The sequence below is a fragment of the Arachis ipaensis genome, chromosome B6 (genome assembly GCF_059453495.1).
Source record: "Arachis ipaensis isolate K30076 ecotype BB chromosome B6, ASM5945349v1, whole genome shotgun sequence".
Taxonomy (NCBI): domain Eukaryota; kingdom Viridiplantae; phylum Streptophyta; class Magnoliopsida; order Fabales; family Fabaceae; genus Arachis; species Arachis ipaensis.
In genome coordinates this window covers 17,671,665-17,743,425 of record NC_142441.1, presented here as the reverse complement: position 1 = coordinate 17,743,425, position 71,761 = coordinate 17,671,665, and the positions used below count along the sequence as shown (strand labels likewise).

Below are 71,761 nucleotides of genomic sequence, written 5' to 3'. Positions count from 1 at the left end.
GATGCAATTGACACCAAACTTACAATTTGACACTAGGCTCAAACAGGAAACATAAAATTTTTTGTTTTTATGATTTTATTAATTTTTTTGTATTTTTCAAAAATTAATTTTGAAAAAGAAAATAAGGAAATTCAAAATTTTTAATGAGAATTCCAGGAATCATGCAATGTTAGTTTAAAGCTCCAGTCCAGGAATTAGACATGGCTTACTAGCCAGCCAAGCTTTCAGTGAAAGCTCTGGTCCAAAACACTAGACATGGCCAATGGCCAGCCAAGCTTCAGCAGAACATTATATACAACAGCTAAATTGATGAGAAAGACAAAGAAGCTCTTCTAAGGATAAGTGAAACCTCGGTCCAAAAGATTAGACATGGCTTAACAGCCAGCCAGGATTCAACGTATCTCATGAAACTCTAGAATTCATTCTTAAAAATTCTAAAGTACATAGAATAATTTATTTTTTTGAAAATTTTTTCGAAAATAAAAATAATAAAAATAAAAAGCTTAAAATTAAAATAAAATTACCTAATCTGAGCAACAAGATGAACCGTCAGTTGTCCAAACTCGAACAATCCCCGGCAACGGCGCCAAAAACTTGGTACGCACATTCATAATCTCAATTCTTTTTCACAACTTTACACAACTAACCAGCAAGTGCACTGGGTCGTCCAAGTAATAATCCTTACGTGAGTAAGAGTCGATCCCACGGAGATTGTCGGCTTGAAGCAAGCTATGGTCGTCTTGTAAATCTCAGTCAGGCAGATTCAAATGGTTATGAGGTTTTGATAATTAAAAGATAAATAAAATATAAAATAAGATAGAAATACTTATGTAATTCATTGGTGAGAATTTCAGATAAGCGTATGGAGATGCTTTGCTCCTTCTGAATCTCTGCTTTCCTACTGCCTTCATTCAATCATTCATACTCCTTTCCATGGCAAGCTGTATGTTGGGGGATCACCGTTGTCAATGGCTACTGTCCGTCCTCTCAGTGAAAATGGTCCAAATGCGCTGTCACCGCAAGGCTAATCATCTGTCGGTTCTCACTCATGTTGGAATAGGATCCATTGATTCTTTTGCGTCTGTCACTACGCCCAACACTCGCGAGTTTGAAGCTCGTCACAGTCATCTCATCCCAGATCCTACTCGGAATATCACAGACAAGGTTTAAACTTTCCGGATCTCAGGAATGGCCGCCAGTTGATTCTAGCTTATACCACGAAGACTCTGATCATGAACCAGGAGGCTAAGAGATATGCATTCAAGCTTGTTTTCATGTAGAACGGAAGTGGTTGTCAGGCACGCGTTCATAGGTGAGAATGGTGATGCGTGTCACATAATCATCACATTCATCATGTTCTTGTGTGCGAATGAATATCTTAGAATAAGAATAAGCTTGAGTTGAATAGAAGAACAATAGTACTTTGTATTAATTCATGAGGAACAGCAGAGCTCCACACCTTAATCTATGAGGTGTAGAAACTCCACCGTTGAAAATACATAAGTGATGAAGATCTAGGCATGGCCGTGAGGCCAGCCTCCAAACGTGTACAATGATCTCAGTTTCGAAATATGAAAACTGGATACAAAATAAATCTCTAAAAGTAGTTTTTATACTAAACTAGTAACTAGGGTTTACAGAAAATGAGTAACTAAGTGCAGATAGTGCAGAAATCCACTTCCGGAGCCCACTTGGTGTGTGCTTGGGCTGAGCATTGAAGCTTTCAAGTGTAGAGACTCTTCTTGGAGTTAAACGCCAGCTTTGGTGCCAGTTTGGGCGTTTAACTCCAGCTTGTAACTCAGTTCTGGCGTTTAACACCAGAATAGGGCAGGAAGTTGGCGTTTAAATGCCAATTTACGTCATCAAAACTCGAGTAAAGTATGGGCTATTATATATTGTTGGAAAGCCCTAGATGTCTAATTTTCAAGGCAATTAAGAGCACACCAATTGGGTTTCTGTAGCTCCAAAAAATCCATTTTGAGTGCAGGGAGGTCAGAATCCAACAGCATCTGCAGTCCTTTTTCAGCCTCTGGATCAGATTTTTGCTCAGGTTCCTCAATTTCAGCCAGAAAATACCTAAAATCACAGAAAAATACACAAACTCATAGTAAAGTCTAGAAATGTAATTTTTATTTAAAAACTAATAAAAATATACTAAAAAGTAGCTAAATGATACTAAAAATTACCTAAAAATAATGTCAAAAAGCGTATAAATTATCCGCTCATCAAGGGGTTATTTTGTAATTTTCAAAAGTTAGGGTGGTTAAAGTAGAAATATTAAAAGTTACGGGTGGTAAAAAGTGAATTTTAAAGTTAAAAGTAAAAGATAAGATAATTTTCAAAAATTTAATGATAAAATAATAAATAATAATAAAATAATAAATAATAATATTTAATTAAATAATATTTTAATAAAAATAATAAAATAATACGGAAAAGGCAATTTTTCGTAAAAGTTTAAGAAAGACAACTTTAAGCGCAGAATCTCATAATTACCTTCATAAAACACTTAGGGAGTGGTAATAACATGTTAGTGAGGCAAAGATAAAGGAAAGATAAAAAGTTAAAGAAAAGATAAAAATCAAAGAAAAAGTCTGTAAAGTTTTAATGACAGAAATAAACAGAGATTAGCAAATACACTAGGAGCAACATAGTTAGTATTTGAGTTGCGCCTAGGGTTAGGTATAATATGAAAAGTTAAACTGTTTCAGTATAGACTTAATGAACCTATACTTGGGACAGGCTAACTATTCATACTGAAATTTACATAAGCTTTAAATACATATGTTAAACAGAGAAATCAGAGCAAAGTAAAGAGACACAGAGAAAAGAGGACCTAGAGCAAAGTAAGGAGACAAAGAGAAAAGAGTAATCAGAGTAGAGTAAAGATTCAAAGAGAAAAGTGTAATATGATAAAGAGAATAGAGAACAAGCAGAGGGCCTATTGAAAGGTCATTTGTTGCATTAAGGAAACTCCAGAGATATTTGTATATTCGTCTGCTGCTTTTTCGTTAGCCCTAGAGGTCCTGTAGGCCCAAGTTCACCTACAGTGAGTTGTTATTCCTGTAGGTCGAAGTTCACCTGCAGTGAATATCAATTGTGTATCTCAGGGTGTTGCTCCTGTAGGCTGAAGTTCACCTATAGAGAGTTGTGACACCTGTAAGCCGAAGTTCACTTACAGGGGCGTTATTTCTGTAAGCCAAAGTTCACTTACAGATGTGCTATTTCTGTAGGCCGAAGTTCACCTACAGAGAGTTGTTGTGTTGTGTTTAGACTATTTCTATAAGCCGAAGTTCACTTATAGAGGTGTTATTTCTGTAGGCCGAAGTTCACCTATAGAAAGTTGTTGTGTTGTGTTTAGACTATTCCGTAAGCCGAAGTTCACTTACGGGAGTGCTATTTCTGTAGGCCGAAGTTCACCTACAGAGAATAAGCCATATCTAGGACTAGTTCCTGGGTAATGTCGGGCTGCAGGGTGTAAACCGACACGTGAGCTCATGGCCTGCATAGGACAGACATGCATCATACTTGGTTGTCCATTTCCTCTGTTATGATTGTTGTATGACTGTATACTTTCCTTGTTTCTATTATGTTCTCTATATCTGTGTTTTACTTTCTTGTATTCTTCTGTTTGTGATCTATTTTCTGTTTTCTCTATTTTCTCTATTTATCTGTCTTCTATTTACTGCTTCTCTATATTCTGTTATTCGTCTGTCAAACAACATAGAATTAATGAACTTAATTAATAACCCCCAACCCTACTAAGAACTCACCAGTTCTTATCCCTTCTCTCTCCCTTCCCCCTCCAGATGGAAGCACGATTACCCTTCCGTAGTTCACTGACGATCGTTCGCAAAAAGGATGCCACTCTAGGTAGTCTTTTGAGTCTAGGATAAATCTCGTTCTCTGTTTATATGTATACTGTGAGACCAGCCAACGTCTACACCCCGTTTATACGTGAACTTTAACCTAAAACCAATGTACGAGACTCCTGTTATGTGACTACTTGATGAGGTACCAGAGAGACGTCATACGGCAATATCTGATTGTGCAGAGGAGTAGTAGATAATGTTCCACCTTTTGATCACGTTCTAACTGACTTGAGTTTTGAAGGCTTAGGATGTACTTTCCCTCGCTTTGGTAGTTTAGAGGGACTAGGTGAGTATAGAGTCTAGGCTAGCCTGGGCGCCAACTTAGGGACTTTGATGCATGAGCATCTTCTCTATCTTTTCCTAGTGAATTTGCATTCAAATTGTTGAGTTTAATCAAGATTTAATTACCTTTAGCCACTATGAATGCTACTTTTAGTTGTTTGCAATTTTTATTTATTTCAGGTAGCATTCGGATGGATTTGACAGAGTTTTGTAGCAGAAAAGGAAGAAAGCGAATGATGTTGTCAACCCTGACCTCCTTGGACTCAAATAGAAATAACTTGAGCTACAGATGTCCAATTGATGTAATTATAGTGGCATTGGAAAGCTAACTTCCAGAGCTTTCCAATGATATACAATAGTATACCCTTTTCTTCCATTTGGTTTGGCCTCCTCCATGCTGAACTTGAGGATCTCCAAGTTCAGCGTGGACTCAAAGGAAAACCAACGAAGAAGCCACTGCCTCCTCCACGCTGAACTTGGAAATTCTCAAGTTCAGCGTGGACTCAAAAGGAAAGCATGAATCAACACTGCCTTCTCCACGCTGAACTTGAAACTGCCTTCTCCACGCTGAACTTGAATTTTTCCAAGTTCAGCGTGGAGGAGACAGTGGCTTCTTTGTTGGTTTTCTTTGGGGTCCATGCTAAACTTGGAGATCCTCAAGTTCAGCGTGGAGGAGGCCAAATCAAATGGAAGAAAAGAGTATACTATTATATATCGTTGGAAAGCTCTAGAAGTTATATTTCCAATGCCACTAGAATCACGTCAATTGGACCTCTGTAGCTCAAGTTATTTCTGTTTGAGTGCAAGAAGGTCAGGGTTGACAGCATCATTCGCTTTCTTCCTTTTCTGCTACAAAACTCCGTCAAATCCATCCGAATGCTACCTGAAATAAATAAAAACTGCAAACAACTCAAAGTAGAATTCATAGTGGCTAAAGGTAATTAAATCTTGATTAAACTAAACAATTTGAATGCAAATTCACTAGGAAAAGATAGAGAAGATGCTCACGCATCACAACACCAAACTTGAATTGTTGCTTGTCCTCAAGCAACCAAAACTAATATAGGCCTAGGATGTAAATTTGCATGAGAGTGAGAGTTCAATTAAGCTCATGTCTCTTCTTAAAGTGGGGTTTACAACTGCAATCCTGAATAGGTTTGGCATCTCACTATCCTTTGAATCAGAAGAATGTTACTGTCATTCGAAATTAGAATTCCGGATAATATTATGAATTCTCTAGTATTTTATGCTTCAGTTTAATACTTGAACATAGCAAATTTCCTTTAATTCTCTTTTCTTGGGTGCTTTGCACCCTGAGTCTAGCCGTGACTTTAAATGTTTTGTCTCAAGCTTTACTTGACACAAAAATACCACAAGCACTTAACTGGGGAACTCTCTTTAAGTTCTGATTTTTCTTTCAGTTACTCCCAGACAATGGTGCTCAAAGCCTTGGGAATACTCTGCTAAATGCACTTGATCTTGACTCTTAGTGCTCTGTCTCAATGATTACTTGACACAATTACACCACAAGCATATGACTAGGAGAACAACTCTTTGAGTTTTTAATCATGTCAGACCTCCCCAGTCATTGATACTCAGAGTCTTGGACCTTGCTCTTATTTTTCTTTTGCTGTTTCTTTTACTTCAAGGATTAAGCTTTTGTTTACTTCAGAGAATTCATAATAATTCTCTAAATTTCTGTTCCTTATATATCAACATCCTTTTATTCAAATACAAATATGAATTGTTCATGTCATGCAGTCAGAATCATAAATAATACCACCATATTTAAGTAAATAAGATTACTCTTAAATATAAACTCAATTTCTCATGCAATACATCACTTTTTTTTCTTTTGAATTCAAGCTCAGTGAGCAATACATGAGAAAAAAAATTTTAACTAAAAGCAAATGACAGAATGAAACTAAATCTAAGAACTGAAAATACTAAAGATCATGCAGGCAATCAAAGCAACAGAAAACAGAAGACAACAAAATAAGAACGGAAGAGAAATAGAATGAAAGGAACTCAACTACCTCAGTTATGCTGGTGGCCATCTCATTCCTCCATGAAGAACATTCATCTCCCTTTGGTACTATTTGTTTACTGCTTACCTTTCTGATGGATTGATACTATTATTTTTCTATTTTAATTTATGTACTGATTTATATTTCAAGAATTGTTTTTGTTCTTTATTTTATGAATTTGGGTGGAACAGAAGTATAACCCTTGTTCTAATTGAGTTCTTGTATAACTTGGAAAAGCTCTTTACTTGAACAACAGCTTGAAAACATATTCTCCTAAATTTTTAATTATCTGGACTTAACGGGATACGTGACATATAATCCTCTTATATTTGGGTAATTAGGATTTCTGTGGCATATAAACTAGAATTAAACTTCACCCTCTAATTGGAAGTAAGTGACCAAGGAATTGGCAGTTGATGAAGGTTAGAGGAGACTAAAAAGGTCTAAAGAATTAGGGTTTAGTCACATATAGTTTGCCATGAATTAAATCTTGCATGATTAAAATAGTTAGTAAGAAAAGTCAATCCGGAAAATAGATAACTCTGAAACCTTAATTATTTCTCCATATATTATTCACAACTCAATTACTGCTGCTTTTTAATATTTTAAATTTACTGTTAATGCTTTTGAACACTCAAACACTCTTTTATGTTTGTCTAACTAAGTAAATCACTTAACCGTTGTTGCTTAATCCATCAATCCTCATGGGATCGACCCTCACTCACCTGAGGTATTACTTGGTACGACCCGATGCACTTGCTGGTTAGTTTTTGGGTTGTAAATTCCGCACCAAATTTTTGGCGCCATTACCAGGGATTGACTGTAATTGACAACTGTTCGTTGTTTGATTGCTTAGATTAGATAATTTTTTTTCTTTAATTAAATTTTTTAGTATTATCAATTTCTAATTTTATTTTTTATTTTTTTTATTCTTTCTTTTTCGTTTACATCCCCTTACCCCGTATCTTCTTTTTATTTTCTTTTTTTTTTACTTTTAATTTTCCTAACTTCATTTTGATTTTTTTAAAACTTTCGTTCGCTCCTTTTTCTTTTTCTTTTTCTTTTGTTATCTTTCCTTTTTATTTTCATTTTTTTATTAGTTTTCTAATTATTTAATATCTTTTTTTATTTTATTTTGTCTTTTATTTTTGTTTCTCTTTTTATTTTTTTATTTTATTTTCGTTTTTTCATTATTTTTTTATTTTATCAGTTTTATTTAATTTTTGTCTTTGATTTTTAAATTTTTTTTGTCTTTATTTTTTTTTAATTTTTGAAATTAAGTTTGGTGTCTCCGTAATAATTTTTCTTTTAAAAATATTTTTTTAAAAAAATCCTAATATATTTCTTTGTTTAATTTTTGAATTTATAGTTCACTTCTTTTCATTTATTTTCGAATTTTTTTATTATTCTTTACTTTATTTTTTTTCAAAAAAAAATTTGTTCTTTCTTCTTTACTTTTCTGTTTACCACATGGTGCGTTTAATTTTTTTTGGTGTTTTGTGCTAAGAAAAATAATGGAGAGAGATCACATGGGTTACTACTCACATCCAAGGAGTGATTCATATTATTGTGGATGGAGGAACTACCCGGATGTTGGTTGGCAAGGTCAAGAGCAAAAGGATTTCAATGTCCCATATCCTATCCATCAAGAACCAACATCTCCATATTCATACCAAGAACCACCACCTCTCTATCCATATCAAGAATCATAATCTTTCTACCCATATCAAAAGCCACCATCTCCCTATTCATACCAAGAACTACCACCTCTCTATCCATATCAAGAACCATCATCTTTCTACCCATATCAAGAGCCACCATCTCCCTATTCATACCAAGAATCATCCTCTTTTTACTCTTATTAAGAACCATCATCTCCTTCTTATTCATATCAAGAACCATCATATATTGAGCTTCTCATGAAAGAATTCATACATGATATAAGGACAAGTGTAAAAAATGTAGAGATATAATGCAAGATCCTATGAAAGAAAGTGAGGGAATCAATCAAAGGAGTTCATACTCTAGTGAATTAGAGAACTTTCCACCCTCACACATGGAAGAAGAGGAAGATGCAAAAACAAAGGAGGAAGATGCACAAACAAAGGAGGATGGTACACAAACAAAGGAGGAAGCCATGCACACTCCATGCGTGCACATTCCAATAATTCCGGAGGAAGCCATACAAGTCCCTATAATTCTATGCATGCAAGCTCCTGAGAAGAAAAATCTAAATGCACTACCCACATTTGAATTGAAGTCTTCTCCCCCAACACTTAAATATACTTTTCTTGGTCCTAATGAAGCAGAAAGTGGCATAGAAGGTGAGTTTATTAAACCACCAATTCAAGAAATTCTTGATGAAGGGTACACTCCAACCATCACACAACACCCAAATTTTGAAATCAAAGAAGTGAAGGCAACCAAGGAAAGCACTGAAAAGGAGATTTTGACCAAGAAACAGAAGAAAATATCTATGAAGAAGAAAAGGTCAACAAAAAATAATCCAACCTCTACCCCAACAAGCAAGGTGAATCAAGCTAATCACAATAAAAGAGAGCTTGTTAGGAGGACTTTATATCAGGGGACACTAATCTTCACCTCTCCCCTCTTGGAGTCATTTCTTTTAACCAATTGGAAGAAGAGGAAGAAAATTCAACAATCAAGTGTCAAGCTAGTGACATTAAAGAAGCGCTTGTTGGGAGGCAACCCAACTACTAGTATCCTTGGTTTTGCAGTTGCTTTGGTTTTAATTTTATAGTTATTTTGATTTTAGCATTATAGTTATTTTAGTTTTGGTTTTAAATTACTTTATCTAAATTTTTTAGAATTTTTCTTGTTTTACATGTATTTTAATTTGGTCATGCAGAATGATTAGAACAGGAACAGGAGCAATTAAGAAGAATTTTTGACACCCTGTTTTCAGATTTTCTTTGCTTGAGGACAAGCAAACTTTTAAGTTTGGTGTTGTCGCTTCGCTTTTGGCCTTTTCTGTTTATTTTAATAGCACCAAAGGGAGATGAATGTTCTTCATGGAGGAATGATACTATTATTTTTCTATTTTAATTCATGTACTGATTTATATTTCAAGAATTATTTTCGTTCTTTATTTTATGAATTTGGGTGGAACGGAAGTATAACCCTTGTTCTAATTGAGTTCTTGTATAACTTGGAAAAGCTCTTTACTTGAACAACAGCTTAAAAACATATTCTCCTAAATTTATAATTATCTGGATTTAACGGGATACGTGACATATAATCCTCTTATATTTGGGTAATTAGGATTTCTATGGCATATAAACTAGAATTGAACTTCACCCTCTAATTGGAATTAAGTGACCAAGGAATTGGCGGTTGATGAAGGTTAGAGGAGACTAAAAAGGTCTAAGGAATTAGGGTTTAGTCACATATAGTTTGCCATGAATTAAATCTTGCATGATTAAAATAGTTAGTAAGAAAAGTCAATCCGGAAAATAGATAACTCTGAAGCCTTAACTGTTTCTCCATATATTATTCACAACTCAATTACTACTGCTTTCTAATATTCTAAATTTATTGTTAATGCTTTTGAACACTCAAACACTCTTTTCTGTTTGTCTAACTAAGTAAATCACTTAACCGTTGTTGCTTAATCTATCAATCCTCGTGGGATCGACCCCTCACTCACCTGAGGTATTACTTGGTATGACCCGGTGCACTTGCCGGTTAGTTTGTGGATTGTAAATTCCGCACCAGACTTCTTGAATAGGTCAGGGCCTGGGATGTTATATGTATATGTATGTATATAGTTATTATCTAGCTATATCTAGGGGTGTTCTAACTAAAAGTCTATACTCTAATAAAGGCTAGATCACCGAATATTAACAACTGCTTGTGATGTATTTATGTGTGGTTGTTTATAAATGTTTTATCTGTTACTATTTGTGAATTGATTATGAATGATTCTATTTATTAATCCAAACGTTTTCAAAAAAAAAAGTACCTCGCAAAATAACTATGCTTTTAACAATGAATCAGGCTCATACAATAAATAATAGATATTAATTAGGAAGACAAGTTGGTAGCACTCAGTTTCTAGTATGATCATGACGTACCAAAAATTGGGTCGTTACAATGATCCTGTGGCTACTGCGGAGGCGGTGGGAGAGGTGGGATATAGTAGCCTCCGGAGTAAAAAACGGGGGCATACTGGTGCACATGAGGGTGAGGCTGAGGCAGTGGAGCTGAAAGAGGCGTCAACTGAGGACGGGATGAGGTCAGGAACAGACCGTAGTCCACTAACGGAGGCGTTGCATACTGGGCACCCAGTCTCACCCCTGCCCTGTATGATGATCCAGCACCTAGAGATATCTGTGGCATCCAAGCTGAAGTATGCGCCGGAGCATATGGGTGATGAAACTATCCGATACTCTACTCCTTGCCAGTCCGGAACTGGTCCGCAAGGCATTGCATCGATGCCTGGTCAGTGGTATGAAGCTGGAATGCATCATTGAAGAATATCTCCTCTACCATCTACTCCTCCTAAGAGCTGCTAGATGTCCTGGCATCATGCCATCTGGGTGGTGAAGTGTCCCAGACAGCCCGATGTTGCTGGCCTCCTTAACCAGATAGATCACGCGGTGCGGGAGGTAGAGGAGGTGGCGGTGGGTGAATCATCGCCGCCTACTGCGATGTCTCCATGATCCTCATGTCGGTTGAACTCCGCCTCCTCGTCCGACTCTACATCCAATCGCTCTCGACAAAACTTGACCCTCTCCCTTTTAACCCATGTGCCTCGTCCGTGCTCTCTGTCACCCCTCTCCCTCCTGGCAGGCCACCGGGTGTCCTTCCTGACCTCCCTCGCACGCCTACGCCGATCAGGGATGTCCCAAGGAAGGTGGAGAACGTCCCTTGGCTAGCTGGTAGTAGGCTGGACATCAGCACGTAAATCGGCTAGCTTCGGATCATCGAGTACGCCCTGGCCTAATAGGTGCCTAACCCGAGCTCCCCGTCACCATTCCCAATACTCCCGGGTCGGCCAGTAGTCAAAGCATGGCTGAATAGAGATCCCGTGGCCTTCTTCAAAATGTGTCGTCTAGCCGGCGTACGAATCATCTAATCTGTCAGGCCACCACACATCCTCGTCCCCGCCTGTGGATGTCTGGAACCTGTCGACGTTGACCGGGGCACCAGGCACCAGCTGCTCTCCATCGAACTGGCACTTCACCCGGTCAACCTGGTGAAACTCGACGATATTGAAGCAGACGAGGGAGACGACTGATATCCATGTCCCCACTCTGCCTCCTCGACAAACCACGGCGGGCACAGAGCCTACAGAGCAGGGTCATCGTATGGCGTCCAGACAAACTGAAACAACATTTATTGAATAAATAAATATTTGATATCCCAAAGAGTAAAAAATGTTTCAAACCACAAAATTCAGTAACTACATACTTGTATTTAATTTATTTAAACAACACATTCTATATAGAGGACTAAATTAAGAATAAGGCTTTCAATCATAGTGCTAACCTCATCCCAACGTAACTGGTCTATCGCTAGACGCCATCGAAGAACCCTCGCCTCATGCTGGTTTCTGCTCTGCTGCGTCAATCCTATCAACCTGAAACCATTTACAAGAATAACACAAGTTCATGTTACGGAATGTCATCACGAGTTACAAATTCAAAACATGAGCAAGACATAAACAATTGTCACCTCGCAGCCATAGAATACATGAAAAACCGTCGGTCAGGTGGACACCACTGCGAAAATCTCTGGCATATCCAGGACATCAATAGCGGAGTGCAGCCGGTGATGTCTGTTGTGCCTCGGTGTGCTGCAGAGCACAGCAAGTGGTATATGCAAGCACCACCAAGCCCCAAGACAACCCATAACACTGCTGAAAGTCCTGAAGCAGTGGCAGCCATCGTAGATGGACCAAGTTGTTCGACTTGTCCGTCATCAGGTATCTCCCGATTAGTAACAAGATGTAACACCTCACATACTGTCGAAGTGTCTCCAGGTTGTCTGTCTGTGGCATCTAGCGGGCACAGTCATGCAGCCATGTGAGCTTCAGTGAGAATGACTCATTTCTCTGCACGTCCTACTGTGGAACCATTGGGGCCCTGGCACTGAGCAGCCACTCCACCAACTCCCACGTTTCCATGCCATACCACCGGTAGAAGTCATGGAAGCACCCCCAACTGGCTCCCCGTGTGTGCGTAGCCCAAGGTGGTACGCCATGTCCTGCAAGGTGATAGTGGCCTCACCCCACAATAGATGGAACGTGTGGGTCTCTGGATGCCATTGCTTCACGAATGTCGTGATCAGGGAGTTGTCGAATACGAAATCCCTGAGAGGTGTCGTGTCGCCAAATCTAGCCTCCTTCAGATACGGGACGATGGCATCGGGAGGTAGAAGCGTGTGACTCACTCGCCAGGGCAGGAGTAGGGGAGGCCTCTGACAAAGAAATATATTTCACAATTATTAAAAATTAAAAATATGTATAGGTTCATCAACTTATCAAACTGTCTTGACTATTCTATACATTTGCTTAACAGAATTTTACACGTATGTACTAACTGAATTAATGTCGACCCGACATTTTCTATTAATATGTACTTTTTTAGCTAATACACATTTTCTAATTGCGTTACGTGAAATTAAAACATTCAATAAAGTAATTCATAATCTATCTATAAAACTTTGACTTAACTTAAGTCATTAATAACGTAATTAAAACATGTACCCCAGCATTCAAACTCTAAATTAATAATTATGTTGTTAACAACTTAAGTACCGAAAAAATGAAATCCACATTCCTAGAATTACTAATTTCTATTAGTGACCTGTTCCTAATGAAATCCACATACTCAAGATAATAACACTAACTGCAAAGTCGGCTGCCCCGGCATAGTACCATGTCGCGTTCAGCCTGTTGCTGTCCCTATCACGTGCATCTGTGCGCGTCATCTTTGTCTTACTCGATAATATCGTCAGAAAGGGGTAGAAGAGAGGAGAAGGTGATCGAAAGGTTCGAACTAGGGCCCAGAACCTCGCTGGAAATGACATCTATATATAGGCGTCTCCCAACCTTATCTCGTAACTGTAAACGAGATAAGTTTGTACGTATCTCGTTTACAGTGTAAACGAGATAAGGCTAGAGGACAAATTTTGGTAATAATCTTTATAATTATTTATTTCAGTAATTCAAATATTTATTTAATTTATCTAAATAAAAATTCCACTAACAAACCAGTGTAATTTATATTAATATATAGGAAGTTCACTCTACTAGAAGCATGGAACACACTGAAATGAGTACACCACTGAGCACAGCCGAACGACGATTTTGCGAAGATCTTACAGGAATTGGATAAAAATCTGCATGGAAAGGTTTCTATGGAGTGGCAATGAAAGCCAACGATGAAAGTTTGCCCCATCTGCGGCAAGAATGCCGGATTAAGCAACAGCTCACTTAAGCCCTATCCCAGAAGTTGCATAGTGTAACAGCCCAGACCACCCGCTAGCACGATATTGTCTGTTTTGTCACACAAGGCCTCACGGTTTTGCCTTTGACGATAGGGATGATAGCCCAAGCCTAAACCCTAAACCCTAAATCGTCAAAGGCAAAGGCAAAACTGTGAGGCCTTGTGTGCCAAAGCGGACAATATCGTGCTAGCGGGTGGTCTGGGTTGTTACATGGGGGCTTCGGCTATCATCCCTATCATCAAAGGCAAAACCGCGAGGCCTTGTGTGTCAAAGCGGACAATATCGTGCTAGTGGTGGTTTGGGCTGTTATACATAGAAAGCTGTCGTCCGAGAGTGTAGATAGTGCCAAAATATTGAAAGTTAATAGTAATATATAGGTATAAATAAATTACTAGTTATCGTATAAAGTATAAGCAACAACGGAAGCTAATATTACAGAGGTTTATTAGGAACGTATAGTTAAATAAATTCAGTGCTGCCATTGTCTTGTAGAATTAGTTGTTGGTGAATGCAACTGAATAAACAAAAAGCAGTTTCTGAATATGTAATAAAAACCAAAAAGTTGAAACTAACTCATAAGAAAATCTATATGTATTAACGAAGTAAAGCTTAAAAAGAGTTATTTGATCTTTCTGTTTAGTTATTACTGATGATAAGAAACAAGAATGCGACTAATTATATTAAAGAAAGGTCAAGCCCAAACAAGTTTTCATTATTGATTCATATGAACCATTAAACCATTTATTCTTTCTTTTATCAATTATTATATTGTATCATTTTTGAACTGGAATTATATTATATTTTTTACTAAAGAGCAAAGCTTCAAATAGGTATTTATTGCCAGGAAGTTGAACAGCTTTGTAAATTGCTGATGGCTTATTCTACAAACTTATTAACTGATACTCTTCCTCTCGTCCATAGCATCATTCTAAGCAATTTCCATCGCTGCCACAAAAAAATCAATTTCATTCGCATATGATATCAACTTAATGTGCCAACTCAGTTTACTATTCTTAGAGATAAATTTAGGTCTAACATGGGTCACAAATTAAAATTTGAGCAGTTAACTTTTGACAAAATGCAATTTAAAGACCCATTTTGGTATTTATCATTAATAACATTAATAAGGATACTAAGTTGTTTTACTTTTACAATATCAAAGATCAAGTGATTTTTGGAAAATTCAAGCAAGTTTCTTCTCCTTCAATCAAATTCCTACACTGGAGGACTGCTCACATCAGGAATTTTCTCATTGACAAATCTTTGCCGATTAGATCTAAGCTTCAACAACTTTTCAAGTCCATTACCTCCTAAAATCTCTCAAATTGTCATGTCTCACTTTCTTAACCTTAACCTACAACAAGTTCAGTGGACCAATTCCAGCTGAACTTGGAAATTTGACCAACCTTCAAGCACTTGATCTTGCCTTCAACAATTTCAATGGCTCAATCCCTCCAACGCTTGGAAAATGAGTTCATTGCTATAGCTAATGCTTTCGAATAATTTGTTAACCGGTGAAATCCCACCAGAGTTGGAAAATTGGTCTAGCTTGTTATGGTTGAATCTTACAAACAAGAAGTTCTTTGGAAGCTTGCCCTCAGAATTGGCTAGAATTGGAAGAAATGCAATGGCCATATTTGAATTGAATAGAAGAAAACTATTGGCAAAATCATTTCTGGAAATAGTGGATGCTCAGCAATGAGGAGATGGTTACCTGCTGATTATCTTCCATACAAGTTTGTGTATACTGTCCTCACAAGGAAGAATTGTAGAAGCCTTTGGTACAAATTCCTCTAAATCATCATAGATAGATGGTTATATTCAATTAAGTGGAACTAGCTCGGTGGTGAAGTACCTACAGAAATTGGTAACATGGTGAACTTCAGCATGTTGCAATTGGGGGATAACAAGTTCTTTGGGAAGTTCCCATCAGTGATTTCAAACATGGCACGTATAGTCTTGAACATCTCTAGAAACAATTTCTCAGGTGAAATTCCAGGCAAAATTAGCAACATGAAGTCTCTTCAGGATCTTGATTTGTCTTGGAACAATTTCTCAGGGTCGATTCCTTCAAGTTTGTTCAACTTGGTTGAGCTTATCACATTCAACATCTCATACAACCCCTTCATATCTGGTCTAGTTCCACAGAATGGATTTGTGACCTTTGACAAAAAGTTCATATTTGGGTGACCCCCTCTTGAGCCTCCCTAGTTACATTAACAACATCGATTCTTCACACAAACATAAACACCTGACCAAGTTCACAAAATTTTATCCATTTTTCATGTGTCTTTCTCTATCACTGGCCATGTTGGTCTTTGGACTCATCTGCCTAATAGTCTATTTCTTGCTGAAAACTCCGAAGGTGGAACAAGGATACCTTAAAAAGGTGGATAATGATTCCACAAGTTCAGGTTCATAAGAAATCTTTCATCACAAAATTAAGGGATGAAGTTAATCTACAGGTCATAAGAAAACTGATCCAGAAATTAATCATTAAATGCACAAAAGTGCATAGGTTCATAGCAGCTCATACATAGATGCACAGAAAGCATAAGAATGGCAATACAATAAATAGACTACCTTAGAACAAATTTTAGCATATATCGTCAATTAAATAAAGTTGTTTGTCAAACCACCATGATTCTATAAGAAACACAGAAGAAAAAAAGAAAACAAAAAGAAAGAATATTAAATTGCAGGCTTGGAGCTGTTGGGGTTGCTTTGAGGAGGTGTTCTAGCATTTCTCTCTCTCTCTCATCTAAACATAACCTTGTTCTTAGTATGATAAAATTGCAAAACATATTAATAGAAAATTGGCAGCTCTAAAGGTTTTAACTTACATGGTACCGGCTTCCCTCCTAGCGAAGATCTGCGATTCGGCCTGGATCCATGAATTTCATGTATCTTTTCCGTGAACATGCATGGGGAGTACACTAAATTAAACAACCTTTATTATCAGTGTCTGCATTAAACATTTGAATTTAAGTTATAAGGTCTAAAAAATTTTTTAAAACTTACCTGTGGGAAGGACTACTCCTATTGTTCAATGCAGCGAAACTGACAGCACGGTTGACCTCACTGAGTTTCATAAGGGTCAGAACATCAGCTGTAGATGTCACCTACCGGACACAATGTAGCATAAGGAAGACTCAATCCATCATCATTGCAGCTCCTAATCTCTAATTTATTATCTATTTTGTCCTCGGTAAGTAGGTCTCTAACATGTTCATTGTAAATCTCGACCATTTGAACATAAATGTCATATGTCATAATATCTTTCCTGTCATTAGACATTCGAAACAAATCGTTAAGAGCAAGATAATTGTGTTGAGGAGATAATTTTAATTAAAATTGTTACCATGTTTTCATTCCGAAGAGAAGCAGCAAAGTTTCGATCAATATTTTCTTTGGCTTCCAAGATACAATCAACTAGTAGCTTCACAAGTGATTCTACATTTTTCTCTGTATCCAATAGAGTAATTAGAAAGAATGGAATTAGATGAGTATAAAGAATGCTTTGAAATCACTTTCAGTAGCAGTTTTTATCATTTACAACCAAAAGAATATATTTCATATCAACACATGATGCAAAATTAGATACCAATATATGAGCAAGACTGAGTGATCAAACCTTCTCGTTTCTGAAAATTACTCTCAACAGAATGCACTTTTTCCCTTGTGGCAGACAAATCCAATCGCTTACATGCATCGGAGGGAAACGCAGCTGCGACTCTCGATGAATTCTACTGGCTGACTGCATAAGTAATGGAGATCTTAAGTGCCTATTGGAGGATCTATTCTCGCCATTTGTCATCAATAAAAGTCATTACCAAGCAATTCAATAAAGTGGATCAGTAAAACATCATAAGGTGAATCAAATTACTCAAAGAGAGAGAGAGTGAGAGAGAGAGAGAGAGAAAAAAGAGAGGAGCAACTTAGGGAACCTTGTTGAGCGCAACAGGAACAACTTTGGAGCCGTCACGCAGGCGAGGGTCGACCATGAAAACCTAGAGGAGCAAGGCTTGGACGTCGTCTTCGTTGAAGCGGAAGAGGCCGAGGTTCTTGCTGGTGGAGGCTCCGACAACCAGCAATAACTCCTTCGACGGGTTGCTGAGCATGTACACGGGGGGAGGTCGTGGAGGAACAGAAAATCGACAGGGAGGTCATGGAGGAACTGAGTTCTTCTTCTTTTCCAGAGACAAATAGGCACAGAGAGGAGACGATTCGAGCAGAGCTTCGTCTTCTTCTTGGCCAAACAAAGCTTGATCGGAGAAAGAAGTGCAGAGAGGTGACGACGGAGTCTTCTTCCTCTTTCCCCAGAGAAAAAGAACAGTGAAATCTAAAGAAGATCAAATACTTTTTTTATTTGTTTTTAAATTTTTCATATATGTTTTTGTTTTGAACTTTTATTTTTAAATTGTTTTAAATTTAAAAATATAAAACTAAAATTAATTGAATCTTGATTAATTTAAAAAAATTAGGATAGTTTTTTTCTAATATAAAAGAAAAAATATTTTAATATTTTAATAAAATTAAATAAAAATTATTTTTTATTTTTATTAAAGTATAAAAATAATTTTAAAAAAATATTGATATAATATATATTTAAAAAAAAATAATTATTGACGTAAAAAATATAATCCACATATTGTATTTTAATTTATTCATATTTTTATTATATTAGTACATATGAATTTATGATCGTATCAAAACAAATACCATAATCAAATTTTAGCCTCAACTGCAACATAGTCATAACCTATGAAGCACGGACACTTCGTTCAGTTATCGTGTCTGCGTGTTGGACACATTTTAGACACGACACTCACCGACACTCGTCCAACACGCGTGTTTGCTGTGTCCAACCGTGTCTTAATAAAAAATAAAAAATTCTTTTCCGGACACGCCTAGATACATCTAAATACCATCACGTGTCTGCGTGTCCAGTCTTATTCTTAACATATATTCTTAAAATAAATTTAGATATAGTATATATTATTATTTATTAAAATAAAAGATATTTTAAATACTTGATATAATTAAAATAAGACATTAAAAATAATTAAAAATTTTAATTTATATTTTAATATCAATAAAATATCAAAATATCATTACAATTTATCTAAAAAATATTTTATATTTTATATATATACGTGTCCCCGTGTCATGTAAAATTTTAAAATTCGCGTGTCGGCGTGTCCCGTGTCGTCTCGTGTCCCGTATCCGTGCATCATAGATCATAGCTTATATTTTCCTTATTACATGAGATTAATGATGTCGTATGTAATACTCAAACATATTAAAAAGATGAAGGTGAATGTTATGGTGCCTTCAAAATCGTGCCTAATTTATTAAAAAAAGTAAATAGATAATATTTAATAAATTTTAAATATTTTACTTTTTATTTTAAATATTTTACTTTTTATTTTTAAAAGTAAGTTAAATAATTTAGACACCATAATAAGAAACACCGTAAAATTCACCAAAAATAAAAATATAATTAGCGAAAAAATGATGCAGAAACAGAAACAGTGGGTGTTGATTGTTGAAAGTGGAAGATTAATGGCACGTCTACCTCCTCTTTATCAAAGAGAGTCTATTAGAACAATTTTAAAGAGTTAACTGAACAGCGGGTCTCCAATATAAAAAGGTTTGCTTGTGTAAACTTGCCGTAACGGTGCAGCTATATTAGTAGACTAGTAGTTAATATATTGTAACCAATAGGCAATCAATTAGAGGATTGGTAATGGTCCCCCTTTCAAACATGGGCATAAATGATCCATGAAAATATCTCTTATCATTATAATCGAAAGTGAGCCAACCAAGTTGAATTAGCTTATTTAATTAAATATCAAAAGTTTGAAACGAAATAATTGAAAGTAAGCCGAACTAAGTTAAATTGGATCAGACTCGAATTTAATTCATAAAAATTAAATTAAATTTACGATTCAAATTATTAATAATTAAGTTTATTTGTAAATTTTAAATTTTACCATTTCTGATAATTAAATTTAAATTGTCTATCAAAATTTAAAAAAAATTCTTATAATCAGAATATTTTTGAGAAAAGACAATCAGAATAGTTATCTAGACATAAGTCATAAGGTTAGTGACATCATACCCTAATTATGTTAGGTTGGTACCACACAAAATCAATTTCAAATGGTTCAAAAGGGAGGAATATTGTTTTATTTAAAATTGACAAATGAGTAAAAGTATTATAACATTTCACAACAAACTAATTTCCAACTCTCTTAAATCCCTTGAAGTTAAGTCCAGCTGAACTCAACAAGTCACAATTAGACTATGAAATTACCTCCAAGTTTAAATTCTTCATTAAATTAACATGGATAAATTTTTTCAAAAATAAATCTGGTTACAGATTTTTTTTTAAAGTTACAAGTTTTTCTAAAAAAAATTACATAATTTTTTTTAAAAATTGTAAGACACTTTACGATATTTTTTATTTCATTACAAACGATATTTCATATCCCTTAATCGCTTAAAACTCATTTTAACTGACCTCAAACAAGTCACAACTAGTTCATAAAATTACCTCCCAACTTTAAATTGTTTATTAAACAAACTTGGATAAGTTTCTCAAAAATGAATCTAGTTATAAGATTTTTTTTCAAAAATTATAAGACACTTTACAATATTTATTATTTCACAAGAAACAATATTTTATATCTTTTATTCACTTGAAGCTTATTCTGATTAACCCCAATAAGTCATAACTAGTCCATGAAATCACCCCAAGTTTAAATTATCTATTTAATCAATTTGGACAAATTTTTTTCAAAAGTAAATCTAGTTATAGAATTTTTTCTAAAGATATTGGTTCTTTTAAAGGGAATACATAATTTTTTTTCAAAGTTATGTGATACTTTGAATATTTATTATTTCATAACAAACAACATTCAACATTCCTTAAACAGTTGAAATTTATCCTAGTTGACTCAACAAGTTACAACCAGTCAATAAAATCACCCTTAAGTTTAAATTGTCCATTAAATCAACTTGGCCAAAATTTCTTAAAAGTTAATTTGGCTATAGCATTTTTTCCTGAAATTATAGGTGTTTTCAAAGAGAGTTATAAGATTTTTTCTAAAGTCACACGACACTTCATAATATTTCCTATTTCACATCCCTTAATCACTTGAAACTCATCTTTGATTGATTTCAACAAATCACAACCAGTTCATGAAATCAATTTATAGATTCAAAATACTCATTAAACCAACTTAGATAATTTTTTTCAAAAGGATTCTGGTTATAAGATTTTACCTGAAGTTACATTTTATTTTAAAAAGAGATAGAATTTTGTCTAAAGTTATAGGATACAGAATCAAGACTTAGGATTTATGAATGAACAAATAAGACACTTTTTTTTTTTTTTCTCACGGTATTCCCCAACCCGGCAGGTTAAGGATTAATCCGTCGCGGTACTGAACTTTATTTAAGGATTTGCTGCTGGCCAATGAGTTACTGCATGCACAAGGTGGGATTCAAATCCCCAATACTTGTTTAAGCGGATTAATGAACTAACTACTAGACCAACCCAATTTGGTTAAATAAGACACTCTTTTATTTGTGTCTTTTTGAATCAAAGTTGCAGTAATAAAATTAGGTGTTTATTAGATTAAATTTGAGAAGGACAAAATATATTTTTCTTTAAATGAATGTATCGATATAAATGCACAATTGCCAATTGTTGTTGAGATAAGGATGTGGATGACCACGTTAGGCTGTGCAATATTAACTATAAGCAGTGCTTTGTTTTTCTATGATAGACTTTATATTAATGAAGTTTGAAAAGGGGAATCTTAGACAAGTATAAATAGAGCATGGGTTTGTGATAGTACGTACACACAACTACTAGTAATAAAACATTCTTCACTCTCTCTATTTTACTATTTTCTCTCTCTTATATACTTTACTACAGTATTAGTAAATACATCTATTATATTGTGATAATAATTATAGTAGATATTAGGCTAAAATTTTTATATATGAATAATTTTAATGTGAAATACAAAAATATTTGATCATTTTGGTGTTCTACACGGTTGTGGTAGTAACACAAAACGTCGTTGACGTTTTGCGATAAAAAAAATTTTTTAATCATGAAAGAACAAAACGTCGCTGACGTTTTGTAATAAAAAATATTATTTTAATTGAAGAAACACAAAACGTCACTGACGTTTTGTAAATGGCCATAGTTGTGCTCAACACATAGTTTGGTTCATGATGAAGGATTTCACTTCTAGTAATACAATATTAAAAAGAAAAAGTTCTAGATATTACTATTAGGATTATATAATTATACCTCTTATTTTATATTTGTTATCTCTTCCTTATTTATTTATTTTACAACACGTTATCAGCACGAGACTCTGATCAAATTTTAAGGAAGACTCAGGTAACAAATTTTTATTATGTCGAAACTCTCTCATCTTGAATTCAATGCTCTTGATATATCTGGAAACAATTATTTATCATGGATACTAGATGCTGAAATTCATCTTGATTCAATGGATCTTGGAGATACCATTAAGGCTGAAAATAATGCATCTCAGAAGGATAAAACCAAAGCCATGATTTTTCTTCGTCGTCATCTTGACGAAGGATTGAAAAATGAATATCTCACATTAAAAGATCTTGCAGGATCTTTGGAAAGACCTTGAAGAAAGGTATAATCATCAAAAAACGGTGATACTTCCTCAAACTCGATATGAATGGACGCACTTGCGTCTACAAGATTTTAAATCTATAAATAAATATAATTCTGCAATGTTTCGAATCACCTCACGAATGAAATTATGTGGAAAAAAGATAACTGATCATGATATGTTGGAGAAAACTTTCTCAACCTTCCATGCCTCGAATGTGCTCCTACAGCAGCAGTATCGAGAAAAAGGGTTTAAAAAATATTCTGAGTTAATTTCTTGCCTTCTTGTTGCTGAACGCAACAATGAATTACTCTTAAAGAATCATGAAGCGCGTCCAGCTGGCGCCGCTCAATTTCCTGAAGTAAATGCGGCAAATTACCCCAGAAGAGGTAAATGGCAAGGTTTTAATAACAAGAAAAATTATAGAAGGAAAAAAATTATATTCAAAAGAGAGGATCTCACCAGAAGTGGGATAAAGAAAGAAATATCGGGCATAATAAATCAACAGAAGATAAGTGTTTCCGTTGTGGTGGAAATGGCCATTGGTCACGTACCTGCCGTACCCCAAGGCACCTAGTCGATCTTTACCAAGCATCTTTGAAAAAGGACGACAAGGGAAAAGAGTCGAATTTTGTTTCAAATAATGTTGAAAATTTCACCACTCATTATGATGTATCTGATTTCTTTGAGGACCCTGAAGGAAATATTGGTCATTTGATCAATGATGGAATAGTTTAATATGTGGGATTGTGAAGTATCTATGTAAATAAATAATGTAAAAAACTTATTGTTAAGTTTTATTTCCTATATATTTAAGTTTCAAATGTGATGTATATAAATAATGAAATATTAATATTTATGAATTTTGAAATCATTAAATGTGTCAAATTTTAAAATAAAATTTTAGTATATGACATTATTTTTATGTATAGTATTTCTTAGAAAAATAATTTCGATCAAGTATTCAATTTAACTATGCATACTACTCATGTTATTATTATTTGTCTTTGAAGAAAATGGCAAGGATATATAATGAAGATGTATGCCTTGCAGATAGTGCAAGTTCGCACACCATTCTCAAAAGTGATATATATTTTACCCATCTTGTGCCAAAAAAGGAATATGTTAATACTATCATTGGCTCAGGCAATGTGATAGAAGGCTCCAGAAGAGCTATAATTTTGTTTCCCGGAGGAACAAAATTCATAATAAATAATGCACTATTATCTACCAAGTCCCTGAGGAACTTGTTAAGTTTCAAAGATATTCGCCGAAATGGATATCATGTTGAGACAATGAATGAGGGAAATCATGAGTATTTATGTATCACAACTCATGATTCAAATAAGAAAGTTATATTAGAAAAATTACCCTCACTTTCATCTGGGTTGTATTATACCAAGATTAGTGCAATTGAATCACATGCAATTGTAAACCAGAAGTTTACAAGCCCAAATGAATTCATAACTTGCATGATAGATTGGGTCATTCGAGAACAACCATGATGAGGAGAATTATTGAAAACTCTCATGGACATTCACTAAAGAACCAGAAGATTCTTAAATCTAGTGAATTTTGTTGTGCTGCATGTTCTCAAGGGAAGTTAATTTTAAGGTCATCACCAGTAAAGATTGGATTTGAGTCCCCTGAATTCTTAGAAAGGATTCAAGGTGATATATGTGGACCTATTCATCCACCATGTGGATCTTTTAGATATTTTATGGTTCTAATAGACGCATCTTCGAGATGGTCACATGTGTGCTTATTATCTTCTCGCAACCTGGCGTTTGTGAGATTATTGGCTCAAATTATTCGATTAAAAGCACAATTTCTAGAAAATTCAATTAAAATAATTCGTCTTGATAATATTGGTGAATTTACTTCCCAAGCTTTTGATGCTTATTGTATGGCTAATGGAATAAGTGTTGAACATCCAGTAGCTTATGTTCACACACAAAATGGGTTAGCAGAATCACTTATTAAACGCCTCCAATTAATTGCTAGACCCTTACTTATGAAAACAAATCTCCCAACCTCGGTTTGGGGGCATGCTGTTTTACATGCTGCAGCACTTATTCGTTTGAGGCCAACGAGTTACCATCAGTTCTCTCCTATGCAATTAGCTTTTGGCCAGCAGCAAAATATTTTTCATTTAAGAATATTTGGGTGTGCGATATATGTTCCCATTACACCACCTAATCGCACCAAAATGGGACCCCAAAGAAAATTGGGGATATATATTGGATATGATTCTCCCTCTATAGTGAGGTGTCTTGAGATACAAACTGGAGATGTATTTAAAGCCCAGTTTGCGGATTGTCATTTTGATGAATCAAAATTTCCAACATTAGGGGGAGAGAATAAGCTTCCTGAAAAGGAACTTAATTGGAATGCGTCATCGTTGATGCATTTAGATCCTTGATCAGGGCAATGTGAACTAGAAGTTCAAAAGATTATACATTTGCAAAGAATAGCAAATGAATTGCCTGATGCATTTTCCGATACAAAGAGGATAACCAAATCTTATATACCAGCGGAAAATGCCCCAATTCGAATTGATGTCCCAGTAGGACAAGTAGCCACTGAAGCAAATTCACGCCAGAAGCGTGGCAGGCCTGTTGGTTCCAAAGATAAAAATCCTCGAAAGAGAAAAGAGGTAAATACGATTCCTGTTGAAAAAGACATAGTAAAGACACCTGCAGTTGTCCAAAATTCTGATATAGTTTTAACGCCAGAAGACGTTCAGGTACCTGAAAATTGTGAAAATGACGAGATCTCGATAAATTATGTCTTTACAGGAGAGAAATGGGACCGAAATAAGACAATTGTCAATGAAATATTTGCATATAATGTGGCATTAAATATCATGCATGAAAGTAAGGATATTGAGCCAAGATCAGTCGAAGAATGTCAACAAAGGAATGATTGACCAAAATGGGAAGAAGCCATGAAGGCTGAATTAGACTCACTTGCAAAACGTGAAGTCTTTGGACCTGTAGTCCGTACACCTGCAGATGTAAAACCTGTTGGATACCGATGGGTATTTGTGAGAAAATGAAATGAGAAAAATGAAGTTGTGCACTACAAAACCCGACTTGTGGCACAAGGTTTTTCACAAAGGCCCGGTATAGATTATGAAGAAACGTATTCCCTTGTAGTGGATGTGATAACATTGCGTTATTTGGTCAGTTTATCTGAATATCATAAATTGCATATGCATTTAATGGATGTGGTAACAGCCTACTTATACGGCTCATTAGATCGGGATATCTATATGAAAGTTCCTGAAGGACTAAAGATATCTAAACCATCCAATGAATATTCACAAGGGTTATACTCAGTCAAATTGCAAAGATCTTTATATAGTCTGAAGCAATCTGGACGAATGTGGTATAATCGTCTTACTGAGTATCTGGCCAAAAATGGATTCAAGAATGATGATATCTGTCCATGTGTTTTCATAAAGAAAACTACATCTGGATTCATTATAATTGATGTGTACGTTGATGATTTAAATATCATTGGAACTCTTGAAGAGATTCCAACAATTATAAAAACTCTAAAAGAAGAGTTTGAGATGAAAGATCTTGAAAGGACTAAATTTTGTCTCGGCCTGCAAATCGAGCATATAAAAAATGGGATCTTTATTCATCAAACAACATACACTGAAAAGATCTTGAAAAGATTTTATATGGATAAGTCACATCCCTTGAGTACCCTAATGATAGTAAGATCTTTGGATGTGGAGAAGGATCAATTCCGTCCTAAAAAAGAAAATGAAGATATCATTGGTCCTGAAGTACCATATCTTAGTGTCATTGGAGCACTAATGTATCTTGTTAATAATACAAGACCCGATATATCATTTACTGTGAATTTACTAGCAATGCATAGTTCCTCTCCAACCAGAAGACATTGGAGTGGAATCAAGCAAATATTTCGATATCTTCATGGGACGGTTGATATGGGATTGTTTTATCCCTATGGATCCAAGTCACAACTAGTTGGCTATGTAGATGCTGGATACTTGTCTGATCCACACAAAGGGAGATCTCAAACAGGATACCTGTTCACATATGGTGGTACAGCTATATCATGGAGGTCCACGAAACAGACGATAGCAGCAACCTCCTCTAATCATGCTGAAATACTAGCGATTCATGAAGCAAGTCGCGAGTGTTTTTGGCTCAGGAGTTTGATCCAATATATTCTGTCATCATGTGGACTAATTGATCATAAGATAGCTCAAACTGTCCTGTTTGAAGATAATACAGCATGTATTGCTCAACTTAAAGGCGGATACATCAAAGGTGATAGAACAAAGCATATTTCTCCCAAATTTTTCTTCACTCATGATCTTCAAAATCAAGGGACAATTGATGTCCAACAGATCCGCTCAAGTGACAATCTGGCAGATTTATTTACAAAGTCACTCCCAAAATCCTCCTTTGAAAGATTGGTACATGAGATTGGGATGCGCCGATTTCGAGATATTAAATGATGTTGACAAGAGGGGGAGACTGTACTCTTTTTTCCTTGGTCAGGTTTTTTTTCCATTGGATTTTCTTGACAAGGTTTTTAATGAGGCAGTTCCCATCATAAAGGATATTGTACTCTTTTTCCTTCACTAAGATTTTTCCCACAGGGTTTTCTTTTAGTAAGGTTTTAACGAGGCAATAATCCTAAATGGTCATCCAAGGGGGAGTGTTGAGATAAGGATGTGGATGACCACGTTGGACTGTGCAATATTAACTATAAGCGGTGCTTTGTTTCCCTATGATAGACTTTATATTAATGAAGTTTGAAAAGGGGAATCTTGGACAAGTATAAATAGAGCATGAGTTTGTGATAGTACGTACACATAACTACTAATAATAAAACATTCTTTACTCTCTCTATTTTACTATTTTCTCTCTTATATACTTTACTACAATATTAGTAAATACATCTATTATATTGTGATAATAATTATAGTAGATATTACTATTAGGATTATATAATTATACCTCTTATTTTATATTTGTTATATCTTTCTTATTTATTTATTTTACAACAATTGTCAGCTAATATTTTCGTTGACAAAATAGCATTTTACAAAAAAACAACAGTAAATGCTCAACTCGATTTTCGTTTATTTTTTACAAAAAATAAGGCGCTTTTTGTTAAAAAAGAAAAAGAGACATTTCGGTTATTAACTTTTTCATTTTATAAAATGCGATTTTTTTGTTACAAAGTTTGTTAAATAGTAACGAAAATTAGTTTTGTGAGAATTTTATTTGTATTTGTGAGATTTTAAACTATCCATAAAATTCTTTTTAATAATATAATTAACTATAATTACTAACTATTAATTAAATCAAAAAAATAAATTTAATTGTTATATATTATTAATATAAAAAATTATACAAATAACTAATTATATGTTAATATTATCATATTAATAAAAATATTTTTTTTTAAATTTTCTAATTAAAAAATATTTAAATATATAAATCTAGTTATTATCTTGTAAAACCTTTATACTTTACGGTTAATACAATTGAAGAAATATCGGGTCGGATAGGAACCAAATCCGAATGAATTCGGATCGTAACATTGTAATTTGACATGTCAGTGTCAGTTCTTCTCACTGCTTCTTTGTCACCCATACAAATACCCACGTCTGACCCCTTTCCCATAATAAATAAATAAATTTATAAAAAAAAGGAGCAGATATAACGAAGGGTCAAAACTCAAAAAGTATCAAACAAAAACACCAATCCGACGGTTGAAAACCCACCATTCTTCATAGATAACACCGATAAAGTATTTTTTGTTGGTTAGAAAAAAACACAATTTCTTTTTTTAAAAAAATAAAATAATTTCGCAGTGGCTGCCCTCGCAGCACCACACTGACACACACCCACGTTTCTCCCTTCTTTACTCCAACAAATTAAAAAAAAGAAAAAAGAAAAAACTAAAAAAAAAAAAATGGAACCTAATGACAACCAACTCAGCTCCTACTTCCACCAACAACAACAACAGCACCACCACCAGCAACAGCATCACCACCAGCAGCACCACCAGAGCGCCGCCGCGCCCTCCGGCGTGGGAGCCACGACGGCGGTTTCGCCGACCAACGGCCTTTTAGGGAACACCGATGGGGCCCACTCGCACATGTTGTACCCTCACACGGTGCCGTCGGCGGTGTCGTCGCAGCTGGTGGAGCCACCGGCGAAGAGGAAGAGAGGTCGGCCTCGCAAGTACGGTACTCCCGAGCAAGCCCTCGCTGCGAAGAAAGCCTCTACGACGTCATCTTCCGCCGCTCACTCCTTCTCCCCAACCTCCTCTTCCTCCGCCGCAAAGAAATCCCTTCCTCACCAGCCTCGTGCCTTGGGTGGTTCCTCGTTTCCTTCCTCCTCTTCCAAGAAATCGCACTCCTTTGGTTTAGGTCAGCTTCTCTAATTCGATTTTCCTCTCTGTTGCTTTGTTATTTTACCAATTCGTAGGGTTTCTATTTGCGATTTCGTTAGCAAATGAGGGATTTCTATTGTGTTAGTTAGGTGGATGAGCTTAATTTAAAGTTTGGATTTTTTTTTTTGGCCCTGCATGTTGTTTGTTCGACGTGTTGGGCATATACCTCTGAAAAAGCATTGCTTTTAAGTTTTAAGAGCTGCTTCTTATTCTAAGTTTCTGGTGGTTAATTGAATATTCTTCTTTTATGGTTCATAATTGAATTGGTCTTGGTCATTGTTTAACCATTTATTTTTATTAAAATAAAATGCATTATTGCTTTGAGTTCTGAGTTCTCATTTGGTGCTTTTTGGAATATATTATTATTCTATTGCATGACCAAATTTTTTATGCCTGGCTGGTCAACAGAAATTGGCAACTGATGATCCTTCTTAGCAGTATTGTATTGAAATGTTAGTACTAAAAATTTTAACTCTGCTTAATATTAATTTTCTTGGATACACCGCAACAGAAATGATATGCTTCCTGCGAAACATGATCAGTCTTATGGAAAAAGACTGATTAGTAGTGTTCATACCACTGTATTTCTTGCTGTCTGTTTTGTGCACATAGCATTTCATTTTTTTCACTTCAAAAGTCGAAGAGTAAGAAATAATAGTTTGTGCTTTAGCAACTTAAACAATATTCAGTAAAATAGTGAACATTTTCTTTTTCCTATATTGGCTTCATCTTAAATAATTTTTTAACAGTTAACAGTATAGAAGTGGTTCACAATGAGTGAATTTAGCCACAGATAGTGCTAGCCTTGATCTAAGTAAGGAAAGCATGAATTATAGGTGTTAATGGCAGTGAATGCCTTCTGATTTCAAGTGTAATGGAGTTCATATGTTTGCTGGTGTATGCTACTATGTTATGCTTTTGTTTTCAATTTCGCATGCAGAGTCAGATTTTACCTTGGCCTTTTTGCCCACTCCATGGGTGGTTTATTAGATTCAGTGGAGAAACTTATATTTAATAACTTGTGTGAAATGCCATTTATTCAGTTTCGAGGTTGTGCAGCTTATTGCTACTAATTTGTTAACAAAGTCAAGTTTGTGGTTTATGCCATCAATGTTGAAAATTTATGAAAATTCCATACAAAAATTTGGCATTCACTTATTTCTTTTGCAATTATTTCGTGTTTCCTCAAGAGTAGTGGGTGAAAGTAAACTGTGAATCCATCACACCATCTTACAAACTAAACAATGGTATTGAGTGCATGGTAGAGTCTAGACTTTTATTTTGATGCTTCTGTTGTCAATGGGTGATGCAGGCAATGCAGGACAAGGCTTCACTCCGCATGTCATTGCTGTAGCTGCTGGTGAGGTATGCATCATTCTCAGTCCCGGAACATTTGTTTCTTGAATTTTAGATTTCTGTATCTGCTTGCTGCACATGGTGAGTATGTAACCTGTGATTATAGCAGACAAAATTGGAGCCCCATAGGTTTAATAAGCTTATATACATCTAGGCACATCTTGCCTGACAACCCTTGGTGCACAATGCGCATAGATACCAACCATGTTGTATGTACTATCCAGTGACTAGGCTCACCATTATAGTTGGATTTCTTTCTATTCTCCACACTCCTTCCTTCTCCCTAAAGGAAGGGAGAAAAGAGAAAATCTTAGCTCTCCCTTAGTCTTATCACCATGGTTATTCCTACTGAGATTTCAATTGGAGAACTGATCTTTCTTATCAATCACCAGTGTCTCATAGAGACTCAACTTTTTTCATGTGACTTCCTATGTTTATGTTTTATTGCTGATTTTAGCCTTGTAAAATGATAGTTTCTTGGTAGATTAAGTTTTAAATGAGTAGTGAGTTGATGGGAGGAGATTTGATTAAATAATGTGGCAATGTCTCTTGTAATTGAGAGGGTGTATTGGGAGGGGGCATTCTACTGGAACTCAGGAACCCTTTCTTTAGGGGACACGCATCACAGCTCACAACTGGTCTATTGACAATTGATTGCAAAGTTAACCAGGTTACACATGCTTAATGGGGCCATCAATGGATCCAGGTGAGGCACAATTGGTGTGCCTAATAGCTACAGCTAACCTTTGACTGAATGATGTGAATAGTCACAGGGTTTAATTAATCTGTCTTGATTTATAACCTATGTCCCATTTTTTCTCCTTCCATTTTCCTAATTTTATTAAGTTCATTTTTACTCTGTTCTGTGATGCTTCCATAATTACTTGAACATGTAATCAACAGGATGTTGGCCAAAAAATTATGTTATTTATGCAACAAAGTAAGCGTGAGATGTGCATTTTGTCTGCATCTGGTTCCATATCCAATGCCTCTCTTCGTCAGCCAGCAACCTCAGGAGGCAACGTTACATATGAGGTAAAATATTGAGCACTGTAATTTTGTCACAGATCCCTGTACTTCAAATGATCTTCGAAAGGAAATGCAACCATTGCAACCTTTAAAATCTGATTTCAGTTTCATTATGCAAATGGCTCAAAATCTTCTTTGTTCTCTTTTGATTTTTTCATTTTGTTCAATATTTTTACTATTGTGACTAAATTAGGTGATTAAATTTTGCACATTTGAACTGATCTCTAATAGAAATGGCAAGGCTTTTTTCTCCCTCAATATTTTCTCAATGTTCTCAATCATCCTATTTCTTTCTCCATTTTTAGTTATGCATACACATGCATGTGTTTATGGGTTGTTTGTATAAATGCAAGAGCTATGGAGAAATTTATCTGATGTTCAGAGTAGTCTCATTTTATGTTGATAGCTCTTGCACCCACTTCCTGTTAGAAACTTGGTCTTCACTCTTTAATTACCTTAAAGAGTACAGATAACAAGAAGAGCCTCGATTGAAACTCTGTATATTAGGTCTTGAATAATAACTTTTAAAGTTAGTGCCAATGAAGCAGTAGTTATAGTACTATCATGTTCCTACATTATCACTAAATTATTAAGATATTGATTTGTACATGCATAATTACTGAATATGTGATTAAATTGATCTTTACTATTTAATTGCTTTTCTTAATTGAAAAGGCTGTCTTTTCATTTTTGATTTTCATATTTCAGTCCCTCATAGTACATTTATCTCAGCTTTACTATATTTAAGTATTTCTTGCTTTAATATCAGGGTCGGTTTGATATTATTTCTCTTACTGGTTCCTATGTTCGTAATGAACTTGGAAATCGATCTGGTGGTCTGAGTGTATGCTTATCTAATACTGATGGGCAAATAATTGGTGGTGGAGTTGGTGGACCCCTTAAAGCGGCTGGTCCAGTTCAGGTAATTTCAGGACTATGGATGAACTTTGTAGGTGGGATATACAAGATTTTGTTTCTTCGCCTTACATCTTTCTTTTCTTTTACCTTTATCAGTATCTTCATCCTTTCTTTTTAAAGAACTTGCATCCGTGAGTGTTGAAACATACTCTTCTTCGCATGTTTGCATCTATTCTCAGAACAGAAATGTGATTGTGCTTTTTAGTGAGAGAGGAGGAGGAGAAAGCGCCCGTGGGGGGACAACATCTACGGTTGTCCTTGGTTAGAATAAAGATAAAGATATAGGAGAAAATGTTAGAATGAAAAACAAAAATATATGCGTTGTCAAATTTCAACCTTTATTACTTTTGTGCGTACTATTTCCTCTACTACCAAGCAGTCTGATATGAAATACTCCATGAAGTCACTTTTGTTAAATGGTATTCACTTCAGGTTATTGTCGGTACATTTTTTGTTGACTCCAAGAAGGATAGTGGTCCTGGTGCAAAAGGTGATGCCTCTGCTAGTAAGTTGCCGTCACCAGTTGGTGACTCGGTATCAAGCTTAGGTTACCGCCCAGTTGACTCTACTAGTGGAAATCCAATCCGGGGAAATGAAGAGCATCAAACTATGGGGGGAAGTCATTACATGATTCAACAGCTTGGTTTGCACATGACGCCTCCCCGGTCAACAGACTGGGGAAGCCATCCGGAATCAAGAAATTCCGGCTATGAGATGACAGGTATGAACCCCAGAGGTGTCAGCAAAACCTACACACTTTCCTTTTCTGTGGTTTAAGGCAGACATTTCCTGTGTGCAGGAAGAACAGGTCCGGGGGCCCACCAATCTCCAGAGAACGGGGGCTATGACCAGATCACTGATTGAGATGACACATGGATTTAGAAGCGCCGATGTATGATATCTCTACATATACCAGCACATGTTGTCAAGTGGTGCCATTTATAGTATTTGCCATCATCCACTGAGGACCGTGGCTTCTGAGAAATAATACTCAACTCAGCTCATGCTTTGTCCTTAATATGTTCTACCATGGTGGTGATCATGTATTTAAAAATGAAAATCAGGGTTGCTGGCTAATACCTACCTCTTCAATTTTTGCGGGCCTGTTAGCTTTTGCTACACCAGAACAAATAAGGTTAGATATGTGCTGCTTCTTAGATTAGTTTCTTCGCTATACTTTCATTCCAATTGCAATCTTGCATGTTGTTCAAAATTCTGTTCGAGCATATATTATTGTTGTTATTATTATTATTATTATTATTGTAGTTCATCATTGAATAAGCCTTTTTGGAAAGTAATGAGTCCTCCTTTTCCCTTCTTGATTCTATTGTTCAAAACCCCTTATCTTTCCTTCCCTTTTCCACCGATATAAAATGTCAAAAACATTGCTTGAAATGCGTGGAAACCATACAAGGATCCTTGAGAGGGGTTTGTTTTTGGCCTACTAAGGCTGCTGCCAGAGTTTGTGACAAACATTGAATGTTTGAGATGTATCTATAAATCAATTGTAATTTCCAATGTTGGCCAAATTCAAAAACATAATTTAATGTATTTTGAAATGATGAAATTAAATACTTTTTAGGATAACCTCAATTATTTGAAAATAAAAAATGTATCTTGAAATCATATAAATGTTTAATTGATTATGAAATTAGACATAAATATAATTTGTTTATCGATGCACTGTTAGAAAGCAAAGCACGTGATGACCTTTGAAATATTGCGACTATTTTGTAACTTTTGGTGGTTTGAACTTTGAAGAACGTTGGAACAATAGTGGTGATATCTTATCTGTTGACGTATGGATTGATTCCACGTGCCCATAGCGATTGGCATTTGGCAATGATGAGATAATAGTTATCGGCAATGTGTGGTGGTTTTCTAGCGGGCGCCGGCGGGGCTAGTAAAGATAAGGAAACATAATTTAGGCTAGTAAAGATAAGGAAACATAATTTAGACGTAAATATCAAATCGGTATCCGAAAGATTTTGACGGTGACAAAATGGTACCTGACTTTTATTATTGTAGGGGTGTTCATGGATCAGACTCGATTCGCATATCCGTGGTATTTATCTAAATTCGATCCGAAAATTGCGGATATGGATCTAATCTGCAAGGCTATTGGATCGGATCTTATCCGTACACTAATAGGATCGGATTATGAATTTTGTGTAGGTATCCACATATCCGCGTATCTGCAAAAATAAAGAAATAAATAAGTAAATTTTTTTTATATTTTATTTCAACTAATAATTATTATATATGTTATATTATTTTAATTTATTATTTAAAAAAATATGTTTAATATTATTTTAAGAGTAAACATATTTAAAAGAATAGAAAAAATAAATTTTATTGATATTTTTTAATAAAAATAAGCTTTTAAAAATATTTTTGTATTTTGCGAATATATTCGATAATCGAATCGAATTGGATCCAAACATTAAAACTGCGGATATTGGATCCAATCTAACCCGATAATTTTAGTGCATATCAGATCGAAATTTTGGTCATATTCGATCCACGTTCACTCCTAGTTATTGACAAAATAGTTCTCTGGAAAATTTTAAAATTTGACAAAATCATCCAACTGTGAAAAGATGACGTCACACAGAAAATGTCGATGTGGCCGTCAGAAGAAAGCTCCGATGGTGGCAAGAGCTTCGGCGACGGCCACATCTGCCCTTTTTCGTTCACTGTGACGTCATCTTTTCACGGTTAGGTGATTTTGTCAAATTTTAAAATTTTTTGGGACTATTTTGTTAATAACAAAAGTCAGATACCATTTTATCAGTGTAAAAATTTTTTGGGTATAAATTTGAGATTTACCTCTTTCATAGAAACTAATTAGTTTTGGATGAAATCAAACTATTTTTAAAGATGATTTTTTATTGAATTGATTTTAGGTTTAAATTTGTTCAAATACTAGTGTTAAATCCGTGCGATGCACGGACTTATATTTAAATTTGACATGGTAAATCAAAAATAATATTTTATAATCATAAATTTTTCGAGTTTAGTATAACACTATCATCGTCATTATATAATAAACGTACTGAATATACTGTTTTATCTTTATTCAAAGTAAAATGCAAATGGAAGAGTTTGAAGTCTATAATATTCTTGAACCATACGAAGGGAGACATGAAAAAATAAAAACATATATAACTGTAATAATAGCATGGCAATTTTACATTAAATTTTATATCAAAAGGCTAATAAAAATTTATCAATAACCTAGTATCTTACTAACTTTATTAGAAAAGCAATTTACATATGATGTTGTGCTCCCTGTTATACAGTTCATCTCAAATATAAAAACAGAGTTATAGATAAATTAGTTATATCTACAGTAAATATTTGTACACTTGTGTAAATCATAACATGCTAATAAAATGAAAATAATATTATTCTTACCTAAATATTATTAAAAACTTCTTTGAACACGACATTTGTTGTTGATGACTTTGGATTGCCGTATTCGTCCAGAATTAAAATCCTGAGGTCACTGCGACTCTTAACTCTTGACAAAACAACATAAAGTTGTTCATGGGTGAACACTGATTTTGGCAAGTAAAGTCCTACATGTGATAATGATTGACCCTGACTCTTGTTAATGGTCATTGCAAAGCATACTGTTAATGGAATTGCCTCCGTTGAAACTTAAATGGCAATCCTGAATCTGAAGGAATCAAGTTCATTCTTGGAATGTACACTTTATCTCCAATATTTTTACCAGTCACTACAGTCGCTCCAATTATGTTGTTGCCAAGTTCGTTAACTATTAATCTTGTCCCGTTGCATAAACCTGAAGTCTGGTCTATGTTTCGCAGTAACATTACAGTGACTCCTGGCTTCAAAGTCAACTTGTGATTGGATAGTTCCGAATATTTGATGTCATTTAGAAACTCTGGTGTGAACCACTTTTGTTGTACATCTTCATTCTCATCAACTTGACATGTTGTGTCAGAACTCAAATACTCATTTTTCATCCCTGAAAAGATTGTCAAGATGAAATCGTTTACCTTCTCGACACTCTCAAGCATGGGTGCAAAAATTGCCATACTCTAAAAATACCTGTAATTTGACATGTTTTGCAACAAATTTGGATATGCAAAGTCTACCAAATGAGAGAGAGGGTCATCAATAGTTGTAATCAACAGATCATCTGGAATTTCAACTTCTGATTCATCACCAACAACAGAACCAATATTTCCATTTCTAACATCAAGTATCCAATTAGCAAATCTCTTCATTTCTCCTTCATCTTGATCCGAAGAAGACATTAGAAACCTCATGTTCGTATGCAGTTTCAGAATCTTACAAAACGACCATAGATTGGATGAGTTAATAGCTGATGACAATATATTGTGTCTACACCCTTTTGGAATCACCAGAAGTATCTGTTTGAAATCACCTCCTAGAACAACAACCTTACCACCAAATGGTTGATGTGTCTTATGTTGATTGGTAACTGACATAAGATCCCTGAGCGTTCGATCAAGTGCTTCAAAGCACATTTTATTGAGCATTGGAGCTTCATCCCAAATTATTAAGCTACTTTAGATGAGCAGCTCAGCCTTCAAACTGCCATGCTTGATGTTGCAACTAGATTCATCAGTAATTGTAATGGGTATTGAAAATCTATAATGAACCGTTCTGACACCAGGTAGGAGTAAATACGTAATTCCACTGGATGCGATATTTAAAGCAATCTTTCCTCTAGACCGAATAGCAGAAGAAAGTCCATTCCAAATAAATGTTTTACCACACTCACCATGCCCATAAACGAAGTAAAAACCACCAGAGTCTGTAATAACAGCATTGAGTATCTCATCGAATATTAACCTTTGCTCATGAGTCATCTTTTGTTCCGTATATAAGTTTGTATGAGTCAACTCATTTGTGTCATATGCTAACTCCTCTTCTATTAGCTTATTATGAAAAAGGCAAACATCAGACATCTCAAGATATGGCATTGATTGATAGGTCTCAAAGATCTCGCATTGTTGTTGAGTATCTTCTCAATCTCAATAAGGCAGAGGTTTTTCAATTCGTCATCAGTCATGTTTAGTCCTAGCAAAAGCACATGATAGTTTTATAAAATATTTAATAAGTAATTCCAAAATAAAACTATTAATATTATTAATAAAAATAAAAATAATAAGAGAATACAATCTTGATATAAAAAAAAAGACATAGTAAAATACTTTGGTTTTTCAAAATTTTTCTCCTCTCATATAGTATTTCATCAGCTAATAATGTCCAAGTTGCATTTCAAACATGCTCTGCTTTGCTAATGCTATTAGATATCAGTAGCATCGCAAATAGTTTTCTCAATTAATGACCAGATGCAAGTTTAACTACCTCATTAATAGCTGCAATGAATTCCCTATCATCTAGGGATGGCAATGCCACCCGAACCCGCGGGTACCCCCTGCCCCTACCCGCTCGGGGCGGGTAATTATTTTTAGCGGGGCGGGTTCATGAGAGGGGCGGGGCGGGGTCGGGTTTAGGTAATACCCGCTCCTACCCGCCCCGCTATATATATAATATATATGATTTTAATATATAATATGTATAATATATGTAAAATAATTAGTAAATGATTAATAATATTGTATCATATTTAAATTTTTACTTTAATTTATATTATGTATGTGATAATAGTTATATAAATTTTGAAATTTAATTTTATTTATTGGATTTTAATAATTATAGGGGCGGGTAGGGGCGGCGCGGGTACCCGCAGGGACGGGTTAGGGTTCAATGTTTTACTACCCGCGGGTAGAAGTGGGGTGGGTTCTATGCGGGTTGTTGTACAGCGGGACGGGGTCGGGTAGAGCAAAAACCCGCCCCTACCTGCCCCGTTGCCACCCCTACTATCATCGCACAGTAGTCCCATGGAATAGCAAGCATCTTGGAAGCTAGAATATGTGAAGGTTGTGGTAGGCTTAGAGAAGGGGAGGTTGAATCTATGCCTTTCTTTTAAGTTTCTGAACTGACCCTTTCAAACGATATTTGAATTCTGATTCTGTTTGAACTCAGCAGCAGAAATTTATGAGACAATTTATTTTTGTCTCGTGAATATCAGAAAACAGAATAGTGCAAAGAAGAGAAAAGCTAACACCAGCATATATCCTGGTTTAGTTGCCTTGTGCTATGCAACCTACGTCCAGTCTCCTCCACAACAATGGAGGAATTTCCACTATAGTTAATAGTATTACATACACCAATTCCACAGGATTGACACAATCCTTTCACACTCAAGTTCTAACCTAACTTGACATTGGCTATGCTAATACCTAACTATTCACTCTTAGTGCTAACCCAACTAAGAAAGGGATACCTTACAGGTACAAGATACAAGACACAAGACACAGACATACCTAAAGAAATCAAAAAATAACTCTAGGCTTTTCTCTCAAGTGTATCACTTAGCCTTTTTCCACTCATGGCTTTTACTTGAGCTCTCTCAATATGCCTTTTCTCACAAGAAATTACAGAAAGATAAACATTGAAAAGTACATTACAATCTGTAAAACATGAAGGAGATTGACTTCATCAACAGCCTCTTTGCTATGTAATAGACCAGATTTGCTAGCCTTTAATTCAGTTCTTCATTCTGGCAGAATGCTCCTTTTACTAGGAAACACTGTCCAGTTAGATGAACTTCTTCAAAGAACACTTCTCAGAACAAAACCTCAATACTCTGGTTATCTCTCCTTGATTTCTGAATGAACATCAAACCTCTTTTATCTCCTTGCATGTTGCTGGGTTCTTCTTCCAAAATCAACTTCTTGAGCCTTGAGCTTCACCAACCCGCTGTCTCACTTTTTCCCATTAATCCTCACAATGAAAATTTTGCTTCTGACCTTCCAAGGTTGACCGAAAGCCATAAAACAGCAACCACAAAAATCTTCCAATGGCAAAACGGATTTGAGCCATTGATAAGCTACTTGGTCCCCAAGACTTCCTTGTGACCGTAGATATACAGCAGATTAGGACAGAAAACAACTTTCCCTTGTATGCCATTTTCAGACTTGCAGAGAGTTGGAAAGAAGAGAATAAGATCTGATGCATGAAAAAGGAAATGAGTTATCTTTAACCTTTACCTAAGCTTGATTTGGTTTGAAATGGATGATTAGACTTCTGCCTTTCAAGCTTGGTCTTTCTCTTTCTTTCTTCTCTCATGACTAGCTTAAGAACTAAGCTCTCTTTCTTACTTTTTCTGAGTTCTGTGATTTGACTGAGACAGAGAAAGAGAATGTTGATTTGGTGAAAGCAAGTGAGAGAAAATTGAAATCAATTCGGGCTTGGATCGGGTTCTACTCAAGTTCAGCCCGTTGGTGCTTTGCCTTTGCTTTTTTGAGGAATTGAGCTTGAGATGAACGACTTAGGCTTGTTTTATTTTCACTTACCATTCAGCCCACCAGCAGATATCTTTTGTTTAATGTTGGGCTGTTGCAACACTTATTTTGGTCTGCATCACTTATCCAAAATAATCAAAACTAATTGGGTGATTAGCCCACTAATCAAATGTTTGTCATCATCAATTACATTAATTAATTTCTTAACTCAACAATCTCCCCCTTGATGACAAACATTATTTAAGCAATAATCAAAAGAAAATGAATTTGAGTAAGGTTTAGAAACTCCTTTTGATTTTTGTCATTCGCTTTTATGTTGCTCCCCCTTTCCTTTTCAAGATTAGCTCCCCCTGGATTTATGCTCTTCTTTTCTTTCCTGTTTACATATGCTTATTTGGAACCACACAGATACTATATACTAACCAAAGATGCGGCAAACAGTGATGATTTTAATAGCCAAAACAGAGCATTAACACATCAGGGTCAAGGTCAAGACAACAACATATCATAAAGCAAGTTTCCAACATCATTCACAACAGTTCACAATATTTGCAAATCAAGATTATTAAAATCTGCAGCAGTCAAACAAAATCCACAAAAAACAGTAACAAAATCCACAAAAAATAGTAATAAAAAATAACTTTAGTCAATTTAGCATTCAGCATTCCAGCTATTGCACCTATTATTCCCCTTTTGTCATCAAGGGTGGATAATAAGCAAGATCAACAAAAACATCTACGTAAAACCTGCAGGAAGGTGTTAGAACATAGTTCAAAATATGGAGTAAATTAAAACTAAGTACAGCAGTAGTTAGGATATTACAGTCATCCAAGACAACAAAAGTAGTTCAAAAGTAGCAAAATAAGCAGAATTCATGAGACAAAAACAGCAGACAGCAGCAGCTTCAAGAAACAATCCTAGGCATCCGAACCATTTTCCTCTGAATCAACTTCTTCATCAGCATCAGTGGCAGGGTCTTCATCCTTTTGAAGGTTATCAATGAAAGTCATGAACACAGCCACTCTATCTCTTGACTTACGGAGGAAATTCTCGTGCTTGCTTGCTAGCTTCCTTTGCTCTTTGCTCATAGCAATCAAGTGATTAGATTGAGAGACAAACTCCTAACAACATCCTTGACAATATTTAGCAGGCCAGATTTCTGGCCAGTAGAGATGGAAGTACCCTCGATGGAAGGAGGAGGAGATACATCGGGAATGAACTCTTCATCATCATCATCATCATCATCTAGAACCACTCTCTCAAATCGAGTAGGTCTTTTTTGCTGTTTCACTGCACCACCTCCCTTTAGATATGAATGTTTATTTTCATAATCCTCATTGGTCAGGTCAACACCAAAATGCTCAAATATGCAAGTTAGAAACATGCCATAAGGAAGTGCTTTGTCTTTTTCACTCCTAACAGAGTCAAACATGTATCTAACCATCAAATATGCAAATGAAATTTCTATTTTGGTGAGAAGGGCATATAAAACAAGAGTTTCAATGTAGGAAACCCTTTGATATGAACCACTTTGAGGAAGTATGATGTGGTTGACGATTCTGTGCAACTGAGCACGTTCATATCCTAGGACTTTGTGAGTGGGTGTAATGCCATCATTCAAGGAGACATGTTCACAAATATTTGCCAAAACATCATTGTAAGAAACACCAACTCCTTCATCCCACTTAACCGAAACGTAAGCACAAGGCCCAACATCAGTATATTTCTAAGCTTCACTGATAGTTTCGTTATTTAACACTATGTCTCGGCCCTTTTACATATGAGTGAACAGTGCCTTCATGATATGTCATGTTGGCATAAAACTCTTTGACCAAAAGAGGATAAACTGGCTTTTTTATGTTAAAAAGATGATTCTAGTCCAGAAATTCCAAGTTTTCAACAAAAAGAAAGCCTTTCTTTTTCAAAGATAGTAAATCAGCAAGAAAAGAGGGGCATAAGATACGGTACCTAATAACGCCTTCATAAAAGTCATTGTTCATGGCAGACCTAAATCTAAAAGGATTATAGTTGGAGTGTGAGGTCATGAAATGGGATTTATGATCAAAAGGATCAATGTCAGGTTCTCTAACTGATTTAAGGGATAGACGAGGATTACCTCTCTGTGAACGCAAGGGAACAGACCTTGACCTAGGTTGTGTTGGCTCGGAGGGAGGTGTAGTCACGGCTGGCCGTTTCCCTTTCAAAGTGCTAGGCTTCGAAGATCCTGGTTTTGATGGAGGTTCCTTCGGAGGTTGAGAGTTTGGCGTCGACTTGGCCGAAGAAGGGATCCTTGAAGGGTTCTTGGTGCGAGCCATGGGATCGATTCTAGGAGGCGAAGTAGGAGGAGATGGAGATGGAGTGAAGGTTCTTCATCATTTTGTGGTTTCTGGCTTAAGAAGAGACAAAGAGTAATGGAGGTAGTGGAGGAAACCGAAGGGTTTGAGAAGGAGTTAAGGAGGGAAGAGAAGGATTATTGGTAACCGTACCCAAAAGAAAATTTCTTAAACCATGCAACTACATCACCTTGTGATATGACGTGAAAAGACATGACCTCACAAAAAAAAATTTTATTTGATTTTAAAATAAAATAGGAAATTAATTTTAAATTTTGAAAATTCTTTTTGAAAGAAAAAATTTAAATCAACCAGAAAGCCTTTTTGGACAAACATTATGAATCACACAAGCTAACAAAAACAAAAAAAAAAACAATATGTAACATTCATATTGGGCCCAGAGGTGGTTTGAATTAAGGAAACACATAGGACCACCCATGATATGATTTTTGAGGTTGGCCCATATCAACTTTCACTTGCAACAATCCCAAAACACGCTGATTGAAGGGAAAATTCTTCATATGCCCAGAATTGTCTCATACCTGTTTATGAGACAAAAATTCTAACAAACATATCAGCAATTTTTAAACAATGAATCATAGCTCAGAATTCCTAGGCTAGTCCTAAGCATGCAGAATCTGTCCTAAGCAAGTGGTTTTGTGAAAATATCTGCTAATTGCTCTTCCGATGTAACAAATTGAATGCTAATATCCCCTTTTTGGACATGTTCTCTTATTGAATGAAATTTCACTTTAATATGTTTGGTCCTAGAGTGTAAAATTGGATTTTTATAAATGTTAAAAGCACTCATATTATCACACAACAGGAGAATATTTTCAGCATTTAACTTGTAATCAGCAAGTTGTGTTTTTAACCATAAAAGCTGAGAACAACAAGAAGAAGCAACTATACTCAACCTCTACAGTGGATAAAGCCACTGTTGGCTGCTTTTTACTTGACCAAACATTCAAGAACTTTCCAAGGAAGCAACATAAGCCTGAAGTGCTCCTTCTATCAACTCTATCACCAGCAAAATCTACATCACAATAACCAACTGCAGAAAAATCATCAATCTTAGGATACCAAAGACCAAAGTTAGATGTGCCATGAACATATCTAATGATCCTCTTAACTGCAGAAAGATGTGACTCTTTAGGTTTGGATTGGAACCTTGAACACATTCCAACACTTTTCACAATATCAGGTCTAGAGGAAGTTAAGTACATAAGAGAACCAATCATTCCTCTATACCTAGTCTCATCAACATCTTTCTCAGTTTCTCCCTTATCTAATTTTGAATTAGGGTGCATGGGAGTTCCCATGGGTTTGGCATTTTCCATACTAAATTTCTTAACTAATTCCTTAGCATACTTATCTTGATGAATGAAAATACCTTTTTCAGTTTGTTTAATTTGTAGCCCAAGGAAAAAATTAAGTTCATCCATCATACTCATGTCAAATTCACTTGTCATGAGTTTTTCAAATTCAGAACAAAAGGATTCATTGGCTGATCCAAAAAATAATGTCATCAACATATATTTAGACTAGAATAAAGGAATCATTAGAGTTCTTGATAAATAGAGTTGTGTCTGTGGTGCCTCTTTGAAAATCATTTTTCAAAAGAAAAGATCTAAGTCTCTCATACCAAGCTCTAGGAGCTTGTCTCAAACCATAGAGAGCTTTAGATAATTTGAAAATATGGTTGGAAAACTCTTTATTTTCAAAACCTGGTGGCTGCTCCACATACACTTCCCTATCTATCACACCATTTAAAAATGCACATTTCACATCCATTTGATATAATTTAAAACCACAAAATGCAGCATAAGCTAAGAGAAGTCTTATGGCTTCCATTCGGGCAACAGGGTCAAAGGATTCATCAAAGTCTATTCCTTCTTCTTGGTCATATCCTTGTTCCACTAGTCTTGCTTTGTTTCTTGCAATGCTACCATCCTCTCCTAGCTTGTTCCGAAAAATCCACTTGGTTTCGGTCACTTTCTTTCCATTTGGTCTAGGAACCAATGTCCAAACTTGGTTCTTCTCAAACTCTTGGAGCTCATCTTCCATTGCCTTTATCCAAGAAGGGTCACCAAAGGCTTCCTTAACATTTTGAGGCTCCATCTGAGAAAGAAGGGCAATCTTTGTTCCTTCATTTTCTTTTCTTGTTGAAGACCGAGTTCTAACTCCATGAGAGACGTCCCCAATGACAAATTCCTCAGGATAATTCTTTAAGAATCTCCATTCACGAGGTCTGGTGGACTTGGAGTCAGATTCAGATACCAAAGGATTCTGGGTGCTGCTGGCTTCATGATTTCCTTCAGATTCATGAGACAAAATGGAATTGTCTCTTGAATTTTCAGCAACAACAGTTTCTGGTTCAGCTTGAACAGAATTTCCATTTTCTTGATTTTGCACAGTTTCAACGTCCTTTTGAGCTTGATTTCCTGCATCACAATCTTTCAAAATACTTTGCACCAAGTTAGTATCACAAAATGTAACATGTATGGACTCCTCAATAATCCTAGCATCTTGATGATAAACTCTATATGCTTTACTAGTTGTGGAATATCCTACAAATAAACACTCATACGCCTTTGGATCAAATTTACCCAAATTGTCCTTGTTATTTAAAACAAAACATTTGCATCCAAAGATGTGCAAGTAATCTAAGTTTGGTGGGTACCCTTTCCAAAGTTCATAAGGGGTTTTCTTCAAAAATTTTCTTATGATTGTTCTATTCAAAATGTGGCAAGCTATGTTAACCACTTCAGCCCAAAGGAATTTTGAAACATTACTCTCACAAAGCATAGCTCTTGTCATTTCTTGTATGCTTCTATTTCTTCTTTCCACCACACCATTTTGTTGTGGTGTCTTTGGACAAGAGAAGTTGTGAGATATTCCAAATTTCTCACAAAAGGATTCAAATAAATTGTTTTCAAATTTAGTTCCATGATCACTTCTTATAGAAGAAATCTTTAAATCCTTTTCATTTTGAATTTTCTTGCAAAAAGGTTCAAAGGCCGAAAAGGCTTCATTTTTGTGTGCAAGAAATAAAACCCAGCCAAACCTAGTATAGTCATCCACAATCACTAAACCATAATATTTACCACCTAGGCTTTGAGTTCTTGTTGGACCAAATAAATCAATGTGTAGCAACTCAAGCAGTCTTTTAGTAGAGATGTCTTCCTTTGGTTTAAAAGAACTTTTTGTTTGTTTTTCCATTTGGCAAGCATCACAAGTGATGTCTTTGTCAAACTTTATCAAAGGAAGACCTCTTACTAATTCTTTCTTTACAAGTTTGTTTATTTGAAACATACTTGCATGGCCCAATCTCTTGTGCCATAACCACTTTTCAGATTCTTTAGAATGAAAACAAGCTACATTTTGATCCTTTAGTTCATCAAGAGTAAGTCCATACATATTATTAAAACACTTGGCAACAAAAAGCACTTCATTTGTCTTCTCATTAACAACACAGCATTCAAGTCTTTTGAAAGTCACTAAATATCCTAAATCACACAGCTGACTCACTACTAGAAAACTAGTTATTACAGACGGATATTTCCGACGGATTTTATCCTACGGAAATACAGAGGGATTTTTTGTCGGAAAATAAAAAAAATAATTAGCATAAATTACAGACGGAAAAGAGAATCCGTCGATAATTCCGTCGGAAAAATTAATTTTTTTCCGTGAAAAATGATTACAGACGGAAAATCCATCTGTAATTTAAATTTTCCGTCGAAAATATCGAGGTAACCCTAATTTTATCACCACCCATTCACACTCCATTCACACTCATCCCTCGAACGTTTCCAGCAGCCCTCATCCCTCGAACTCTTCTCCTCCGATAGAAGGTGGTGTCGCCGCCGGCGGGACAGACCATGGGTGCCCTCGTCATCTGGGGAAGCTCTACTCGACCCTCTTCGCATCGTTCCTCCTCGTCTCGCCGTCGCACGAAGTTCTGAGTTGAGCTCGTGGCGTCGCCGTCGCGAAGGGTTCCTCCCCTCCTCGCCATCCATTGTTTCTGATTCTCTGCTCCTCGCCGGTTTGTGATTTTGTGATTTAATCTCTGCTCCTCGCCCTCGTTGTTTCTGATTTTGTGATTTCATTTCCGATTTTGTGATTTAATCTCTGCTTCCTTTAATTCTCAAAGGTGTTTGATCTGCGGTTTTGCCTCTTATTTCCATTTCTCTCTCTCTCTCTCTCTCTCTCTCTCTCTCTCTCTCTTGTTTTCTTAGTAGCCAAACAACTTGTTCTTGTTCTTGTTTAGGTAGTAGTTGCTGCGTGTATTGGCTTTGATGTTTGTGCAAAGGAGTTGAAGATTGACCAGCCTTGAAGTTTGGTAAATGTGGTGATTCATATCTTCAAAATTTGCTTCAGGTGCCACTCTTCACAGTTTTTCAATTTTTCAAACCTAATTTCTCTGTTTATTCTTTTGTTAATTGTTATAATTACTATTTTTTATTTTTTATTCATATTAATTTCTTGTATTGTTTGCTTGATGGAGTATATTTTCTTCTACGATGATACGCTTTTTTTTCTTTTTTTCAACTTTTTTATTTTCCGATTTGATTTGATTTATTTTGGGGTTGATGGATGCTGCTGCTAATCACTTAACTTTGCTTGATTCATGCATCCAGCCATATCCAGTGAGGGAAAGTTTTTGATGTTGTCATGATAGGTTTTAGTGAATTACATCATAGTTTGATTTTATTACTAGCTACTTGGGTTTGTGATCATCCAAGATTATCCCTCTCCAGGTGAAAGAATAACTTCCTCACAAATGAGATTAGGAGAAGACTCTTCCATTAAAATGACAGCTTTTTTCCAAATTAATATATTAAAATGACAAATTTCAGCATGAAAGTTAAATGCACCAGAGAATTGGCCAATTAATTTTAGATGCAAAGTGACCTAATCTCCTAACCTCATTTTATTGTGTTTTTTAGTAAAGTGTATATCTAAAACACTTTGATATCAGAAAATACGCATTCAAATTTAAAGCCTGATAGTTTATTTCTAACACAAGTTGGAGAAGGTGGCACCCAACTTTCTGGAGGACAGAAGCAAAGAATTGCTATAGCTGATTGGGAGTAGCAAAGGTGGTTGAGAACGACATGTTTGTTTTGATGAACAAAGAACGAACATGTATGCTCTCTATGCTCCCATCCTTTTCATTCTCTCCTTCCCCTTTGTTTAATTTTGATTATTGCTTGTTCCCTACTGCAATTAAAAGGAAGCTAAGCTAAGCTAAGCTAAAATACTGTAAGTAATGCTTTATAATCTCTTTTTGACACTTTTTTGTTGGCATTATGCTTTATTTATTTATATTTTTTTTTGCTGTTGTAAAGATTAATTTTTTATTCAGAAATTGAATACTGTTGTCTGTACTTCACTTATGGATACTGCTTTGGTGTGGAGTTGACTATTGATAACATCATAGCTGAGTACTTCTGTGACAGATTCAATCTCAAGCTGCACACTGCTGGGATCATTGCTGCCAGTTTCGGATTGGCGAATCTTTTCTCCAGGCCCGGTGGAGGGTTCATATCTGATGCAGTTTCAAAGAGGTTTGGAATGAGGGGTAGGCTCTGGGCCTTGTGGCTTTGCCAAACATTCGCTGGTGTCCTCACCTATGCCAGTTGCTTCCTTACAGATAGTCAGAGTTCAACAGTAACCACCTTAAGATGTTGTTTTGCTCTTAATAGGTACATAGTGTTTTGCTCTTAATACGCCAGTTGCTCTTTATAGATTTGGGTTCCATGTTTTTTATTTATTTGTTTCTTTATTTACTTATTTGAAGTTTGAAATTGGATTGCAAGACAAGGAGAATGTTTGAGAAAAAGGGGTGTACAGGTTACAGGCAGGAGAGACAGAGCCAAGCCTCTGCCCTTCAAGATGGATTCTAGCGGCCCATGGGTCTTTTCCAGAGCTAATGAAGGGAACCCAAGAGTCAGATCCAAGTTTATTGCACCATGTTATTATATGAACAAGTAAGGTACTTACTCTCCTTCTTGCTTTTAAATTCAATTTTGACTATATAAAGGATTATTAACTGCTTCAAAGTAAGAGACTTAATATAATTTCATGACTAAGCTAGGTTTCTAAAATGGAAGTAAGAAATTATTACGTCTCTGCTGTGTTATATATTTCTCTGAATCTTCCCGAAAATAAAAGCAAACCAACCCATTGATCAAATTTAAATGTTTTTCAAGGTTCAAGCACGCAATGTATGTTTATCCATTTATTTTTATTATCTCTCATCAACAATAATAAGAAAGCAATATTTGAATTTGAAATCAATATCTACAATTTCATGCGGCCAGTAATTCATTTATTCATGATACTATATTACAATATTCCTAGCTAGTATAGGTTTAGTGTTCACTTGATTGCAGGGCTTGTTAAGTTATTAATTAATCATACTTGTTCACTTGATTTCACTCCTTCTCTGTCTGCTGTACGTTCTAACATAACCTTTTTAATAAATTGAGATCATAATATATATTTTCTAAATTAATTAAGTGAATGAATCTAGTCTTTAACCGTGAACACAAATAGTTAATTAGTTGTTGCTTGTATGATAAATATAGTACTCATGAAGCTACTTAATTTTAAGGATAATTTTAAGTTTTCTTCTCTCTAACATTCTTCTCTCCAAATTTTGTTGCTTTATTCTAATTATTTGAATGTGTTCTTGTTTGACAGTTGACTGAACAAAAATTGACGAGAAGGAAGGTATAAGCTTTTCTTGTTTGAGGTTACTTGTTTGTTAGAGTTACTTGCTTGTTTGAGGTTACTTGCTAAGATTAAAGCCTCGCTATATGTATTTGTTGCTGCAAATCAATGGCTTATTGAATTCTGTTTTTGGCTGCAGTTTTTCTCATCAAATGGTTTTCCTTGCCCAAGTCTCTAATTTACAATGTTCTCTTTGCCTTGTGCTCTCTCCTACTAGGGAGCTAGCTCAACAAGTATGCTTCTTATCTTTTAATGCATAGGTTGTTGTTTCATTGATTTTAGGCTCTTTATCTTTCAAAACCAGTGTCGCACTTTGCCTATTGCTTAGTTCATTGAGATGCAGCATTACTGCATTACATTCAAATCTGTTTTGACAATAATAGATATTTCAATGTGTGTGGTAGCTTTGATTAAGTGTCTGCCTAAATGGAGTTATTCCTACTTAGTCAAAGGACTAAAATGAACATTACCTCCTTGTTATTCACATATAATTTTATATATTTGATGCAACTTAATATTGATTAGTAATTTAGAATAGAAGCTTCTCTATTCAATTAAGTTACTCAACTTCCCTTGAAATTTGATTATGCAGGGTCCATGCCTAAGCAAAGTGGGCACTACTGTTTCTTTTATTTAGTGATGGCACTACTGTTTCTATTATCTCTTTTCCGTTCTTACTTTTCGGTGGGTTTGGTATGAATGTGAATATGATCTTTGCTTCTTTTTTTTTTTTCTCTCTTGGTTCTTCAGGAATCCGACAATATCAGAGGGTGAAAACCAACGAGAGGTACTCTGCAGTTCTAATCTGATCAAGGCACTCATTTTATGTGAACTGTTTCAAACACTTCTAAAACTCTGCAGATTTGTGTTAGTTCCATTTTTCTTGAAGGTGAGGATATAAATATGAGCATTTCACATGCTGCTGATTCTATTGGTTTGAAAGAGATACCAAGATATGAAGTTAAAATTATTGAGGAGGATGACTGGATGAAAGGAGCTCAGGTCAGTTTGCTTCTTGGTTTCTGTTTAATAGCTAACTGCTAATTGTTTGGTTTCTATTTAATAGCTATTAAATTTACTGCGTTCTTTACTTAGCATTCTTATTCGGGGAATGATCACTTATTCATATTATGGAAAACTATCAGTGCGAGAATGCCTTTGGTGTACAGTAGAGTTCATTTTAATTCTTACTTTGTTTCCTTGAACATCTGTGTGGAAAGCTAAATATTATAACCGTCTCTATCATATTCACATATTTTAACTGTCTTTTTTTGGTTAATTGACAGAACATATGACAGATATAAATTTTCAGAGACATTTTGATATGACATGTTCTGTACTTATTGGGCCTTATATAGGGTTTGGGGTTTAATTAAGTTAGTATGAAAGAGCATATTATTGATGTAATAGAATCAGTTGAGAAATTAATCAAATGAGAGTTCAGGAAAGCAATTCTAGACCTTCTGCAGTTTCATATTCACCAATAATAGACCTTTTGCAGTTTGGTGCTGCCTTTGCCATTGGAGTCGATATAGATTCACAAGCAATTGCATCAGCATCTGAAAATGCTACTCTGAATAACATCAGACCAGACAAGCTGCAACTGCACTTGATTGCAAGCCAAACTTCTTCATCCTGCAGGGATGACTGGCCATCTAGAGTTGTCGAGGGAGAAAATGCTTTCGAGATAGACAGAGTCACTCACAAGGATAAATATGATGTGGTCATCGCAAACATACTTTTAAATCCTCTGTTAAATCTTGCTGATCAAATTATCTTTTCTGTAAAGCCTGGAGCAATTATTGGTCTCTCTGGAATCTTAAGTGAACAGGTAGTTTAAATGTTCAATTAATTCTCATTATCGATTTTCTTTATTCGGAATGCAGCTATCTCTTTGCTGCCAAATGCAAATTCTTGTTGGTGGAACTGCTTCGAATCACATTCTCCTCCTAAATTCATCTCCTTTGTTCCTTATGCAGGTCCAGAACTTATTACAGAAATATTCACTATTCTTAGAAGGCATAGAAGTGTCGAAAATGGATGACTGGGCCTGTGTGAGTGGCAGAAAAAGAAAGAATATAGATATCTGCTGATTTGTTGCTGTAGATGCTTGGTTTAGGGGTTTAACTTTTCTCATCCAATCATTCTTTGCCGTTTTAATGCCACCCAGAATGTTTTACAAGAAGCAGCATGTTGATGATATACTAGGAATTATAGTTGATGATCAATACATTTTGTTTGTGTTTTGAATTATATATATTGACTTGCTTGTTTATAGTACTTTTCTTTTAGTTTGATAATACGATGAATTTGTTTATTTTTTGAAATATTATAAATATTCGAATACAAATTAGATAAAAATTTGTATTAAATTTATATTTATTTTGTATGAAAATAAGTTTATTTTGTAATTAGAAAAAAAAAATTTTTACCTTACTGACGAATTTACAGACGGATTTTCTGTCTGTAATCAGAGTGTGAGATGATTTTCCAAAGTTCAAATTACAGACGGAAAATCTGTTGGAAAGTTCGTCGGTTTCGAGAAATGGATGGAGAATTTACAGAGGGAAAATCCGTCGGTAACTGGTAAAAATCCGTCTGTAATTTTCCGACGGAAAAAAATCCGTCGGTAAATAATTTCTGACGGGGCTTTTACAGAGGGACAAAATCCGTCGGTAATTTCGTCGGTAACCAAAAATCCGTCTGTAATAAGGACTAAATATGTCTGTAAATCTGTCTGTAATAACTAGTTTTCTTGTAGTGACTTATACTCAAAAGATTGTGCTTCAAACCACATACCAAAAATACATCATCAATGAAAGTAGATTGTTCATTACCTACTTTTCCAACAGTAATAATTTTACCTTTACCATCATCTCCAAAGGTCACAAAACCTCCATCATACTTATTCAGTTTGATAAAATAAGTTGACCTTCCAGTCATGTGCCTTGAGCATCCACTATCCATGTACCACATGTCTTTTTTATTCTTGGATGCTAGGCAAATCTATATGAAGAGTTTCAAGTAGCCTTAGGTATCCAAATTAATTTGGATCCTTTGAAGTTAATCCATCTTGGTTGCCCAAGTGCATTGAAATCACAAACAACATTATAAATTTGGTTTTCCACAACTCTCTTTTCAATAAAACATTGTGCATATGAGTGACCAAATTTTTTGCAATTAAAACAATGATTTTCTGATGCATGTTACTGAAATTTAGATGAGCTACCATGCTGGAAATGATTACATGATTGAAACTTTCTGGTTTTTGGAAGAGGTTCATTTCTTTTGACAAACTGATTTTTGTTATAATTATTCCTCTTTACAAAAGAATTTTCACCAGAATTTTTGAAAACTTTTGGGTTCTTCGAAAATGAGGTTTTGTTGTAAAAAAGTGGTTTCTTGAAGGCGACCTCATTTTTCGAAATGTATCACAAACCTGGCCTATTTGAACTAGGTTCAGTTCTTAGTGAAGGCTCAGTTTCACTAGTGTATACTTCATCAAATTTTTCTTCAAATGTTGGAACATATCCAATACCAAATTTGATTGGTGTGGATTTAGTATTTGATGAAGATGCCACAAATTTTATAGAGGAATCATTGAAAATTGCATCTTCCTTGGCTATATAGCCTAAACCAGATTTTTTAAATAATGGTCTTTGACTCGCAAGTAATTTGTCCAGGTTACTTGAACTTTGAGCAAATTTTGCTAAGTCACCATTTAGTCTTTTAATCATATCATTTAATCTTTCATTTTCAGCAATTAACTCATGAGAAGGATCCACAATGTGCTTTCCTTTTAATTTTTCAAGTTCAGATTTTAGAAATCTGTTTTCTTCAATGATGTCTAAAGCACATTCAGTTTCCTTCACTTTTTCTTTTAAAAAATTATTTTCAGCTCTTAACACATCTCTTTCAGATCTGCACTCATTGTACTTGTCAAGCAGTTTTGAGGTGTTTAAGGTGAGATCATCAATAATAGCATGTAGATCATCCATAGACAAATTAACGTAATTTACCTCATCAAAATTTTTGTTTCCAGCCATGAAACAGTCTTTGTCTTCACCTTCAGACTCTTCTTCCTCATTGGAGTCATTCTCGAGATCCTCCCAAGCTGCCATGAGCATTCTCTTCCTTTCCTTCTTTTCTTTGTCCTCCTTTTTGAGCTTTGGACAATTTAGCTTGAAATGTCCAGCCTCCTTGCAATGATGACACGTCACCTTGCTCAAGTCGATCTTGTGTTCCTTTGAACTTGAACCCTTGTATTTTCCCTTGTTCTTCAGCACCCTTCTAAATCTCCTAGCAAAAAACAAAAGTTCATCATCTGAAATACCATCACTGGACTCACTCTCTTTTGGTTCTATTTTTGACTTGAGGGCTATTCCCTTTTTCTTTGAGTCCGGGTTTGTGTGTGTGGTTTCATAGGCAAGGAGTTTTCCTCTCAGTTCATCATAGGTTATGGGGCTTAGGTTATTGCTCTTGGTTAGGACAGTGGCATTGGTTTCCCATTCTTTTGTGAGGCTTCTAAGGAGTTTTCTCATTAGAGTTTGTTCTGAGTAGTTTGTACCCATAGCATCAAGGTTGTTGATTATGATTGAGAATCTCTCAAATGCTTCATCAATGCTTTCTCCATCCTTCATGTTGAACATCTCATACTCTTTTCGCAGCATATCGATCCTCGTTTCTTTGACTTTTTTAGTGCCTTCGTGTGTAACCTAGAGTTTTTTCCAGATTTCTTTGGCTGTCTTGCATCTAGACACCTTCCGGTACTCTTCAAAGCTGATAGCACAGTGAAGAAGGTTGATTGCTTTAGCATTCAGCTCCATTTTCTTCTTATTATCTTCATTCCATTCAGCTTCTTCTTTTGGAGTCACCACGCCATCAGTACTTGTTTTTGTTGGGATCTTGGGACCGCTCACAACAATCTTCCATATGTTGTACTCAATAGATTGGATGAAGATCCTTATCCTTTCTTTCCAGTAGGCATAGTTCTTCCCATTGAAGAAAGGTGGCCGGTTGTTTGACTGGCCTTCAGTGAGAGTGTAGGCAACTGTGGTTGTGCCCAAGTTGTTTGCCATTGGATCTTTGCTCCAAGCGGTTAAGCTTGATTCTTGAGACCTTAGCTCCTGATACCAATTGAAGGTTGTGGTAGGCTTAGAGAAGGAGGGTTGAATCTATGCCTTTCTTTTAAGTTTCTGAACTGACCCTTTCAAATGATATTTGAATTCTGATTCTGTTTGAACTCAGCAGCTGAAATTTATGAGACAATTTATTTTTGTCTCATGAATATCATAAAATAGAACAGTGCAGAGAAGAGAAAAGCTAACACCAGCATATATCCTGGTTCGGTTGCCTTATGCTATACAACCTACGTCCAGTCTCATCCACAACAATGGAGGAATTTTCACTATAGTTAACCGTATTACATACACCAATTCCACAGGATTGACACTCCTTTCACACTCAAGTTCTAACCTAGCTTGACATTGGCTATGCTAATACCTAACTATTCACTCTTAGTGCTAACCCAACTAAGAAAGGGATACCTTACATGTATAAGATACAAGACACAAACATACCTAAAGAAATCAGAAAATAACTCTAGGCTTTTCTCTCAAGTGTATCACTCAGCCCTTTTCCGCTCATGGCTTTTACTTGAGCTCTCTCAATATGCCTTTTCTCACAAGAAATTACAGAAAGATAAACATTGAAAAGTACATTATAATCTGTAAAATATGAAGGAGATTGACTTCATCAACAGCCTCTTTGCTATATGATAGATCAGATTTGCTAGCCTCTAATTCAGTTTTTTATTCTGGCAGAATGCTCCTTTTACTAGGAAACACTGTCCAGTTAGATGAACTTCTTCAAAGAACACTTCTCAGAACAAAACCTCAATACTCTGGTTATCTCTCCTTGACTTCTGAATGATCATCAAACCTCTTTTGTCTCCTTGCATGTTGCTGGATTCTTCTTTCAAAGTCAACTTCTTGAGCCTTGAGCTTTACTAACCCGCTGTCTCACTTTTTCCCATTAATCCTCACAATGGAAACTTTGCTTCTGACCTTCCAAGGTTGACCGAAAGCCATAAAACAGCAACCACAAAAATCTTCCAATGGCAAAACGGATCTGAGCCATTGATAAGCTACTTGGTCTCCAAGGCTTACTTGTGACCGTAGATATACAGCAGATTAGGGCAGAAAACAACTTTTCCTTTTATGCTATTTTCGGACTTGCAGAGAGTTGGGAAGAAGAGAAGAAGATCTGATGCATAAAAAAGGAAATGAGTTACCTTTAACCTTTACCTAAGCTTGATTTTATTTGAAATGGATGATTAGACTTCTGTCTTTCAAGCTTGGTCTTTCTCTTTCTTTCTTCTCTCATGACTAGCTTAGGAACTAAGCTCTCTTTCTTACTTTTTCTGAGTTCTGTGGTTTGACTGAGACAGAGAAAGAGAACGTTGATTTGGTGAAAACAAGTGAGAGGGAATTGAAATCAATTCGGGCTTGTTTCGGGTTCTACTCAAGTTCAGCCCGTTGGTGCCTTGCCTTTGCTTCTTTGAAGAATTGAACTTGAGATGAATGACTTGGGCTTGTTTTATTTTCACTTACCATTCAGCCCACCAGCAGATATCTTTTGTTTAATGTTGGGTTGCTGCAACACTTATTTTGGTCTGCATCACTTATCCAAAATAATCAAAACTAATTGGGTGATTAGCCCACTAATCAAATGTTTGTCATCATCAATTACATTAATTAATTTCTTAACTCAACAATATGCAATCTCATTAACTGTCCTAATAGACAGATATATTGTGCAACCTCTCTAAACAGCTAACAAAATTCTCATTTAGTAAATATCACTTGTACCCGTTGGAACATAGTTTAACCTCCCGATAGAATACCCTCTTTTGCGTGGATGCCATTCCCTTACTTCTCTATCATAAACAAATTGATTTGGAAACTCAGCATACGTCAAAGTTTGACATGCTTCAAAATTTTTATTGGCCTCCATCCATGCTAAGAACATCATATATTTTCCTTCCTCTTCTTCCACGATTTCCTCAAGATCGTCATCATCTTTAAAGATGATATTTTGCTCTCCAAGAAAATGAAAGGTTAATCTCATCACCGAAGACCACCTCTGATTAATATCATAAGTTAAAGTTCTTCACACAGCCTCATATGCAGACAAATATATGCAATCATAAAATTGTTTGATCTCATCAATAATCTGAGCATCCTCTCCACTAAAAGCTTCCTTTATAACTCCAATTGCTACCCTGTCTAGACCTTTATTCACGTACTTGAACAAATATTTGATAGCATTTGACTTGTTACAGTACTCTACATTAATATGCGCTTGATAAGACATCAGCAGATATGCATTGTATGGAACCACATTCCTATTATCCATATGGACTCCCTTCTTCTCAGTAACTACTCCTGTGTCTCGTCTTCTATATGGTGGGTAACTGTGGTGCTACTGAATGTTTTGGGATAATATTTGGTGCAGTACCCATCTTTCATGCAAGGAGATTTTGAGAAAGCTCTACCACATGGTCCATGAATCATATATGTAGATACAGCTCTAGACAATTTTGGGTGCCGAACAGGATCTGACAACTCTGAAGATATTAACCGGTCTTTGAGTTGTCATTGTTATCTTATGGTCTCCATTCAACCATAAAAGAATGTGAGCATGTGGTAGATCTCTTTTTTGGAATTTTACCATATACATCCCTTATACTAAAAAGATAAAAAAATATATATGTTATAAATAAACTATCTATTTTATATATTTGCTTTGATAAATTAAGGGTGATAATAAAAAATTAACAATATGTTAAGTAAGAAAATATTTTGCCATTTATTTTATAACAATCTAAAGGAATATTTCTTTAAAAATAAGGTTGGACGATGAGCAATACCTGCATCTAGCACTCCAAATGAAATTCCTTGCTTAAGATCCAAGATTATCATGTCAAGCTTAATTTTGAACACTCTACACGATATATCTGGCCGGTCTTCAACCTTTAAGTTCCTTGGATTGTTAACCCTGCCAATCTCTTGACAACTCGGGTTACATGTCATTGTAATGAAGAGGTCTAGATATCCATATTTCTTACAAATTGTCATAGCATCTTGACAATTATTAAACATGTATCTCATGCAATCAGTAAAGGACGCGGGTAGGATGACATGTTTACCTGCTTTGGAAGCACGAGTCTCACCCCTAACAACTGCATCTTGAATCCCTTTGTATATATCACTCCTCACCTTGGTTTGGTTGTTTCGATAGTAGGTCAACCTTTGTGCTTTAATCATAGAAAAGCAATCAACCAAGAACTGCTAAAATAGTCTTTCACCATTGACAATGGTTGCATACTCGACCCTTCTCTCTTGTATTCTAAATTCTATGAACTCCCTTAAACTCACACGCTGTCTCTTTCTATTTTCATCATCCCTATAAGATTCTCGCAAAGGAATGTCTTCTTGGTAGCCATCTTCACCGTAAGGAAACATCATAAGATATTGAAGAGGAATAAATTGTGGTGTGTGTCTCATGAATCCTTTGTAGATGTTTGGACTTTAATTGAACTATAATATCACGCTCTGCATCTCCAGAATCAAAATTTCCTACTATTAGAGCTGCGACCTCATTAGAAGATGATAAATTTTAGACTTTTGCATCCTTTGATTTTTTTTCTGAAACAACCGTAGCCTTATATTTGTTATATCTCCTTGATTCAGGTAGTTTCTCACTGTTCTAAATGTGTGAGCAAGAACATTATGTTGATCGATCATGCCCTTGAGGTCTAGAACTAAGGACTGGTCAATGTTGTTGTTGGTTGTTCTTGAATTGTATAAAACATTAATTGAAAAATATTAGTATTCATAATGAACCAAAATCAAAGTACGAACTACCTTAATATGTTTTTAATCAATTTGAAATGCATGATACAAACCTGAAAATCTCTATCCTGTTTGAGACATCATTTTCTGTATCATAAATATATAACTGCCCGAATTTTGGTCTTTGTCCCTCAATTGGCACCAAGCTTCCAATTCTGTGGTAGTTTTGTCTATTCATAATGAACTGGGAAGGACCTGTCCTATCATTGATGGAGGTCTCTATTTTACCTCACAAGAACGTGCATGAAGCAAAACATGCTATTATAAGTTCTTATATTATCCTTAAAGTGTTTGCTTCTTTGGTTTGCTCTAGATATTAAATCTTGCAAGAGTTGAGGTGGACGTTGCATAAACGACAGTTGTACCTTCCCTCGCATACAACATACTGAGAACTCAATATTGGATCCTGTTTTGGACTTCTCTGATCTCTCCTCATACCACATTGTAGCGTCGCAATGCCGACAAAAAAATTCTGGGTCACCAATATCTATCACATCTAATAATCACCAAGATAATAAATTATGTTTCAGTTATATCTGCAACAAATACTTTATATAAAAATAATATTTACAGAAAATTACCGATGACTATAATTTATGGATTAAAAAGATGAGATCATATACTACAGTTTTATTGTGCCAACCTCAAGGTTTAAGTTTTACGTGCACGCTAATCAAATAATAAGAATTACAATAAATCAATATTCAAATGCAAAAAATATAATATATAACCAAATAAAAAAATCTCATGACATGTTAGCTATTTTGTATACTCAATAAAAATCAAATATATAGAACTGACATACTTGAAAATACCAAATAAAAAATATATTATTCTAACCAAAAAGCAATGATCGTAAAATAATTAATTTATTTTTTTTATGAAATATACTTTGAATTGTGCTCCGCTTTGTATTTTCTTTGTCTTTCAATATCAATTTTCTCTTAAAAATACCTATTATTTGTCGATAAAAATAAATAAAATTAAATACAATCTAAAAATTAATAACCTTATAAATTACGTAAAATTAAAAAAAAATATTTAAAAAAAAGATGAAAGTACTTCTATTGTGCAAAGACAATCTAAAAGATAACAATATAAATTGAGTAAAGAGAAAATTTATAAATGTGACAATTAAAAAAGTTTAAATTTAAAAATCAAAACGGTTAAGAACTCACTTAATTAGGAATTAATATTAGAATTTCAAATTTTAAATTTTTAAATAGAGTTTTCTAATTAACTAGTGCAAATTTTAAATTTTTAAATAAAATTTCCTAATTAAATGTTTGTTGTCCATTAGGAATATAGGAATTTGTTAATTTAAAAATGACTTTTTTAGTTTCATTAAAAATAGTATCAATCTTATTATTTCGCCGATAAAAATAAATAAAATTAAATACAATCTAAAAATTAATAACTTTATAAATTACATAAATTTAAAAAAATATTTAAATTTTTTTAAAATATTAAATTAATTCAATTTTATTGAAACAACATTAGAAACAGAATTAAGTATAAAGGAATGTCAAATTAAATTTTTTTTAAAATAATATAAATAACGTAACCTCACATTTTAATAAAATTGATAATTTTATTTACTTTAAAAAAAATAAATATCCATGTGCATTGATAAGTTATGTTTATTTTTCTATAAAAAAATAAAAAATATTCAATAAATAAATAAATAAGGGGACAAAATTACCCCAATGTTAAGTTAATGAAAAATCAATGCATATGTGATAAAATTAAAGAAAAGTTGATGCATGAGTATGAGATGCAAAAATGGGAATTTTGGGTAGCTAGGCATGATTTAAGAAGAATATAGAGTATGTATAGGTGAGAGCTTAGGTTAGTCAAGGATTCAATTTATAGCTCACTCAGCCATATATATACCCTCACCCTTACCTTAGCCCCATTACAACCTTGAAAAGACCTCATGATGTTTGCATTGGTACATTAAATATTTGTTGATTAGTTAGGTGAAGAACAAAGTTTAGAAAGCATGACTAGAGAAGACTAGAGTGGATTACCCTATACACTTGGGTGATTAGAGTGCACATACACTATGAGTGAGAATTCAATGCTTAATTCTATGTTCCCTGCTTTCATGAGCTGTCTACTTACGAGTCTACTTGTATTTACTGTATGATTTAAATTAGTGATATCTGATTTATTTGTGTCTTGGAGAACTTATTTACTTTTAACCAAGTGTACAGAATCATCTTAGCATATAGTTGCATTCATACATAGGTTGCATTTCATGAGTCTTGTTTTTTTTCCCTATCTATTCTTTTGATCTCCTTGAACTAAGCATGAGGACATGCTAATGTTTAAGTGTGGGGAGGTTGATAAACCACTATTTTATGGTTTATCTTATGCGTAATTGAGTGGTTTTTATCAAGTCCTTACCCACTTATTCATATGATTTGCATGATTTTACAATTCCTTCCTAGTGGTATTCTATGGTTGAAAACTTGCTTCCTAGAGTCTTTAATTTGTGTATTTTGATTCTCCTTTATACCATTCAAAGCCGTGATCCGTGTGTTAAGTGTTTCAGGCTTTATAAGGCAGGAATGACTTAGAGAATGGAGAGGAAGCTTGCAAAAATGGAAGAAACACAAGAAACTAAGGAGATAACCAGCAAGCATCGACGCGCACGCATGGATTGGAGTTTGCACAAAGACGCGTGCGCATGAATGACGCGTACGCATGACATGCGCGATCTGCAGAAATAACAGAAAACGCTGGGGCAATTTTGGGTCGAGTTTTGACCCAGTTTTCGACCTAGAAACACAGACTAGAGCCAGGGAACGAGCAGAGACTCAACACAGATTTTCATTAGCATAGTTTTAGTTTTTAGATCTGAATCTAGAGAGAAATTACTTTTCCTCTAGGTTTTCTTTTACATTCACATATTTTTAGTTTTATGTTTTTGCTTTGGATATTGAAGAGTCATTACCTCCGTTGAAGATAGTATTCTAGTTTGTTTTCTCACTCCTTTACTCTTCCATATTCTTAATTCTTGTTTAGAGTTACAATTGGATTGTTTTTAGAATTTATTAATGCAAATGATTACTTTTACTTTTAATTAATTTGTAGTTATTGTCTATCATGTCTTCTTTTTATTCCCTTTTTAATTCTATGCAAGTAATTTTCATGTAAATGGAGTAGATTCCCAACTTGACATTGGGGTTAATTAAAAGGAGACACTTGAGTTGGAATGCTCAAGTGATTAGTTAAATTGGAAGTTGTTGGCTAATTCTCTATTTACTAATGCTGGACCTTCTCAAGGGAGGGGACTAGGATTTGCGAATAAGAGTTAGCTCAATCACTTGACTTTCCTTTATTTAGTAAGGGTTAACTAGGTGAAAATAACAACCTCTTTATACTACACTTGAGAGAATTCCAATAAGGATAGAACTTCCAATTGATCATTCCCCCAGTCAAGGCTTTTTATTCTGAATATATAATTCTCTTTAATTTATAATTATTTATTTTCTGTCATTCAACTCTCAATTTTCTCAGAAAACTCCTGATTAATAAGATAGCACCCGTTTGTCAACTCATTGGGAGACGACCTGGGATTCATACTCCCAGTATTTTTATTTTAAAATTTGTGACAACCTTTCTAAATTGATGAGCGAATTTTTGCTGGTTAAGAACTATACTCGCAACGTATTTCTATATTGATTTCTTAATTGGCTGATTTTCGCCCCGCGTCAATTTTTGGCGCCGTTGCCGGAGAGTTGTAATTGTGTGCTAAATTATTAGTTAGTGTACATATTTTTAATTTTTTCATATTTTGTTTTATTTTATTACCATGAGCTGTATGTTTCTTTCTTTGAATGATGCGTTCGTTACCTGATCCGAGCTTAGCCGCATTTGATCCTGAAATTGAAAGAACTCTTTCACGTATTAGGTGAGCTCGGCGTCGATTAGCCTCTGAGGGTGATGAAGTGGTTATTATCAATTCACCAGTCTCATCTGAGGGCGAATCTGAAGCGCCATCTGAGGAGAAACAAGCTCCTTTTCTACTAATTTGGTTGATTTAGGCGCAGGTAACATGGCGGCACCCAGGAGGATCACTCTTCAGGAGGCAGGAGCTCCAGAATTTACTCTGCAACCGTATCAAGTGCGTCACCCAAATCTGGCTGCAGATTTCGAACTAAAAATTGTACTAATCAACTTGATGCCCAAGTTTCATGGCTTACCTGCTCAGGAGCCTATCAAGCACCTAAGGGATTTTCAGACAGCCTGTTCTACTGTTAGGCGTCATGGTGCAGATGAAACTTCTATTTTGATAACCGCCTTCCCATTTTCTCTTGAGGGAAAGGCGAGGGAGTGGTACTACACTCAACCTTAAGCGACCGTTACTAACTGGGATATGCTCAGGAGAAAATTCCTGGAAAAATACTTTCCAGCTGAAGTTACAAACAGACTAAGGAAAGAGATCTCTTGCATTATTCAAGGTGAATCGGAGACTCTTTATGAGTACTGGGAGCGCTTCAAGAATCTTCTGGATGCATGCCCCCATCACATGATTGATAAGTTAGTGTTGATCAGCAACTTTACTCAAGGCATGAAGTCCCGAGATAAGACTACACTGGATGGTGCAAGTAATGGTTCCCTAAAAAAGTACAAGACCGCAGATGAAGCGTGGCAACTGATCAGCGACCTAGCTGAGTCCACTCGGAATCACAGGCACAGGAATAACCACTCAAAGACTGTTACAGAGGTTTCCTCTAGCATTGAGACTTCTGCTCTTACACAGAGTATATGTGAGATGACCAATCTACTGAAGCAAATACAGCTAAATCAACAACAACCTCAGCCTCCCCCACCACAACAAAGTCAACAGTTAGTCCCTCAGAGAGTATGCGGGATATGTGCTGATTATAGTCATTACACTTATGAGTGTCCGCAACTTCAACAAGAGGACAACACCGTAGCAGCTACTCATAATTTTTATGACCGCCCGAATCAAGGGTACAATCAACAAGGCGGCAATTACAACCAAGGTGGAAACTACAACCAAGGTTAGCAAGACAACTCCAACCAGGGATGGAGAGACCATTCCAACCAGGGATGGAGGGATAATTCCAACCAAGGTTGGAGGGACAACTACAACAGAGGAGGCAGAGACAACAATGGAAATTAGAGGTGGAATAACAACAACAGACAGCAGAACCAAAACCAGCCCTACAAAGCACCTCACTTAAGGTAGTCCCAAGCACCTCAGAACAACCGACAGCAGGCCCCTCAGATCACTTACCCGTCTTCTTCTTCTCATGACGAAATGCTTCAGTCTATTAAGCAAAGACAAAAGGCCATGGAGAATACACTTAGCTCCACCTTGAACGGTCTAACCTCTACTGTACAAGCTCTTGCCTCACAGATTGGATCAATGAATAGTTCTAATAATCAGCCTTCAAGCTCCAATGAAATTCCTTCTCAACCCTTATCCAACCCAAAGAGCGGCATCAATGCCATCACTTTGAGGTCCAGAACTACACTGTAAGAGAGGAATTAGGAGGAGCCAAGCCCACAAGAACACACCCCAGTTGAAGACATGGTTGAAGTGGAAGATGTTGAGGAGGAAGAGGAAGTACAAGACATGGTTGAAAAAGATGAAGCACAGCCAAGGAATGGAGCACCAAAGGACGCAGAAGCTGCAAGTGGCACCATTCCTGTTCCATTTCCACACCTTGCTAGGAAATACAGGAGGCAGATGGAACTTGATCCCAAAATGGTAGAAATCTTCAAAAAAGGTTGAGGTAACTGTTCCCTTTTTTGATGTTATTCAACAAGTACCTAAATATGTAAAGTTTCTGAAAGATTTATGTATACATAAAGATAAAATTAATGAATTAGAAACTATTCCTTTAGGTAGTTCTATATCTGCTTTAATGGGAGGTATACCTGAAAAATGTAGTGATTCAGGTCCATGCATGGTTAACTGTACCATTGAGGGTGTAATATTTTCTGACTGCATGTGTGATTTAGGAGCGTGCGTGAGTATTATGCCATTGTCTATATATGATGCTTTGAGGCTCCCTCCCTTAAAAGGTTGGCAGCTCGTTTTGTTTTAGCAGATAAAAGCATCATCAATGTGGTTGGAATTCCTGAAGACGTTCTGGTAAGCATTAAGGGGCTCACATTTCCCATTGACTTCTATATCTTGGAAATGCCCCCTAATGACTCAGGAAGACCATTATCAATCCTGCTTGGAAGGCCATTCCTGAAGACTTCAAAGTTCAAGCTGGATGCCTTCTCAGGAACTTACTCCTTTGAGATAGATGGCAGAACAGTGAGTTTCAATTTGAATGAAGCTATGAAGCACCCTCAGGAAGATCATTCCATCTTCCAGTGCAACATCATTGATGAAACGGTAGCTGCAGTTCACCAAGAAGTAGAAGAGAGGCACATGGAGCAAGGTCTAAGTATAGGGACACCCTCTGAACACAATGAGGACACTTTGCCATTATCACTAGCTCCAGATGATCCAGAGCCCAGCCATGAGCGGATATTGGAATTAAAGTCCCTTCCACCCCCACCTCAAGTATGCTTACCTTGAGGATAATCAGAAGTTCCCAATTATCATTGCAAAGGAACTCACTTTCCAACAGGAGGAGCAGCTGCTCAGTGTGCTGAGAAGACACAAGAAAGCAATTGGGTGGAGCTTGGCAGATATAGTAGGCATCAGCCCTCAAGTTTGTGAGCACAGAATATTCTTAGAAGAGGGAGCAAGACCTGTCCGTCAACTCCAAAGAAGATTGAATCCCACCATCTTAGAAGTTGTCAAGAAAGAAGTGACCAGACTACTTGAAGCAGATATCATCTATCCCATCTCAGATAGTGAATGGGTCAGTCCAGTACAAGTGGTGCCCAAGAAGTCTGGAGTCATAACAGTGAAGAATGAGCATGGAGAGCTCCTGACAACTAGAGTGCAGAATTCATGGAGAGTTTGCATTGATTACAGGCGTCTCAACCAAGCTACTCGCAAGGATCATTACCCCTTGCCATTTATTGATCAGATGCTTGATCGCCTGTCAGGTAAATCCCATTACTGCTTTTTAGATGGTTATACAGGCTATTTTCAAATTCATATAGCTCCTGAAGACCAGGAGAAGACTACTTTTACATGTCCCTTTGGAACGTATGCATACAAAAGGATGCCTTTTGGCTTATGTAATGCACCGGCTACTTTCCAAAGATGCATGATGAGTATCTTTTCAGATCTTATCGAGAGCTGTATGAAAGTTTTTATGGATGATTTTAGCGTATATGGTGATTCCTTTAACCTTTGCTTGGATAGTTTAGCTAGAGTATTAGACAGGTGTGTTAGTTCAAACCTTGTATTAAATTTTGAAAAATGTCATTTTATGGTAAAACAAGGGATTGTTCTAGGACATGTTGTCTCTAATACTGGTATTTCTGTAGATCCAGCAAAGGTAGATGTCATTTCTAGTCTACCTTACCCCTCCTCCGTGAGGGAAGTCCGTTCGTTCCTTGGCCATGCAGGTTTCTACCGGAGATTTATCAAGGACTTTAGTAAGGTAGCATTGCCTTTATCCAAACTGCTGCAGAAAGATGTTGAGTTCGAGTTTAGTGAGGATTGCATGCGAGCATTTGATAAGCTGAAAATCGCCTTGACTCAAGCTCCGATTGTGAGAGGACCAGATTGGATCCAGCCTTTTGAGATTATGTGTGATGCCTTCAACCATGCAGTAGGAGCAGTGTTGGCTCAGCGCAAAGGTAAGGATCCTTTCATAATTGCTTATGCGTCTAAGACCTTAGACACTGCTCAGTCTAACTACACTACCACTGAAAAGAGCTTCTAGCTATTTTTTTGCTCTGGATAAATTCAGAGACTATTTACTTGGTACTAAGGTGGTAGTGTACTCGGACCATGCAGCTCTAAAATATTTATTAGCTAAAAAAGAGTCCAAACCAAGGTTGATACGTTAGATACTGTTGCTGCAAGAATTTGATTTAGAAATTAAGGATAGGAGTGGTAACCAGAATTTAGTGGCAGACCACTTGAGTCGCCTTGAGCACATTAAGAATGACTCCACTCCTATCAATGATGCTTTTCCATTTGATAGCTTGCACGCAGTATCTGAAGTAGTTCCTTGGTATGCACCTGTAGCTAATTATCTAGTTAGCCATACTTTCCCTCCTAATTTTAATACGCATCAAAGGAACAAGCTGAAAAGCGAGTCTAAATATTATATATGGGATGACCCATATTTATGGAGGTATGGTGCTAACCAGGTAATTAGAAGGTGTGTGCCTCAATCAGAATTCCAGTCCATTTTAGAGGCATGCCACTCTTCTGAGAGTGGAGGACGTTTTGGCCCTCAAAGAACAGCTAGAAAAATCTTAGACTGTGGATTCTGGTGGCCCACTCTTTTTAAGGATGCTGCTACCTTTTGTAAATCCTGTCCCCATGCCAAAGGTTTTTGGAATATATCCAAGAGGGATGAGATACCCCAACAGATTATGCTTTTCTGTGAAATTTTTTATGTTTGGGGTATTGACTTCATGGGTCCATTTCCAAACTCTAGTGGTTACCTTTACATACTGTTAGCTGTAGATTATATTTCTAAATGGGTGGAAGCAATTCCTACCCATACTGATGATGCTAACACTGTTGTTTTCTTTGTTAAAAATCATATTATCTGTCGCTTTGGATCACCACGAGCAATCGTGAGTGATCAAGGCACTCACTTCTGTAACAGGAGATTAGCAGGATTACTAAAGAAACATGGGATAGTTCACAAAGTGGCAACAGCATACCATTCCTGGACTAATGGGCAAGCAGAGGTATCTAACAGAGAAATAAAGTGGATTCTAGAAAAGATAGTAAAGCCTCATAGGAAGGACTGGAGCACCAGACTTGTTGATGCGCTCTGGGCGTATCGAACAGCGTATAAGACACCCATTGGGATGAGTCCCGTCCGCTTAGTGTACAGAAAGGCTTGCCACCTTCCAGTAGAGGTAGAACACAAGGCTTTCTGGGCTGTGCAGGAATACAACATGGGATTCGAGTAAGCTGACGCTGAAAGGAAGCTGCAAATGGCAAAACTGGAGACCCTTCGACTCGAAGCTTATGATAACTCCAGATTATACAAAGAGAATGTGAAGGCCGTGCATGACAAGCATATCAAAAGAAGAGAGTTCTAACCAGGAGATCTAGTTCTCCTTTATAACTCTAGGCTGAGACTCATGCCAGGCAAGCTGAGATCCAAATGGGAAGGTCTCTACAGGGTGGAGAAAGCAGAGCCATATGGAGTCTTCCACCTGCATCATCTTTCAAGTTCCAATTGCATCAAGGTCAATGGACATCGCCTAAAGCTTTATCATGGTGAGAAGATGAAGGAACACAAAGAGCTAGAGGTCTTCTTCTTGGAGGACCCACCAACAGAAGCAGAATGAGCTTGAAGACCGTCCAACTTAAGGACGTAAAAGCAAAGTGCTAGGTGGGAGACAACCCATCATGGTATGATCATTTCGTTTTAGTCTTAGTTTTATTTTATTTTATTCTACTTTATTTTTCTTAGTGACTCTTCTCATTATCTCTGCATATAGTCTACATTTGCATTTGCATTCTGCATAAAAAAAAGAAGCACACGACGCGCGAGCGTCGTTGACGCGTACGCGTCATGTGTGCATGCGAAACAAAGAAGAATGAAACAGAGAGTTACGCAGGAGCATGGCTGGAGGCGTGCCTTAGGCACAAACACGCCCACGCGTATGCGTCCCTGGCACGTACGCGTCACTTGCAAAATCATCCTTCCACGCGTATGCGTCACCCATGCGTACGCGTCACCCACGCGTACGCGTGACCCTACAAATCGGCGTAAATGGGTGTATGGCCAGAGAGTTGTGGTGGCTTGATGCTGGAACGGTGCTAGGAGCACAAGGAACGTCACGCGTGCGCGTCTCTGACGCGTACGCATCATTTTCCCCTCCAAACTATCCACGCGTGCGCGTCTGACAAACCCCAATTTGACGGTTTATCTTGTATTGAATTTAGGAGATTTTATCACCTTTTACCCACATTTATTCAATGAAATAGCATCGTTTTGTATATTCTCCTTTAATTGTGCTTAAGAGTGAAAACATGCTTTTTAGGTCTTAAAATAGCTAAATTTAATTCTCCTTGATTCCATTAGATGCCTTGATATGTTTGCTAAGTGATTTCAGATTTAGAAGGCAAAGATTGGATCAAGGGAATGAAGAAAGAAGCATGAAAAGGTGGAGAACTCATGAAGAAATGAAAGAACCGGAAAGCTGTCAAGCCGATCTCTTTGCACTTAAACGACCATAACTTGAGCTACAGAGGTCCAATTGATGCGGTTCCAGTTGGGTTGGAAAGCTAACATCCGGGGCTTCGAAACGATATAAGATTTTCCATATTTGCTACATGTATGGTGGTGCGCACGCGCAAAGTACGCGCACGCGCCGTTGCTGCCACCTAGTTCACTTAAAGCAAAACGTGGCCAACGAATTCTAAAGCCTTGTGGGCCCAATCCAACTCATTTCTGATGCTATTTAACCCAAGGAGTGAAGAGGGAAACATGTGTTAGTTACCAATTAGTTTAGTTTTAGCTTAGTTAGTAGTGAGAGTTAGTTTCTAGAGAGAGAAGCTCTCACTTCTCTCTAGAATTAGGATTAGAATTAGGTTTAGTTTTTAGATCTAGATTTTAATTCATGCTTTCATCTCCTTCTACCTTTCAATTCCTTGTTGTTACATTCATTCTTCTTCTATTCTTTTGTTGTAATTTCCTTTATGTTGTTCTTATGTTTTGTTGTAGATCTACTTTTGCTCCTTCTATTTTCTTTCAATTCAATTAGAGGTAATTCATAATAATTGTGTTCCTTTTGATTGTTGTTGTTAATTCTTTACATTTGATTGTAGTTAGAATTAATTCTTGTTATTGATTTACTATATTTTTCTTTTGTGCCTTCCAAGTGTTTGATGAAATGCTTGGTTGGATTTTAGAGTAGAGTTTTATGTTCTTGGCTTGGAAAGGTAACTTAGGAACTCTTGAGTTATTAATGTCCAAGTAATTGATGATTGGGATCCATTAACTCTAGTTCTCACTAATTGAATTAGTGGAGAGTTAGGACTTATGGAGTAGGATTGATATAGCTCATTTGACTTTCCTTTACTACTAGTTAGAGGATGATTTAATGAGATTAATCCTTGCCAATTCTCATATTGTGGTTAGTGATTAGGATAGAGATCCTTGACCACCAACCCTTGCCAAGACCTTTTTAGCCATTAGTTTACTTTCTTGCCATTTATCTTTCATGCCTCTTATCAAAACCCCAAAAATAATTCATAACCAATAACAAGACACTTCATTGTAATTCCTAGGGAGAACGACCCGAGGTTTGAATACTTCGGTTATTAATTTTAGGGGTTTGTTACTTGTGACAAACAATCTTTTGTATGAAAGGATTATTGTTTGGTTTAGGAACTATACTTACAACGAGAATTCATTTGTGAAATTCTAAACCATCAAAAAATCCATTCGTCAAAATGGCGCCGTTGCCGGGGACTTGCAATGGTGTTATGTTATTGGTTATTGTACATATGTGAATATTGTGAATAGGTTTATCTTTTGTTGTTTCTTAATTTTTGTTAGTTTTATTTTGTTCTCTCATTATGAATTCTCACCACTTTGGCTATGAGTTTGGCTCTAATTGTGTTGTAGGGAATGTGAACTTCAATGCTAACATGTACCAAGGATGGAACACTCCAAGATGGGAAGAGCCTCAAGGAATTGATCACTCCTATTGGCATCAACCTCCGGACACTTATAGGTATAACTCTCATCCTAATGCATGTCAATTCAATGGCTATGGTGACTCCTTTTATGACAAGCAACCACCACCATATGCCTATGAATCTTATCCTCAACATGATGCTCAACCATACTCACAAGCCCATTTCTACCAAGTACCTTTATGTGACCCTTATCCATCATATAACCAATCACCCATACCACATCCTTGTGATCATTATGAGCAAGAACCTTTAGAACCACCACAACCCTATCAAGATTACTACCATGAACCACCTCAACCCTCACCATCTCCATACCCTTACCAAGAAGAACCACCTTCCTACTATGAACCCTCTCTCCAAAATAATGAACCTTCCTATTCACCCCAAGCCCCAATAGACGATCCTCTCACTTTGTTACTCCAAGGACAAGAAGCCATGAAGCGGGATACACTTGAGTTTGTGACCAATTTGACCAAGGTGGTGCACACTTTAGCCCACCAATGCTTGAATACTCAAGGTACCTCCGTGACCACATGTGAGAAGTCAAAAGAAGAGCAAAGCATGAAGGAGAAATTGGAAAATTCGGTGGAAAATGAGGAGTCAAATTTTGTGTTGGAACAATTGGAGGAGCCTATGATCATTGAAGAAAAGGAAGAGGTGGTTGAAGATTTAGGAGATGTTGAAAGTCCAAGGGAATGTAGCATCATGGAGCACTCTTCCAAGAAGCTTGATATTGATGCTGAGGAGGGTGCGCAACCTCCAAGGCATATCATCGTTGGAGACTTAGAAGAGGCTTATCAAGAGATGGATTCAATCATGGATGAATTTCTCTCTACAATGGAATCCTCTCCCATTGGACATGGAGTTGAAAGTATAAAAGAGTGTGCACAACCTCCCATACCCTTGGTGAGCAATGAGAAAGAGAGCTACCAAGAGGAAAACGTTAGCATGGTGTATATCGAAATTGAAGAATATGAAGAGGTTGACCAAGAAATGGATTTATTCATCAATGAGTTCCTATCCAAAATTGAATCACCTCCCATTAGGCAAGAAATCAAAGTTCTTGAAGACAACACCAAACTATGTGATAAAAAGGGAAAGGTTGGAATCAAGGAGGCTTGCAAAGAGGTGGAAATACACAAAGAAGAGCACAAGGATGCATGGTCTAAGTGTGGGGAAGCCTCTCTCCCCAAATTACCATCCAATACAACTTTCAAGTGGGTAAAATTCTTATCCATAAGCTTTACTTTCTCGCTTGAATATGGTTTGCTTGAAAATGATGGTCAACTTAGAACTCTTTGTGGAATTAAACGTAAAAACGAGTTGTGTAGTGGTTGGAAAATAGGTGTTAAGCTTATCAAGGCCAAGGCCTCAAGGTATAGGGATGATGTTGGGACAAGGATTGCTTTATATGGATCTAGGAGGAAGCATTGGTGGAGTAAAGAGAATTCTAGGTGTCATTTACCTTTATGTCAACCGCTCATCCGACAAAACCATGAAACTCAACTAACGGATGGGTGTGAAGACAAGATATGGGATCCCGGTTCGCTATGTGAAGACCAACTATGGGGACTCGTATCTTGGGTAGAACTGTGCCCGAGCTTGATGAATATGGTTGGAAATTCTGCCAACCAATTGAGACGCAAAGATCCTTGGAGATTCAAGGATGAGTACAAACATAAGCCACCATGACAATAAGCTTCTCAAATGTCCAACTTAAGGACTTAAACTAAAAGTGCTAGGTGGGAGACACCCCACCATGGTAAACTCTTTCCTTCCTCTTTTAGTTTTGTTTAATAAGTGATTTGAGTTGCCATTGTAGGTAGATTTTCATTTCATATTGATTTGTTTGTGAAGATTGGTTGTTAGTATGTTGTATTCATTAGTAGTAGATGAACAAATCCTAAAATCAAATTGCATTTTTGTGAATTGTTTGATATTTGATTAAATAAAGAAGAGTTTTGGACATTATAGAGAGCTCTTGGGCATTTTTATGCTTTTTGGGCAAAAAAAAAAAAAAAAAACGGCCATCGGCGCGCAAGCACGCTGTGCGCGCACGCGCACATTGCACTTCCGCAACTTCTGGTACAAAAACCAGAGAGTTGTGCACGCGTTGTGCCAGCATTGTGCTGGGAGCACAAGCTCATCCACGCGTAAGCGAGCTGTGCGCGCGCGCGGATCGTCCCTGCTGCATCCACACGTAAGCGCGCTGTGCGCGCGCACGCGGATCGTCCCTGCTGCATCCACGCGTGAGCGCGCTTTGCGCGCGCGCGGATTTGCACCCTGCTTTTCTCCTTCCTCCTTTCTCCTTCTTTCCTCTTCTCTTCTTCTTTCTTTCTCATTTTTTTTCTTCTTCCTCTCTTGAAAGATTTTTTTTCTTTTCTCTTTTAATATAAATAAAAAAAAAAGAAAAGAAAAAAAAATTTTTTAATAATAAAAAAAATATATAATAATAAATAAATCAATAAAATACTAAAAAAAAATTATAAATATATAAAAAAAAAATTTTTTTTTTCT

General features: G+C 36.0%; 4 protein-coding genes, 2 long non-coding RNA genes, 1 other non-coding gene and 1 pseudogene across 10 annotated transcripts; 3 read left to right on the top strand and 5 right to left on the bottom strand.

Annotated features, from left to right (window-relative positions):
• Positions 1-14,735: 14,735 nt before the first annotated feature.
• Positions 14,736-18,003, bottom strand: LOC107645754 (uncharacterized). 3 transcript variants are annotated; one of them, XR_015886141.1, is made up of 6 exons: positions 17,602-17,991; positions 17,289-17,411; positions 17,016-17,119; positions 16,676-16,937; positions 16,498-16,590; positions 14,736-16,034 (listed from the first exon to the last, which is right to left on the bottom strand). It is a non-coding gene; the product is annotated as an uncharacterized LOC107645754 (long non-coding RNA). The 3 variants fall into 3 exon arrangements; XR_001621571.3 differs by lacking the exon at positions 14,736-16,034 and having other exon boundaries at positions 16,452-16,590; positions 17,289-17,451; positions 17,602-18,003; XR_001621570.3 differs by lacking the exon at positions 14,736-16,034 and having other exon boundaries at positions 16,452-16,590.
• A 10,103-nt stretch (positions 18,004-28,106) lies between these two features.
• Positions 28,107-33,379, top strand: LOC107645756 (AT hook motif DNA-binding family protein). The gene is made up of 6 exons (XM_016349838.3): positions 28,107-28,759; positions 30,095-30,147; positions 31,042-31,173; positions 31,937-32,089; positions 32,518-32,806; positions 32,885-33,379. Exons 1-6 carry the CDS (start codon positions 28,300-28,302, stop codon positions 32,947-32,949), a joined length of 1,152 nt encoding a protein of 383 aa, XP_016205324.1. The 5' UTR covers positions 28,107-28,299; the 3' UTR covers positions 32,950-33,379.
• Positions 33,380-35,502: 2,123 nt separating this feature from the next.
• On the bottom strand, positions 35,503-36,605 carry LOC107646426 (uncharacterized; annotated as a pseudogene).
• A 42-nt stretch (positions 36,606-36,647) lies between these two features.
• LOC148554752 (uncharacterized) lies at positions 36,648-37,064 on the bottom strand. Its single transcript, XM_088490474.1, has one exon. It carries the CDS (start codon positions 37,062-37,064, stop codon positions 36,648-36,650), a length of 417 nt encoding a protein of 138 aa, XP_088346600.1.
• A 10,189-nt stretch (positions 37,065-47,253) lies between these two features.
• On the top strand, positions 47,254-48,762 carry LOC148554751 (uncharacterized). Its single transcript, XR_015886097.1, has 3 exons — positions 47,254-47,784; positions 48,500-48,529; positions 48,669-48,762. It is a non-coding gene; the product is annotated as an uncharacterized LOC148554751 (long non-coding RNA).
• A 364-nt stretch (positions 48,763-49,126) lies between these two features.
• LOC148554750 (uncharacterized) lies at positions 49,127-50,807 on the top strand. 2 transcript variants are annotated; one of them, XM_088491700.1, is made up of 5 exons: positions 49,127-49,139; positions 49,280-49,316; positions 49,402-49,531; positions 50,031-50,360; positions 50,509-50,807. In XM_088491700.1, exons 1-5 carry the CDS (start codon positions 49,127-49,129, stop codon positions 50,620-50,622), a joined length of 624 nt encoding a protein of 207 aa, XP_088347826.1. In that variant the 3' UTR covers positions 50,623-50,807. The 2 variants fall into 2 exon arrangements, with proteins under 2 accessions (XP_088347826.1, XP_016205339.2); XM_016349853.3 differs by lacking the exon at positions 49,127-49,139 and having other exon boundaries at positions 49,269-49,316; positions 49,419-49,531; positions 50,509-50,752.
• Positions 50,808-55,699: 4,892 nt separating this feature from the next.
• LOC107646428 (uncharacterized) lies at positions 55,700-57,054 on the bottom strand. The gene is made up of 4 exons (XM_016350611.1): positions 56,968-57,054; positions 56,739-56,877; positions 56,460-56,672; positions 55,700-55,875 (listed from the first exon to the last, which is right to left on the bottom strand). Exons 1-4 carry the CDS (start codon positions 57,052-57,054, stop codon positions 55,700-55,702), a joined length of 615 nt encoding a protein of 204 aa, XP_016206097.1.
• A 4,825-nt stretch (positions 57,055-61,879) lies between these two features.
• Positions 61,880-61,987, bottom strand: LOC148554749 (small nucleolar RNA R71). Its single transcript, XR_015887820.1, has one exon. It is a non-coding gene; the product is annotated as a small nucleolar RNA R71 (small nucleolar RNA).
• Between the last annotated feature and the right edge of the window lie 9,774 nt (positions 61,988-71,761).

What these genes read in the sequence shown, in the direction of transcription:
- LOC148554750 (XM_088491700.1), top strand. An exon ending in AGGGTGAAAACCAACGAGAG is followed by an intron (nt 49,317 to 49,401) that starts GTACTCTGCAGT and finishes GATTTGTGTTAG; the next exon opens with TTCCATTTTTCTTGAAGGTG. An exon ending in ACTGGATGAAAGGAGCTCAG is followed by an intron (nt 49,532 to 50,030) that starts GTCAGTTTGCTT and finishes GACCTTTTGCAG; the next exon opens with TTTGGTGCTGCCTTTGCCAT.
- LOC107645756 (XM_016349838.3), top strand. Translation starts at nt 28,300, where the DNA reads ATGGAACCTAATGACAACCAACTCAGCTCCTACTTCCACCAACAACAA. An exon ending in AAGCGGCTGGTCCAGTTCAG is followed by an intron (nt 32,090 to 32,517) that starts GTAATTTCAGGA and finishes TATTCACTTCAG; the next exon opens with GTTATTGTCGGTACATTTTT. An exon ending in TTCCGGCTATGAGATGACAG is followed by an intron (nt 32,807 to 32,884) that starts GTATGAACCCCA and finishes TCCTGTGTGCAG; the next exon opens with GAAGAACAGGTCCGGGGGCC.
- LOC107646428 (XM_016350611.1), bottom strand. Translation starts at nt 57,054, where the DNA reads ATGTTTCCTTACGGTGAAGATGGCTACCAAGAAGACATTCCTTTGCGA. An exon ending in AAAATAGAAAGAGACAGCGT is followed by an intron (nt 56,878 to 56,967) that starts GTGAGTTTAAGG and finishes CTATTTTAGCAG; the next exon opens with TTCTTGGTTGATTGCTTTTC. An exon ending in GACTCGTGCTTCCAAAGCAG is followed by an intron (nt 56,673 to 56,738) that starts GTAAACATGTCA and finishes ATAATTGTCAAG; the next exon opens with ATGCTATGACAATTTGTAAG.
- LOC148554752 (XM_088490474.1), bottom strand. Translation starts at nt 37,064, where the DNA reads ATGCCATATCTTGAGATGTCTGATGTTTGCCTTTTTCATAATAAGCTA.